Here is a 72,089-nt window from a genome sequence, read left to right as displayed (position 1 = left end):
GAGCAGCCAACTATATAAAACAATTAATAACAAAATCAAAGAAACACATCAACAATAATACAATAATACTAGGGGACTTTAACACTCCCCTCACTGAAATGGACAGATTATCCAAGCAAAAGATCAACAAAGAAATAAAGGCCTTAAATGACACACTGGACCAGAAGGACATCACAGATATATTCAGAACATTTCATTCCAAAGCAACAGAATACACATTCTTCTCTAGTGCACATGGAACATTCTCCAGAATAGATCACATCCTTGGTCCTAAATCAGGACTCAACCGGTATCAAAAGATTGGGATCATTCCCTGCATATTTTCAGACCACAATGCTCTGAAGCTAGAACTCAACCACAAAAGGAAGTTTGGAAAGAACCCAAATACATGGAGACTAAACAGCATTCTTCTAAAGAATGAATGGGTCAACCAGGAAATTAAAGAAGAATTGAAAAAAATCATGGAAACAAATAATAATGAAAACACAATGGTTCAAAATCTGTGGGACACAACAAAGGCAGTCCTGAGAGGAAAATATATAGCAGTACAAGCCTTTCTCAAGAAACAAGAAAGGTCTCAGGTACACAAACTAACCCTACACCTAAAGGAGCTGGAGAAAGAACAAGAAAGAAACCCTAAACCCAGCAGGAGAAGAGAAATCATAAAGATCAGAGCAGAAATCAATAAAACAGAAACCAAAAAAACAATAGAACAAATCAATGAAACTAGGAGCTGGTTCTTTGAGAGAATTAAAAAAATTGATAAACCCCTGGCCAGACTTATCAAGAAGAAAATAGAAAGGACCCAAATAAATAAAATCATGAGAAAGAGAAGAGATCAAAACTAACACCAAAGAAATACAAACTATTATAAGAACATACTATGAGCAACTCTATGCCACCAAATTTGACAATCTGGAAGAAATGGATGCTTCCTAGAAACATATAAACTACCACAACTGAACAAGGAAGAAATAGAAAGCCTGAACAGACCCATAATCAGCAAGGAGATTGAAACAGTCATTAAAAATCTCCAAACAAACAAAAGCCCAGGGCCAGATGGCTTCCCGGGGGAATTCTACCAAACATTTAAAGAAGAACTAATTCCTATTCTCCTGAAACTGTTCCAAAAAATAGAAATGGAAGGAAAACTTCCAAACTCATTTTATGAGGCCGGCATCACTTTGATCCCAAAACCAGACAAGGATCCAATCAAAAAAGAGAGCTATAGACCAATATCCTTGATGAACACAGATGTGAAAATTCTCACCAAAATACTAGCCAATAGGATCCAACAGTACATTAAAAGGATTACTCACCACGACCAAGTGGGATTTATTCCAGGGCTTCAAGGTTGGTTCAATATCCTCAAATCAATCAATGTGATACAACACATTCATAAAAGAAAGAACAAGAACCATATGATACTCTCAATAGATGCTGAAAAAGCATTTGACAAAGTACAGCATCCCTTCCAGACCAAAACTCTTCAAAGTGTAGGGATAGAGGGCACATACCTCAATATCATCAAAGCCATCTATGAAAAACCCACCGCAAATATCATTCTCAATGGAGAAAAACTGAAAGCTTTTCCGCTAAGGTCAGGAACACAGCAGGGATGTCCATTATCACCACTGCTATTCAACATAGTACTAGAAGTCCTAGCCTCAGCAATTAGACAACAAAAGGAAAATCAAGTCATCCAAATCGGCAAAGAAGAAGTCAAACTATCACTCTTCACAGATGATATGATACTATACGTGGAAAACCCAAAAGACTCCACTCCACAACTGCTAGAACTTATACAGGAATTCAGTAAAGTGTAAAGATATCAAATCAATGCACAGAAATCAGTTGCATTTCTCTACACCAACAACAAGACAGAAGAAAGAGAAATTAAGGAGTCCATCCCATTTACAATTGCACCCAAAACCATAAGATACCTAGGAATAAACCTAACCAAAGAGGCACAGAATCTATACTCAGAAAACTATAAAGTACTTATGAAAGAAATTGAGGAAGACACAAAGAAATGGAAAAATGTTCCATGCTCCTGGATTGGAAGAATAAATATTGTGAAAATGTCTATGCTACCTAAAGCAATCTACACATTTAATGCAATTCCTATCAAAGTACCATCCATCTTTTTCAAAGAAATGAAACAAATAATCCTAAAATTTATATGAAACCAGAAAAGACCTCGAATAGCCAAAGGAATATTGAAAAAGAAAGCCAAAGTTGGTGGCATCACAATTCCGGACTTCAAGCTCTATTACAAAGCTGTCATCATCAAGACAGCATGGTACTGGCACAAAAACAGACACATAGGTCAATGGAACAGAATAGAAAGCCCATAAATAGACCCTCAACTCTATGGTCAACTAATCTTCAACAAAGCAGGAAATAATGTCCAATGGAAAAAAGACAGCCTCTTCAATAAATGGTGCTGGGAAAATTGGACAGCCACATGCAGAAAAATGAAATTGGACCATTTCCTCACACCACACACGAAAATAGACTCAGAATGGATAAAGGACCTCAATGTGAGAAAGGAATCCATCAAAATCCTTGCGGAGAACACAGGCAGCAACCTTTTCGACCTCAGCCACAGCAACATCTTTCTAGGAGCATCGCCAAAGGCAAGGGAAGCAAGGGCAAAAATGAACCATTGGGATTTCATCAAGATCAAAAGCTTTTGCACAGCAAAGGAAACAGTTAACAAAACCAAAAGACAACTGACAGAATGGGAGAAGATATTTGCAAACGACATATCAGATAAAGGGCTAGTGTCCAAAATCTATAAAGAACTTAGCAAACTGAACACCCAAAGAACAAATAATCCAATCAAGAAATGGGCAGAGGACATGAACAGACATTTCTGTCAAAGAAGACATCCAGATGGCCAACGGACACATGAGAAAGTGCTCCACAGCACTTGGCATCAGGGAAATATAAATCAAAACCACAATGAGATATCACCTCACACCAGTCAGAATGGCTAAAATTAACAAGTCAGGAAATGACAGATGCTGGCAAGGAGATGCGGAGAAAGGGGAACCCTCCTACACTGTTGGTGGGAATGCAAGCTGGTGCAACCACTCTGGAAAACAACATAGAGGTTCCTGAAAATGTTGAAAATAGAACTACCCTATGACCAGCAGTAGCACTACTGGGTATTTACAAACGTAGTGATACAAACGTAGTGATCCGAAGGGGCTCGTGCACCCGAATGTTTATAGCAGCAATGTCCACAATAGCCAAACTATGGAAAGAACCTAGATGTCCATCAACAGATGAATGGATAAAGAAGAGTTAGTATATATACACAATGGAATACTATGCAGCCATCAAAAGAAATGAAATCTTGCCATTTGCGACAACGTGGATGGAACTAGAGCTTATCATGCTTAGGGAAATAAGTCAAGCGGAGAAACACAACTATATATGATCTCCCTGATATGAGGAAGTGGTGATGCAACATGGGGGCTTAAGTGGGTAGGAGAAGAATAAATGGAACAAGATGGGATTTGGAGGGAGACAAACCATAAGTGACTCTTAATCTCACAAAACAAACTGAGGGTTGCTGGGGGGAGGGGGTTGGGAGAAGGGGGTGGGATTATGGACATTGGGGAGGGTATGTGCTTTGGTGAGTGCTGTGAAGTGTGTAAGCCAGGCGATTCACAGACCTGTACCCCTGGGGATAAAAATATATTATATGTTTATAAAAAATAAAAAAAGTTAAATTAAAAAAAAATTTTTTTTGAAAAATTAAAAGAAAAAAAGAAAGAAATATTCGCAAAACTTGGGGCACCCAGGTGGCTCAGTGGGTTAAAAGCCTCTGCCTTCGGCTCAGGTCATGATCCCAGGGTCCTGGGATTGAGCCCCACATTGGGCTCTCTGCTCAGCAGGGAGCCTGCTTCCTCTTCTCTCTCTGCCTGCCTCTCTGCCTACTTGTGATCTCTCTCTGTCAAATAAATAAATAAAATCTTAAAAAAAAAAAAAAAAAGAAAGGAAGGAAGAAGGCAAGTATTCGCAAAACCAATTCAAACAGGCTGAAGAGGAAGAGATGATGTTTTCATCCTTCCCAGAATCACAGGATTTGAAGACAGGACCATCCCCATCAACCCTCCTATGTCCTGGAGGCGGACACTGAGGCCAGCATGAAGGAGGCCCCTGCGAGTTGGGAAAGCCAGAACTCGGTCCAGACCTCTACCTCCCCACTGTTAGCTCCTCTCAGCCTGAGCCAGGACTTCCAAAAGGAGTGTTTGCCAAGTCTGCGTGCAAAGAATTAACGGGAGCCTCTGGTCTCTCCTGCGTTGGTGCTCTATCTCTGTTGTGCTCTGGGGCAAGCTGGGAGGGGGAACAGCTGGGCCACACTTCATCATTTCTGAGAGAAGATTTCCATCTAGAGGCTTCCTTGAAGCAGGACCCTCCTCTCATCCCTGGGGCTGTTTCTTCATCTGTTGGGTAAAATCTGTCTGTCATGCACTTCGTACCTCAGTGGGAACAGGCCAACGTTCTGAGGCACAGGCACACTACGTCTGCCCTTCATTAGCTCCTCTCCACGATTTAGCGAATTTTCTACAGACAGGCATATATGAGGAATAAGCAGGTTTCCTGTCTATCTGCCAGGTGACACAGGAATAAGGCAAGAACCAGAACCCAAATACCAACTATCAGTTGTCTCATCCTTGACCCCAGGCAACATCCTGAACTTCTCCCCTAATCTTGGTTATATGGATTCATAAAAATATTCATTCACAGCAGTTGAAGTTGCCTAAGACCCATTTTCCTAAGGACTGTCTCATTTGCTCTCCCAGGCCACAATGTGGAGCTGCTCGTTAATGACCATGTAAGAGTCAAAGAGCCGGGTCCTGGTCACAGAGTGATGGGGGAGTGAGCTGCTTCTGTCTTCTCCCTCACAGCCGGCTACTTGCGGGTGTTTCCTACCTTCCAGTAATTCAGACCACAGCTAGGAATATCACACACCCCTCATTAAATCCTCTGATTCCTCTTTGTTGCTGTATCTGCCATGATTCACTGTCACCTGGACACAAACTGTGCCCACCTGCTGGGCAGGAAACACCTCCACACCTCCCTCAAGGCAGGTACTCTGGCTCTGATGCCTGGCCAGCACCCCTGGATAATGCTGAACACAAAAGCAGACAGGAGTCTATCCCCAGCTTATGTCTTGATCACAACAAAGCTATGTCGCTTCTCACCTGAGACTTTCCACCCTTATGGAGATTCGAGGTACCTGAGGTGAGGGGATACCAACAATCTACGACTAGGACAGTCAGGCTTAGAGGCCTCAGGGCATGTAAGTCCCTAAGGGCATGTAAGATGACTCCAGCAAAGAACCCTTCCCAGACTGTACTGGCATTCCAGCCCATCCCTTATGAACGTGCTCCCATCTCAAAGGCAACACTTCTGTGGCAGAGACATGCTGAGGACAGTCACAGTCTCTAGCAACAGCCAGCTTTGACTTTAGGATCCCAAAGTCCACAGTACCTATGGAACTGTTACAATGGCTCTGGCAGGACAACCAGAAATTATGGGCTGCTCATGTAACATTTTTAAACAAAGCGTTCAGTTTATATCCAGAAAATCACAGAAATCTATAACCAAGCAAGAAAAATCAAAAGAAAATAATGCTTTTGCTATGAATTAAACAAGTGTTAAGCCCCTGCATTTTCACTGATCTTATGCTCAGAAAAAAAGATACAAAATTGAACAAAGGTATGGTACTTGCCCTTAAAAGGCTCACAGTCTACTATAAAAAAACGTAAATAGTCTGACTTACTTCACTTAGTATAATATCGTCTAAGTGCCTCCATGTTGTCACAGATGACAAGATCTCACCCTTTTTTATGGCCATGTAATATCCCAGTGTGCTTGTGTCTGTATGTGTGTGTGTGTCTGTTTGTGTGTGTGCGCACGTGTGTGGCATACTCTTTTATCCATTCATCTTTATGTTAAGACTTAGGTTGCTTCCATATGTGGCTATTGTAAATAATGCTGCAATAATTAGGAGTACATATATCTTTTCAAATTAGTGTTTCTGTTTTCTTCTGGTAAATAGCCAACGGTGTGATTCCTGGATTGCAAGGTGGTTCTATTTTTAATTTTTTGAGGACCCTCCATACTGTTTTCCACAGTGGATGCTCCAATTTTCATTCCCACCAACATGGCAAGAGGGTTCCTTTTTCCCCCATATCCTCACCAACACTTGTTATTTCTTGTCTTTTTGACTTTAGTCGTTCTTACAGGTGTAAAGTGATGTCTCATTGTGGTTTTGACGTGTGTTGTCCTGATGATTAGTGACGGTATTTCACCCCCATGTGGAATCTAAAAACAGAACAAGTGAATAAACACACAAAAAGCAGAATCAGACCTATAAACAAAGAGAACAAACTGATGGTTGCCAGAAGGAAGGGGGTTGGGAGCATGGGCAAAATGGGTGAAGGGGAGTGGGAGGTACGGCCCTCCAGTTATGGAACGAGTAAGTCATGGGAATAAAAGTGCAGCATAGGGAATGTGGCCCATGATACTGGAATAGCACAGGATGGATGGAGACAGACGGCAGCTACCCGTGCGACAAGCATAGCGTAACCTACAGACATGCTGAATCACAGTTTTGTATACCTGAAACTAATATAAAATTGTGTAGCAATTATACACAAATAAAAAATTTTTAATTAAAGAAAGAAACACATGCACACATCATCTAAACATGGAGCAAAGGGTGATTAGATGGATGGACACAGGCCTATGAACACAGCAATGGGGGCACCACGTTTTGGAGAAGCTTCACAGAAGAAGTGCTAGTTAAGCCAATAAGAAATAAGAGGAAAGCCTTGTTCTTCAACCTATACACTCCTGATAATGTTTCAGTAACTCCCTGTACTGATGGATGCCAATGACTAACTTTTAGAAATACCAGAAAGCCAGTACAAGCCACATCCGTATGTCCCAGCCTGCTTCATATAGAATGGTACGGTTGTTCTTCCCATAGGACAGAACAGGCTTTTAATCTCCAAAATTCAGTGAATAAGTATGTCTCATCAATTACACAAAATGCCTATTTATTGAGATAATATTTTATGTACTTTATTGAATATCTAACATATTCTTTTTTTTAAGATTGTATTTATTTATTTGATGGAGAGAGCACAAGCAGGCAGAGCAGTAAGTAGATAGAGGGAGGAGAAGCAGGCTCCCCCTGAGCAGAGAGTCCAACATGGGGTCCGATCCCAGGACCTTGGGAACATGACCTGAGCCAAAGGCAGCTGCTTAACTGACTAAGCCACCCAGGTGTCCAGATCTAGCGTTCTCTTGTTTAAATTAATCGCCATTAGGTTTACCATTGTGAATACAGCTGGTATTTACTATTGTGAATATAGCCAGTATTGTTTATTAACTTATCCAGTTGGTACCTTCTGGCGAATAAAAGTAGCACTGATTTGGGGTGTCTGGGTGGCTCAGACAGTTAAGTGTCTGCCTTCAGCTCAGGTCATGACCTCAGGGTCCTGGGTTTGAGCTCCACACCTCAGACTTCCCCCTCAACAGGAGTCTGCCTCTCCCTCTCCTTCTGTCCCTGCCCCCATCCAGTTCAGGCTCTCTCTCTTTCTCTCTCTCTCAAATAAATAAATAAAATATCATTTAAAAATTAGTAGTACTGATTTTTGTATCCAGAGGCCAAGCAAACTCTCTTATTAGGTCTAATAGTTTCTTGATTCCACCTTTCTTTGTTTTTCTAGGTCTAATATCATACCAACTACAAATAATGAGTTTTACTTTTCCTTATATCTCTTATTTTTCTTATCTAACAACATTGGCCACCGCCTCTACCTCTGTATTAAATATGGTAATGATAGCATTCTTTTATTGTTTTCTTTTTGTGTGGGTGTTAGTTTCTAGTGTTGGTGTTTTTCTTTTTCTTCTACAGTTTATTAAGCTCTGATCTGATGGTGAAGTACCAGAAGCTTCTATTGTTCATCAGACATCTTAGCACATAAGACATATTTTTATTGTCTTTTAACCTAAGAAAAATGATTTAAGAACATACCAAACTATAGAATTACAGAAGAAATTTTAGATCTTACTCCTTACTCATTGCCCACAAGAAAGCTTACCTAAGGTTCTCAATAAGCAAGGAGGTCCTTCAAGAGATTCAAGAGACAATAAAGTTTGCAGAGAGTCAATGGATTCAAAGCCCCAGACGGTAGCCCACTGACTTCCCCACTCTCATTAACCACTGGTTCCTCATTGACTGAGCCTACAATCTATATATAAATAGAATTATGGTAGCAAACTGGGGATCATGGATCATATTGGTCATGATTATTCTTTTGATATAAAGGTTAATCAGATATGAATTTAAGAAGGATACTGTATCTTTATTATGATACCAGTATAATAAAATATTAGTTTTTCCTGGATCCCAGGCCTAATCAAGGGGATATGAGGATATCTAACAGATTTTCTGAAATTTCAACATAGTCACATATGCCTACCAGGAGTCTAAGTCAAAGAAAACTCTATTAAAATAAATTATTAATCTTGACATTTAACCAGATACAAAAATCATGAATGGGTTTTTCTTCCACATTGAGTATATTAGCCAACATCCCATTGTTAATTTTGGCATAGGTAGGTTAAAGCAACAGACCACAGTCTGTTTAGCATAATGTTCATCTAATCCTTAAATTAGCAAGAGATAAGACATTACTGATGACATATAGAAAGGCACACAGTACAGATTTAAGCAGAGGTCATTTCAGACACTAACTCAAAGGCAGAGTTAGATGGCTGGAATTCATTAGGAATGGAGCGTGTTTGGCTGATTATATAAAATTCCTAAGGTTTTGCCTATTTCTGCATCAGATTTCAGCTTCATTGGATATAACTGTTTGTGTTCTATTTTATTTTTTTTTATTAATGACGCTAAGAGGATTTTAGTGTTTCAAACTTTGTATGCAAATCTAGCAAGCAAAATCTCCCATAAACGTATTCTAAGCTCTTGGCATACTTTCCCCAGGAGCAAATATTAACTCCAGATAGTGTTTATTAGCTTTAATAAAATAATCACTGTAATAGTGGCATGTAATTGCTAAAGGTAAATGCTTATCTAGACTGAGAATTAATCAAGTTTGAGCTCCTTAATAGAACCTAGTCAGAAATAATTTATTTCTTACACAGTTTACATTTTTTAACTAACCACATGATTTTCCTCTGATTTTGCTCTACACTCCAACAGTGATTTCACAGAGGTGCGTTTCAACTTGCCTGTGCTGTCAATAAAGGAACACAAATTAGTACATTCTGTGTCACATAAACAGATAAAGCTAAGGGAAACAACGTAATCTGGCTTCTTACCCTACATCTCCAAGACTGATCTAAACTTCTAGAGATTCTTCCAAATTAAAAAGTTGTTATGCTTCTGTATTTAAGTATCATTTCTACTTTCCTAAATATTAAGTATATTCTGATATGAAATAAGAAATCTCTACAAGGCAATCATCCTACAAATATCCAAATAAAGGTTTTTGTGCAGAGGTTAAGTTTTCAATTCTGTTACCTAAATATCAAGGAGTATGACTACTGGATCATATGATCAGAGTATGTCTAGTTTTGCAAGAAACCACCAAACCATCTTTCAAAGTAGTTGTACAACTTTCATTCCCAACAGTGATGAGTGAGAGCTCCTACTGCTCCACATCCCCACCAGAATTTGGTATTGTCAGTGATCTAGATTTTGACCATTCTAGTAGTTGTGTAGTACTATCTTATTGTTGTTTTAATCTGTATTTCATTGGTGAGGTGTCTGTTCAGGTCTTTGGACCATTTTTAAAACAAGACGTTTGTTTTCTTATTGTTGAATTTTAAGTGTTCTTTGTGTATTTTGAACAATAGTCCTTTATCAGATTTGTCTTTGGCAAATATTTTTTCCTCACAAACCACTCTGTAGATTATTTTCTAAGTCTCTTGATTCTATCTTTTGCAGAGTAGAAATTTTAAATTTTAATCAAATTCAGCTTATCAATCATTTCCCTCATGGAATGTGCCTTTAGTGTTGTACCTAAAAAAGCAACACCATACACAAGACTATCTAGATTCTCACCTAAGTTATCTCCTAGGAGTTTTATAATTTTGCATTTAATACTCGGTCTATGATCTATTTTGAGTTAATTTTTGTGAAGGGTATAAGATTTTGTTGAGATTCTTTTTTTTTTTTTTCATACAGACGTCCAGTTGTTCCAAAGCACCATTTGTTGAAGAGATTATCTTTGGTCCATTGTATTCTCTTTGCTCCACTGTCAAAGAACACTTGGCTATATTTATTTATGTGTCTATTTCTGGGTTCTCTATTCTATTCTATTTGTCTATTCTTTTGCCAATACCATCCTATCTTGATTATTGTAGCTTTCTAGTAAGCCTTGATGTTGAGTGGCATCAGTCCTCTAACTTTACGCTTCAATTCTGTTTTGACTATTCCGGGTTTTTTGCTTCTCCATATAAACTTTAGATTCAGTTTGTAATATCCATAAAATAGCATGCTGAGATTTCTATTAGGATTACATGAATCTATAGATCAAATTGGGAAGAACTGACATCTTGACAATACTGAGTATTCCTATTCATGAACATGGATTACCTCTCCATTTATTTCATTGTTCTTTGATTTCATTCATCAAACTTTTGGTTTTCCTCATATATACCTTTAACATATTTCATTAGGTTTGTACCTAAGTATTTTATATTTGAGGGCGTGTAAATGATACTAAGTTTTTAATTTCAAATTTCATGTCCATTGTTGGTATATAGGAAATGGACTGACTTTTATTTTTCAACTTTCTATCCTTCAATTTTGGTATCATTGCTTAGTAGTTCCAGGAGCTTTCTGGTAGATCCTTTCAGACTTTTTTTTTTTTTTTTAAGATTTTATTTTATTTATTTGACAGAGAGAGATCACAAGCAGGCAGAGAAGCAGGCAGAGAGAGAAAGGAAACAGGCTCCCTGCTGAGCAGAGAGCCCAGTTCGGGGCTTGATGCCAGGACCCTGAGATCATGACCTGAGCTGAAGGCAGAGGCTTAACCCACTGAGCCCTCCAGGTGCCCCCCTTTCAAACTTTCTATTAGACAACCATGTCATCTGTGAACAGTCGTATGTCTTCCTTTTCAATCTGAATACGTTTTATTTACTTTTCCTACAGGACTTACAGTACAATGCTAAAAAGGGGGACATTCCAACATCAACATTTTATGTTTCTATTTAAATAAACTTTCATTTCATGTATGTGTTCACATTCATTTTTAGGTAAATGAAGAAATCTCTGGGGGCTTGCTCCAAAGAATGGTTGAGGGTAAGCTGCCATTAGAATATCAATTAATAGTATGCAAACAAGACTTCTAAAAGAGCTTTAAAAGTTTGTTTTGCCCAGGCAATTTACATACTTCTCTGCAATATTAACTTTATCATAAGGAAAACTTCTGCGCAAATACAAGCTCAACCTAAGTTTTCTACACAGTAGTTTTTGAAGTATCTATATAAGAGGCAAATTTACCAAAAAGCTAAAGTTGTAAGACCTTTGTCTTCCACAGGTTTCTTGAGAGGGGACTTTATAATGTATCATATGGTTGAAAATTTGATGGTTTTGAAAAACTTGCCAAAGGCATTTAAACTGCAATCAGCTAAGCCCACTTGCTCTTTGTTTTCCCAGCTCCTTCCACCTATTTCTCTTGGATTCTGTTGGCAGGTCTTGTGCATTTTTGTGTTCTGGATTAGAAGCTGAGTGGAGATACACTTAGTTTGGATTTCCTGGGATATATTTATATGACTCTATCCCTTTCATGTGTAGTTAAGTTACTGTTGTCTGTCCCAGCATAGGAACAGTTTGCAGGAGTATTCCTATGGCATAGGGACATGAAAGTCCAAAGCCAGAGATCATATGGGAATATAAATGTGTCTTACAGCACCTGGCACTGGAAATATATGAGTCATGAAGCCTGAAGAAGGTTTGTAGAGAACCAGAAACCAATGGATGAAAAATTCTTTTAACCATTATTCGTGTAAAATTGCAAACAGAGGACACAGTTCCCATCCATGTCCAGAGGAAATGGAAACTGTCTCCCATGAGAAGCCAATTGATAATACAGTCCATGCAATTATAAATGCACCAGGAATTTGTTTATGAAAATCCAACAAAGTGTATGGTTTCTGAATACCCATGCATGTGGGGTACAAGTCTATAGCTTTAGTACAATCAGCAAGGAAATCTGTATGTCAAATTGTGTATTCTATGAATCCCAACCTGATAATTAAAATAAATTTTAAATGACCTCTCAGTCAGGAGAAGACTGAATTACTATTATCCTCTCACTACAAACTCTACAAAACGATTATAAATCATTGTCCAGTGAAAAAGGATGCAGAGGCTATGGAGCCAAAAATGTAGGGATGAAAGTATTACAGAGAAGGGTCAAGCAGTTAATTAGTGAAAGTATCGTGCTATATTTCTAGATTTTGTGGTACTCTGATACCTTTCAGATCCTCAAAATTTGTTCTCTCCTTCTAAATCAATGTTCACTTTCATTTTTATTTGTCTGTAATTCTTCCACTTTTCCTTAAAGAGAACCTGAAAACCTGTACTACAAGCTTCAAGGTGCAAAACCTGGACCTTCCCCTGGACTCCATTTTTCTACTAATAAGATTTTACTATACTATAAATAGAAAAGAAGCTAATGCAGCTAAATGTAAAATTGTTTAAGGAATCACTAACTTCTCTCCAGATTTTGCAACAACTCATTTTCTAGATGGTACGGCTACCACCTCTAACGTCTGGATTGAGTAAGAGTAGAGGAAGGACTAAAACCCCAGGTTTTATTCCACAGCTGCCACTCAGGAATGGAAGCATGCAGGGCCCTGAGCCAACTGCCACCCACCATCAGCCTCACCCAAGCTTGGAGGGCCTGAGGGAGGGGAGAGCAGTGACCTCGGGGTCTTCCTGATAATGTTGATGTATATGCTCTGAATGTTCTTAACGTCTGAGCAGGAACAAAGATGCCCCTTCCACAGTGCCAGCTAGTCCCTGGGGGAGGCCACAGTTTACTCCTATCCTGAGTGTTTTATTTTCTTCTCCTGGGATCAGAGATCCTAAAGCACTCCCTTCAGCTGGGCTAAGAGGAAGAAAAGGAAGGGCTGTCCACATGAGAGTAGTCAGTCTACCACCCTGGCTCTGCTCTCTTACAGACACTGTTCATCAGGGATCACCTAAGAAACAAAACCAATATGCAGTATGTGTGTGCATGCACACGTGGTGTATACATATACACATGCATACAAACATACGTAGAGAGAGAGACAGAGAGAAGAGAAATTTATCCCAAGGAATTGGCTTCCCCGATCATGAAAGCTGATAAGTCCCTAGACCTGCAGTCGGCAAGCTGGAGACCCAGGAGAGTGATGGTGTAGCTCCATTCCCAGTCCAAAGGCCTGAGAACCAGGGAAGCCCATGGTGTAACTCTAGTCTGAAGGCTCCCAGATTGAAGAGTCAAGAAGAGCCAATGCTTCAGTTCAGGTGCAAAGGTCAGAGAAGAGCAAGGTCCCAGTTACCAAAGTCAGGCAGGAGTTCCCAGTTAGCCTTTTGCTTCTACTCCCTGTCTTCAGTAATGAGATGATTAGCCTACCCTGGAAGAGCACTCTGCTTTACTTAGGCTACAGATACAATTGTTAATCTCATCCAGAAAACACCCTCACAGGCACACCCGGAATAGTGTTTGTCACGTTGGGGTCCAATTAACCAGCACAGACAAGAAACAGCAGGGAATCTAATACCCTTTGTTTGGCTCTCAGAACATGTGCTCCCTCCTCCATCACCACCTCTACCTTTGGATCCATTTCTAGACAAATGGTGCTGCTCAATACATTCACACAATCAGAAACCATCTACTGGACACCAAGGTTCAGAAATCATATTTGATCCTCATGTCATTTTAAGGAGTTTGCACTTTTCCTTTTGAACAAAAGGGAACCTTAGGCTGCCATAAAATGGCAGAATGGGTGGCTTATACAACAGACATTTATTTCCCACAGTTCTAGAGACTGGAAGTCTAATATCAGGATGCCAGCCATGGTCAGGTTCTGGTGAGATTCTGGGAAGATTCTTATTCCTAGCTTGGAGACAGTCACCTTCTTATTTTGTCCTCCCAAATGGATGGAAAGATCTCTCATCTCATAAGGGCACTAATCCCATCATGAGGCTCCACTCTTTTTTTTTTTTTTTTAAGATTTTATTTATTTGAGAGAGAGAGAAAAAAAAATAACAAGCAGGGGTAGGGGGTAAGAGCAGAGGGAAAGTAAGAAGAAGACTCCCCACTTGATCAGGGAACTGGATGCAGAGCTTGATCCCGTGACCCTGAGATCATGACCCAAGCCAAAGGCAGACCCCCAACCAACTGAGCCACCACGTGCCCCATGGGGCTCCACTCTTACACTCCAGCTAAAACTTATCACCTCTGAAAGGCCCTACCTCCATATTCCATTGTAGTGGGGGTTAAGGCCTCAACATGGGACACAGTTCAGTCCACAACATAATCTACAAAGATTTTAAGTTGAGAAAGGGACATGACCAGGCTGGGTTTCTTAAATCACTCTGATGTCAGTGGGGAGGGACATCGAAGAGGGGTAGACTGGTGGCAGGAGGCAAGAGGTAGAGATTTGAGGAGTTAGAGGGTGCATCACAGAGATATTTAGGAAAAAATCACCCAAAGCATTTGGAGGCCAATTAAAAGTTTGGCAAAATTGGTGGGGAGGGGTAGGACGCCTGGGTGGCATAGTGGTTGAGCGTCCAACTCTTGGTTTCTGCTCAGGTCATGAGCTCAGAGTCATGGGATCAAGCCCTGCATTGGGCTCTTCACGCAGCTCAGAGTGCTTGAATTCCCTCTCCTTCTCCCTCTGCCCCTCCCCTGCCCCGCTCCCACCACTCTAAAAATAAATAAATAAATCTTTTAAAAAAAAAAAAGCTTGGCAAGATGGATGCAGAAATGCACATGTGTGTTGGATGAGGGTAGGTTCAGTTAATTGTGTGGAGATAAAGAAAGGTAATAAAGGTCATTATTTCATGGAATTTAATAGGATACAAATTAGGAATTAGTTTCACTGACTTTTTTCTTTTCCAGTTTCATAGAAGTGGCCAGTTGGGCTGGAGCCTGAGATTTTTAATTTATGACAAGCTCCTAGATGATGTCAAGATGCTGTACATAGACTAACTGCTTTGCACATCAAAGACACAGCAGGTTGGGGTCAAGGGAGGACAACCAACTGTAATGTCTTTAGGGACACTGTGTTCTCCATGTGGTTTCAACCATACGTAATTGTCCTGTGTGTCATGGAACAAAATGCTAACTCTCTCTGGGCTCAGTTTGTCCATCTTCATATTTAAGGAATGAGGGGTGTGGGTTGCTTGCAGGTCTGTGATTGCAAGACCTCTAATCTAATAGCACCCATCCCCAGAAGAAAAAGAAGAAAAGTCAATAGCTGTCAGCAACTAGCATCAGTCCCCGGAACATGATTCAAGTTACCCGGTAGTAACACAACTTCTTCTTAAAGGGATATTGGTATTAAAAGTAGTTTGGGGCCAATGGTAGCTTCGGTTCTGCCAACAAGGTCAATTTCAAAATCAAACTCTGCGTTTAAATCCTCATTCTATGTACTTAGTGCAGACAGAAGAGAAGTAGGGCCGGGCAAGCAGGTCACTGAGGGCTGTGTGTAATCAACGCCTCTTTCAGATTTTCAGCTGTGGGCTAGCTTAGGACCTTGTTTCCAACGGGGAAGTTAAGCTTTGTATTGCACATGTTAGGTGAGTTTCTAAATCTGGAAAAACCTCTAGGAATTATAAAACCCTTTGGTTCATAAAAGCTATTTTGACTCTTCACTTCTTTAAAATAATTTGCCTACAGGGTCCAAATTACAAGGCCCCATCACCCACTAAATTAGTTGTCATGCTAATCAATTCCCTTTATGTTAACCAAGGATCCATAGAGGAGGTAGTATAAATGTAGGCCAAGTTCACTGTGTGTAATTTATTTGGTGTCAAGAAAATAAATCATCACATAGCAGAATTTATACAAAGTGCATGATTCATACCCACAAACTTACGCTCTTAATTGGAAATGTGCTGTTGGCAATGCACAATATGGGTGACTGGATTTCTAGTGCTACTCCTCTAACCCCGGGAAGGCAGACGGGGAGAACTCCATGTGGGACACAGGACACACTGAGCTGACTCCTGGGCCATAAGGCACCAGGTCATCGGTGGTACTCAAATCCCCAAGGCTGGGAGACGTAACACATGCAGTGCAAGGTGACTTTCCAGTTTATAGGGATCTCACCCCCTGCAGACAGTCCCTTTCTGTCCCATTCTTTATGGATGTAACCTCTCTTTTGTGGAGATACAAACTGCTCTCATGAGCGATTTAGCTACAGTGGGCAGGCAGAGAGTCTCAGAGTACATTAGACCAGATGAGTCTCATTAGAAGGCTCTGGAAGCCACTGAGAATGGAAACTTGAACTTGGAATTGCAGGTAGAGCTGGCAAGTCCATGGAAAACACCTCCCAAGGGGCAGGGGGAAAGACGAGGGAAAGACTTTCTACAAAAACCATGTTCCCTCCCAGATAGGCTCTGGCCAAGGCAGCCACCTCGATAAAAACCAATCACCGTGCTCAGTGCCACGTGAGCAGCTCCCACATGCTGCTGTCAAGGAGGTCTTCCGGACGTCACCCCATGTAACGTAATGCCCACAACACTCTTCCGAGGTGGCTTGGATTATGCTCATGATATAAACAAAGTACCCATGATTCAAAAGCATGAAATGGATCATTCGAGGGCTAGAAAGTGGTGGAAAGGGAGCTCAAACCAGGTCTGTCAGACTCCAAACCCCACACTACTCCCCCTGGGCTGTACGGTCCTCTTCCTCATGCCTCATTTGGGCTCTTCCCCAGATGGCTGGGCACAGGAGCTGAGCAGCACGGGTGACCTCCCACAGTGACCCCCTGGCTTGAGGCACTTCCACGTCCTGGTTCAGTTCTGAGGCCTGCTGACCAGTTTCTGAACTGGACAGGGGATAAGATCTGTTAGATCAAGGAGGATTTCTCTCACTTCTGGTTCAACATGTCTTCTTTTTTTTAAGATTTTATTATTTATTTTAGAGAGAGAGTGCATATGAGCAGAGGCAAGAGAGAGGGAGAGAGACCACAGACTCCCTGTGAGCAGATAGCAGAACCCGATGAAAGGCTCTATCCCATGACCCTGAGATCATGACCTAAACTGAAATCAAGAGTCGGACACCCAGCTGATGAAGCCACCCAGGCACCCCTGGTTCACCACGTCTTAACTTAAGAGCGACAGAAAGGACTTCATAAAGGACTTTTCAAAAGAAAGCAATGAGTTTAGCCGTCCAGCCTGGCAGGTGTCTTGGGGTGTTTTACAGCAATCCTATAACCTGTCATCCCTGGTACTCTTCCAAACGCATACATCTCAAAATAATACCTATTTGAAAAAAATCAGTAGTTGCTAACCATACTCAGCACCCCAAAATGCCAGATGGCAAAAAGAACAGAAAAGAGCTAAGAAAAATTCATGTGTCTTTCAAACACAGCCTGAAAAGCAGTATCTCTCTGACGTTACAGGCAGCAGCTCCAACGATCATCAGAGGATAAATCAGTTTGCAGCAGCTGTGGGCTGCTAGTTGGGTCCAGGGCATGGGGCCAGACACATGTGAACAAAGAGACAAAATGTGTGTTGTAAACGCCCAAGATTTCATAGTGTCCTCTCTGCCGGCCTGTGGGAAGTCTGCAGTCTTCTTCCTGACTCCAGTTCTTCTGTTTGTTTTTAAATTATTGAAAGAAGGGTCTGTACAGAGTGAAATCACATGCAGCTCATTTTGCCCCCACAGGGAAAAGAGCAGTTTTCCATAATTTCCTTTCCAGCCTGGAACAGAATGCAGCAAGGAATGGAGCTGAGACATGGAACCAGCAAACTCCTCCAGGAGCCCTTTGCTCCAGATATATTTTATAAGATTGGGCAAGACAGGGGATGTTTTCATGCTTCATTTATGATTCACCTGCTTTCCAGAGATGGGTATTATCTCCCATTTACAGATGATTAAACGAAGGCTAAGTAGAAGAGCCGAAGTTAGAGATTAACCATGTAGCTCATGGGATAGCAGGGCCGCCTGAGTTACCTGGCACCGGCTGTGCCAGGTCTCTGGGCCTTTGTCCTCCAGGGTTCGGCAGGTGGGATGTCTTCCCCTCCCCTGTCAATCTCTCAAGACACCTCCATCTCCTCCTGTCCCCACCGCAAACTGGGAAGAAATGCACACACCCTCCATGCCACTGGCACACATCTAACAAGGGACCTGGAGCCTTCCCCAGCCCCAGCTGGCAGGCAAGGCCATCTCTGCTCCTGCCTATGAGCTGCTGGGGAACAAGGGCTCTGAGTTCCTGCCGGGTCTCAAACCAAGCAGAACTCTCAGGAAGCATTCACTGAACAGTCCTTCCGCTACACCATTCCTCCACATGACCTGGGACAAAAGCAAACCAGGAGCCACACGCAAGGGTCCTTTCTAGCAGGCCAAACCAGCCTTCCATTCTGCTGAGAGCTGCTCCCCTCTGTCGGCTTTTCTGACACCTCTCCGCAGAGGCGGGTTTGGCTCCCTGTTCCTGAGCTCCTGCTCCTCAAATTCTATGTGAATTTCCCTGAGTGTATTAAGTGAATTAAGGATACGATAGAACTGAGCCCTTCCCCAATTCAGGGAAATTCAGAAATCTATTGATTGTAAGAAGGATAATATCTGGCTCTGTTTGGACCGGTTGAAAACATTTTGCACAGATCAGCTGTGAAGAGTTCAATCCAGTGGCATCATCTATCAGAGATGGGAACTATAAAGCAGCTCCACAAATCAGCCAGCATTTAAGAGCTGGAACGAGCTTTGATTAAACAAAGGAAATGCCACAGTGTTGCCCGGCCCAGACCAAAACGCCAGTATCTGGATGAAAACTGTATTCGGCAGAGTCCTGATGGCCGCCCTCAGACATGGCTTTCCAGGGAAGCTGCTCTGACCATGAACTTAAAGAGAGATCCACAAGGGTGACTAGTCATCGACTGTCAGGACCCCTGACACAATCCGCAGAGACAGGAAGTGCAGGTGCCGCACAGACAAGACTTCCTCTGTGTGTACGAGCCCCCCAGCCTCATGAGCCCCCTTCCCGCTGGCTGGGGGGCCTCTCCGAGGGAAGGCACAGCTGTCTAGGGCACCGGGAGAACAGCAGTAACAATTTCCTCCAGGATTAAAGATTTCCTTGGCTGAGGATAGGCCAGAGGTACACATGTGCCCACGCGGGTACAGATGTCGGAAAACCGGAGTCAACCAGGTAAAGCTGGTTTTTGAAGGACTATAATTCACTAGTCCAGCTGCAGAATGAATCTAACAATGTGATTACAGCACTCCTAAACAGCTGAGACCATTAAAGTTCAAATTGGCAGACTTCTCCTCCTTACCGAGGGAAGGAAGGGAGCCAGGTTTTCAACAATTACAGTTTATCACTTTAAAAGGCGTGCAGGTTGCAGTGAAAGTACCTATGTGTGTTCGGGGAGAAACCTCTCCCTTTGGTGTGTTCTCAAGCTCTCTACTCTCTTCAGAAGTTGATCATAGGAAAGCAGGAGCGGAGAGCAAATGGAAATCACTTTGCCCTTTGAAGAATCAAACTCTCCTTCTTTGATTAAGGGAAAATCCCAATTTATTCCAGAACCTAAACATAAGAACACTGAACCTCAGCCTAAGAGTAACTTCCTCCCAATAGATGTAGGACTTCCGAATATTGTACAACCTTTCAAATCTGCAACAAAGCCTTAGTTTCAGTTCTGAAAGCAGCGGAGACTAAAGACTGTTAATTGTCTGCAGCCAGTCGTAAGAGAGAGAAAACACATACATATACGTATGTACCCATATAACACACACTCACACAGTATTAAGCTCACGAATAACTTTAATTTTTATTTTTTGAGAGAAAGAAAGAGAGAGAGAGAGAGCACACAAGCAGAGCTTGATCTCCGGACCATGAGATCATGACCTGAGCCGGAATTAAGAGTCGGACACTTAACGCGCTGACCCACCCGTGTGCCCCATGAATCATCTTTTTCAGTAGCCACACTTCCCCTTCTTCTCCTTGTGAACTTCCTCGCACAGCGGCGCGGTGCTCCGGAGAGGGCCCTGATGCTGACCCCGTGTGCCAGAAGAGAGGAGCGAAGGGAATGAGCAGGTGACAAGCGGCCTTCAGTTCCTCCAGACCAGAATTCAACCACGGCATTTCATAATTACGAGGATATTCTCACATGTGAGCAGGAACTGGATTTGAAAAAAAAAAAAAAAAAAAGTGCTGAAAATGTATATTGGACATCCAAGGAGAATCTCTGTGGATCCCAAGTTCCACAGAAACGGTCCTACAAAACATCTCTTCCATTCAGGCTTTAGGATGTCGCTGGTTGACACCACTCAGCGGGAACTTAGCCATGTCAAAGGAGCCCCAGCCTCCACAGAGCCGCAGGCCTACCCGTCAGGGGCTCCGGGTCAAGGCGGGGAGTCGGGTTGGTGTCTGAAAGGGGCACTGAGGCGAGCAGCGTGGGTGGGAGTCCACTGCCCCCCTTGTCCCAGGAACAGCTATGCTGGGGCTTACTTTATGTAACAGGTTTGCCAGGGGCATACATTTGGGAAAAACGAGTTTCACAGTTTCATTAACTGGAGGGAAATCTGGCATTCACCGGGCTGGGTAATTTTGTAAGCATTCAAGCTTAAGTCACTCTTACTGGTTTTATCTTAGTGTCTCCTCCAGATAATTTTTTGGCCTTCTTGATAAAGCATCTTAATAAAAGAAAAAAGGGGGGGGGGCTTCTAACTCCATTAGTCACAAAGGATGAGATTTTTAAAAGCATCTTAATGTCCCTTGAGAGGCAAAATCCAAACTGGCGTTGAGTGCTGCCATCCAGAACAGCTACTGCGGGGACACTACGAGATCCTGGAACCCTCTGACCTATGTCAGCACTCGGGTGGAAGATACATTTATCACATTCTAGGGGTTCCTTTCCTAGCTGCATTTACTGGAAATTTCTAGAATGCCTCATTTTTTTAAATAAACAAATTTTAAGCATCTTCTCCCCTGACTTGCCTTATCTTACTAGTAATTCTGACAAACTTCATTTATACAGTTACTCCAGAGCGTATGGAATATATTTGCAGGTTTTCTCTCATTTAACCGTCCTTCTTATCAAAGGAAGTATCAGCCACATCTACCAGTCTTCTCCAAAATTATCTCCTTACGTATGAAAAAAATAAATGAAGAGAAGAGAGAAAACATGGGGACAAATACTAGACTTTTTCCCACTGCAAATTATCTTGCCTAGCCGGCTGTCTGGGAAGTGCTCCAGCTGACCTGGGGTTCTCTTTCATAACAGGGTGTTTCTAAGCCACAGTGCTGGGCAAGCGCATGCGCACGAGAGCTCAGCCACCCCTGTGACTCCCCCAGCACGTTTCTCTACTCGGACATGCATCTAATTTGATGCTAGTCTTGAATGACACCAACGTTTTACAGCAGACTTTTTCAAAGGCACAAGCAACAAAGATAGCAAATTCAGAATGCCTCCTCATATGCACAGCGGCCCCAACACTGTGATAAACTCTCCCGATTTCCCTTTAAGTGGATGCGTAGCTAAGTGGCCAGGCACTCCCAACCGGTTTTCAAAAGTGCTTCCTCCCCAGGACGCTTCCCACACTTGAGGTGACTCACTGGGTTCTTTCTCTGAGACTCCTTCCTGAAAGCCTGAGACTTCTAGCCAGGGAGGTGTGGGGCCTCGTGCTCAGCTGCTGCTGTTCTGCGCAAGGCTCATTGGCTGATCAGCGTAAAACCTGGCTCCCGGCAGCCCACCCTCGACCCAGAGCAAGCCTCCATGGCCCACTGTCCTAGGACTATGTTGAGAACCACTGCGACCCATTGTAGCAACGGTGGATTTTATTTTAACACCATTTACTGAACGCATCCGCTGTGCCAGGCAATGTAGGGCTTGTGTCTTTCAATGCCCACAGCAGTTACAAACCTGGGGACAGCTTTGAGACAGATATTAGCCTCCCTATTTTAAAGACAAGCTAAATGAAGACTGAAGTAACGAAATGTTTTGATCAAGGTCCTGTAGAAAGTAGAACCTGTGTTCCCACTCAGACTTCTATTACTCCAGACCACGGTTCTAGTCTGGTCTTCCTAGACCCTTGGACGCTCATGATAGGGCTCGGTTTGCACTGACATCTAAACCAGGAGAGCGTTCACGAAGGCCCCACTAATTCACGGTTGCTACTGAGCGTGCTTTTGGACTTGGAGCTCTAACAAAATTGTGTATATAGTTCACCCTCCCTTTAAGTAGGAGCGAAAAACCTCCTGTTTGTAGTTTTTTTTCTGGTTATATTTACTTGTTTTACTTTTTTATAGTTATCTGTCTTTTTTATGGGTAGAATTTGCAAATAAATCCTTCACTGAAAAAAACCCTCTTATCATTTTACATTCTCAGATCCTGAAGGCGCTGGTGTCCCAACCCTTCAGGGGGTCGGGAGCGGACTCCGCACGGTCTTACCAGCTGCATCAACCCTCCCCAGATGCTCAGGAGCAGACTTCGGCTCTCAACAATTTACTGTGCCTCCCGTGCAGTCTACCATCTTCATATTTTGAAAGGCTCAGTCCCCCCTACATAAGACCTCCCGGATACTCTATCTGTGTTTCAGATTTGCATTACCGCTCTCCTCATTAATTATAAAGTCCCCACGACACACAGCTCCTGGAAGTCACTGTTTTCTACCTCCGCTTCTTTACAAAGCACCCCCTGGATCCCAAATCCTGTAGTAGTGATTTCCAAATATTAGTGAACAGGTGGTAAATTTAGTAGTTTGCAACCAGATTTTCTCTTTTAATAAAGAGAATATAACAGAGAATAATATGGAAAATATATCAGTGTGCAATCCACGGTGTTAGTTCCCAAGCAGGGCTGTTTTCTTCCCCTGGCAGAGCACTGGCAATGTGTGCAGAGGTTCGTTGTTGGTTGTCGCACCTCGGGGGGGCAGGTGCTGCTGGCATCCAGTGGGTAGAGGCCAGGAGGCTGCCAAATGTCCCCCCGGCACAGGATGGCCCCACAGTTCAAGAATTATCAAGCCTGGTGCTGACAGTGCTGATGGAGCAACCCTGAGCTATTGTCATTTCAAACTTCTATCCTGTCACTGTGTGTGCGTGTATGTGTAAGCATGTGTGAGTGTATGTGTGTGGACTTTGTATGTGTGTGAATGGATGTGTGTGAGCACACATGTGTATGCACGTGTGAGTGTATTTTTGTAGGAGTGTGTGTGTGTGAGTGCACGTGTGTATGCATGTCTGAGTGTATGTGTGTATGCATGTAGGATTATGTGTGTGTGTGAGTGCATGTGTGTTGGTGCACATGTGTACACATGTAAGCGTATGTGTGTAGGAGTGTGTACATGTGTGAGTGCATGTGCGTTAGTGCCTTGTAGGTCTAGGCATGTGGGAGTGTGTACGTGTATATGCATGTGTGAGTGCACACATACTGCTTTTTAAAAAGATTTTATTTCTTTATTTGAGAGACAGAGTGAGAGAAAGAGAATGAGTGAGCAGAGGAAGAGGGAGAATCAGATTCCCTGCTGAGCAGGGAGCCCGACATGGGACTTGATTCCAGAACCCCTCAATTGTGACTTGAGCTGAAGCAGCCGCTTAACTACCTGAGCCACCCAGGTGCCCCTCACATATTGCCTTTGAACGGGAAATAAAAATGAATTCTTATTTTGTGATGAACCGTAAAGGTTTGCCAAACACTATCTCTGAAACACCCACAGATATTCATCTCTGTTGGCAGAACAAAGCTCGTGATGGCCATGGGTGGGGGGGGGAGGAGGAGAATGAACAGGGTTCTGCAAACTGTCCAGGCCTGCATCCCTGGGTGGGGTGGGGAAGGCCACCTACCCTGACTCCTGTGGTTCTTCATCTCCAGAACCGTTTCAAACAGGACCTCCTCATGGGGCTGCTGGTGAGGAAGGAATGAGGCGACACGTAGACATTTGTCCCAGGCCTCAATCAGCACCTCCCAGACAGTAAGTGCTCCAGAAACACTAGCTACTACTGCGAACATCTTTTTGACCCTGGACCTTCAGATCAGAGCTGCTCGTAGGCAAAAGTCAGCAGCCCCAGGGGAAGGGCTAGAACCTGCAGTCAGAATCACCTGGTCTCAAACGCTGCCAGTGACCCCTTCTTTCTTCATCAGTTTGGTCAGCTAACTCCATCTGCGGCTTATTAGTTTCTTCGATAATGAGTTCGCAATAAAAATGCTTACCCTCCCATGGTTTTAGGGATTTTGTGAAGTAAGTCACATGACAAGTAATATACACATAAATCCCATTACTATTAATCCCCAGACCCTTTTTGAGTAGGAAGAACCTAACAAAGGAGCTGTCCCCATCAGGTGTTTAAGAAGTTGATGCATCATCTAGAACTTCTCAGGTGCTAATATATCCTTTCTATGCTAACGTGGAAGCTCCCATCACGACGAGGGATGACGAGGCACAGAACGGAAGGACATGAAGACCAAGGACCCCGTGTCTTGCACGTGGCCGCGCCTTCACGTGTGCAAGGAGAGCAAAGCCCAGCTCCAAATGCGCTTCTCCCTTCACAGATGAGACAGAAAAGAACAGAGCCGGGAGGAAGGACAGAAGGCACCTGGAGCCAGAGCCAGGGACCCTGGCCAGGCCTGGGGCCACCCGCGCCTCTCACCCAACAGGCCTTGAGGGCCTCAGTCATAAATTAAAAGAGCAGACTAAATCGTGTCCAAGTTCCCTCTGAGTTTTTAAAATCCTTATAACCAATGAAAACCTGAGACTGTTTCCGAGAGAGGAGGCTGACAAACGGCGGAATCAGACCCAGAATTCTGGCTGGCCGCTAAAGCCATCCTCCTGCTCACCGCCTATGCACGCCCCACTCAACGGAAGGGCACTTGCCAAACACTTAAGACCCAGGCAAATTTTCACCCTTAAAAAAGATGAATTTGTGTAAGCTCATACTCTGAAAAGAGGGCTCTCAGGCACCATCAACAAAAACCCACCAAGTGTTTCCTGATTTACAGATTGAAGCTTTTGGCCAAGGACCATACATAACCCAACACATTTTGTTTGAACCAAATTATAACAGTGGGTTCTTATCTGTGTCGTTTTACAAAAGCACATTCCTAATTTTTGAGAGAGCAGCTGACTTCATAATAACAATATTGATAAGATTTGAAACAATTGAATTTTGAAATTTTGTCCCTTGTTGTATTGCCTGTGGTTTCCATGATGCCTTGCCTTCTCCAACAGCACACTATGAAATTGCACAAGGCCTGACACTTTCCTATAAGGAAACTCCCCGAGACCCTCTGGAGAAACTCCCCCAGCAGAAAGCAGCTGGCTTGGGAGATTTCAACCTATCTGACAAAACAGCAAGAAGCACATAGACTCAATCCAACTTCAGTAGCACTGATCATCACTCGGGTACTTTAAGTCTTCGAGATGCCCCCCAACAATACAACATAGAGACAGGCTCCGTGCTTGGCCTGCAGACCCCTCCCAGTCCCAGTTCCAAGACCACATGGTCCAGGACCCCCTACCCTAACATGCCAAGCTCTCCCACATCCCTCTGCTTGCAGAGATAGCATTCCTTCTGCCTGGAATATCTTTCCCCTTCTCTGCCTGTGAACGCCTTAGTCCCCACCACTTTCTAAAGGCTCTTCTCCAGACGAACAGCTCCTCACTCACCCCACCGCCCCCAATCAACATCGTGGCTCTCGGCAACCTTTAGGATCTTTCTTGTAAGAGCCACCCTGCCCCGCGACTTTGAATGCACATTTCCGTCTTCTTCACGGAGCTGGGACCTCCAAGAGGGGAGGGACTGTCTGTTCCGTTCCGCACTCTGGCCCCAGGACGAAGCTTCACTGTACTCGAGGCACTAGCTCCTTGCTGTCTTCTGTTAATCAGGAGATCCAAATAGGGCAGTGTTCTCTTGCAGGAGTCTTACAGTCAGTGACTAATAAACACCAACTTTATCAATTAACTATGAGTTTCTAGAGGACAAAAAAATGTTTCGATTATGTGTGTATCTGCCAGCCCTTAGCACAAAGCCTGTCCGATAACAGGCACCTGTTAATACCTGTTAATGTCTGAAGTGACAAAAGGAAGGAAGGCTGAGCGCTGTTATAATCCTGGTTCATCGCTGCTTGGACTTTGTCTACCTTGGCCAAATCTGGCCTTTTACGGACTCCTCGTTAAATAATTAATCAAGGCTTGCTGGTAGCCTGGGAGCTCAACAAACCAGTCAGTCTGGCTTGAGTTACGCTGTAGTTTGTAAAGAATTTTCTTCTGTGCAAACATCACATGTCCCAGGAGTAAACCTCAGGAACTGATGGCCTGGCCTTCTCAAACACCTTGAAGGCATTTGCCTGGGATAATATGATTTTTCCATATAAATTTTGACACCGTAGTGCAATTAAAAATTATCTGCCCCACAAGAAAGGAAAAGCAGTTGAGATAAGTCGGGTTGTCTCAGTCCTTCCTGTGTCAAACCTATGAGACTGGCATCTTTAAAAACTGACTATCAGCTGTAACTTCTGCCTGTACTTTTCTCTTTTTGACTTTAACCAGCAGGGAGGCCTTCGTACTAACATTCATACATCAGCTATTCTCAAACTACAGTCTTGGGACACATATTGTCTGCTTACGTCCGCTCTGTCCGTATTGCCCAGACTGGCCAGATGCAGAGCTGCGGAACGCACTGGGAAAACACTCCTCCAGGAGAGAGGTCAGCAGGCTCTCGCCAAGCGGACTCTTTCAGGCTTCTCCAGCCACACAGGGCACTGTCTCACTGCCTTCTCCTGCCTGGTTTTACCCTTTTAAGGACATTGTTTACAACACTTTGAGAACGTTAAAGGCGTCTTAGCTCATGGTTTGTACAAAACCAGGACAAGGGCTGGAGGGGGCCACAAGCAGCATTTTGCCTTTTTTTTTTTTTTTTTTTTTTAGCGTTTTGCCTATCTTGCTCCAGAATATTTTCCCCTGACAACCAGCTGTCAGGTGAGCATGAGTCCCCTTGCTTCTAAGAGCACTGAGTTTGAACTATCCTTGACAATCTTTACCTGTTTCCTTGTGGAAGACATTGGGAACTGTTAGGTCTCATAAAAACATTTCCTGGGCAGTCCCAGTGCAAAAACAAAATAAGGAGCACTACTGTAAGACGGAACATTGTGTTTTGATCCTCTCTGCATGGGCAGTACAGACCTATGTGCCCCACGTGGGTCATCACAATCCTGCAGGGCACCCAGACCCACTCTCTGTCCACACACTGCGCACTTTGGGGCCCTGCACAATCCTGTCTCATGACCAGAAGCCTGAGGAGCCGAAGACCATGGCCAATTCCACCCAGTTTCCCAGAAGCCTTAGCGAACAGAGCAGTGAGCCCCACACCAGGGCCACCTGCTCAAAGAACCGTCCGCAGCCACTGACCAGCTGCTCTCACCAGGCCTGGCTTCAGGTTTTTTTCCCCACAGAACCGTGTCCAATCAAAGTCTCTGGAATCAAAAACACCTGGGTTCAAATCCTGTTTCCATTGCAACACTGTTTGTGCAATCTTGAACATGTTACTAAATCTCTTTAAACCTCAGTTTCTTGACCCAAACTGTGGTGCTACCGCCTCCCTTGCTGTATTGTTGGGAGGGGCTGGTGAGACCAGGTGGGAAAGGTGTGTACCACCCGGACCAAGAGCACCAGAGCAACTGTTTGTCCCCCTCAACAGCACAGGGAGCACAGGGAGACGAGGCCTGTGGCCTGCCCCACCCTCCGAGGCAGCTGCGTTTATAAATGACGGGTCAAACAATGCGCGTGCAAGACTGGGGAGCACAGGGCATGGGAATGATTAATACTTGCCCAGGAGCAGGGGAAGACTTCACAGGGACCTTTGAGCTAGAATCCTGAGGGAGAAAATAAGCTCTGACCCGATGGAGAGTAGAGAAGTCAGTCCTGGGCAGGAGAGGGCAGCGGGAGCGAAGACAGGGCTGGCGCGGAGAAGCCAGCACCTGCCGGCGGGGCACAGGACCGGAGAGAGGAAGTGCATTCCCCATCGGGCTCCGCGGGCTATAAGCTAAAGAAAATAACCCAAGATGCCTCCCCAGGTTTCTTCCTAAGAGACATGGCAGCTGCCCAAGGAAGGCTATGGCCAAGACCCACTCGTCCTTCTCTAGCTCCTCCCCTTCCACTAGCCACAGGCCTCTTCCCTGTCCCCACGTGGAGCCAGACAGTGAAGTCCGTTCTGCCCAGAGGGCCCGCCACTTGCGTCCAAGATCTGTCTCCCCTTTAGAACAAAATCCCAGGACAGGTCACGTCTGTCTCACCTGTGTCCCACACGTCTAGGACACTCACCTTGTACCCCTGCCTTGCACGTTGAGCTTCAGATGTGTTTATTGAAAATAAATCAAACTGGAGCACCTGAGTGGCTCAGTCGAGCGTCCAACTCTTGATTCCAGCTCAGGTCGTGAGCTCAGGGTGGTGAGATTGAGCCTCACATTGAGCCCCGTGCTGGGTGTGGAGCCTGCTGAAGATTCTCTCTCTCCTTCTCCCTCTGCCCCTCCCCACCCCACCCCCTTCCTCTCTATAAGTAAATAAATCAATTAATCTAATTACAGGTAAGACTCTTACAGCAGAATACTCTGGATTTTCCCATCGAAGGCATTTTAGAGCCTTCGTCTACTGAACTCTGCATTCCTGAAATGTATTAAGAACATTTTTTTTATTCTTTTTTTTTTTTTAAGATTTTATGTATTTGTAAGAGAGAGGGCGCATGAGCAGTGAGAGCAGCAGGGCAGAGGAAGAAACAGACTCTGTGATGAGCAAGGGGCCCCATGCGGCACCCAATCCCATGACCTCAGCCGAAGACAGAAGCTTAACCAATTGAGCCACTCAGGTGCCCCTTAAGAACACTTTCTGTCTAATGCTTCTCTAGGTTCTTTCATAATTATTTCTATATATAGATATATATATATATAGAGAGAGAAATATAAATATCTCTCTCTATACATATATAAGCTCAAGGTAACCTTCATTCCGCATTTTACAGGTGAAAAAAAAAAATCGAGTTCAGATTCATTGTTATGCCCAATGATAGCTAGCTAGTTCAGGGAAGAATGAGTGATATCTTAGCAACTTTTGATTGGACCAACATTTACTTTATTCTAATTAGCACATATAATTGAGAATTTGAATTCCAAAGCAAGTATAAATTCAGACTTTTCCCCCTATTTTCCCATCCACAGGTTGGTCTATTTCTGTGCCCCACCTCAGACACGCAAACACACACACACACACACACAGAGGATTCAAAATAGTAAAGATATGTCCAACGAAGACTGGTTGGTTCCTTTTGTTACGAGGAAGCAGAAGGAAAGGGAAGATAATATGCCAGGGTTTGTCCTCTGTCACAGACACGAGGAATAGACCCATCCGTGCTAATAACGCCTAATGCAGTTCATTTCCTGCTTCTAGAGGCCCCAGGGAGAAAATGGACTCCCCCTAGGCCTGAGGCTCCCATTTCTGTCCTCAACCTTTAACGCTTCTGTCATTCCTAACACTCCCCCTGGAACTGTTGTGATCTTAGACATTTTCCAATTACAGAACCCTGTACAGAACTGTGACCCCTCAAGTCCATTGGGACCAGCCACCCTTTGGTGTTCCGAACTGCCCAGTGGGGCAGAGGGCAGGCGCCAATTTCTAATTCTCAGTTTTGCCTGAAATTCTGTGTGCAAACTCTTTAAGACCCCTGCCCTAACCTGAGCGGAGACAGTAAGGCCCTTGGCTCACTCCCAAAGCCAAGGGTGTCTGTGGTACGAGGGGACGCGGGGCATGGATTATTAATAGCACTTCTCTGCGGGGCCATACATCGTAATAAATGCCGCTGTCATCTGTTTACCCGCACCAGACAGTAACCAACGCTCAGATAAATGAAGTTGGCGCCTGCAAGATTTATGATACACTTCTGTGCTTAGCACTGTTTAATCAGGAAGTTAACGTGTTACGGTGTAGAATCCTTTACAAGCATGTACAAACAGAGAGCCACCATTAGCGCTCTGCCAGGCCCAGGGGGTCAAACAGCCCCAGCGACTCCCGAAATACAGCAAGGGGTGTGCACAGGGAGCCTCTTGCTGGCTGGCGGTCTGCGTTAGCAAACAGCATTGGGGTTCCTTTTTTTCTCCCTTTCTATGTTTTTGGTTTTTTTTTTTTTTTTTTTCTGAGTGTTTTTTTCCTTTGTGTTTATTTTTTTTCCTTTTTAAGGTTCTCATTTTTGAAGGGGCAAGCTGATAAGCAAGGCCCGTGACCCTGTCTCTAGACCACCCTCTGACCCTCCCCACCCCACCGCTGAGAGCGAGGAATCAGAGAAGGTAAATTGGGGTCAGGAGGGGTGGTGGAGGCCGGTGTCGGAGCCTGAAGTGTTTGGACAAGGCCAGCAAGCATGTGGGGGAATCAGCATGAGACATCACACCTGGAGGAGGAGACCCGGACTCCAGCCCCAGTGCCATAAGCCCGGCTCCACGAAGTCTAGCCAACATCTGGAGCGGATATCAGGAGACACAGGCGGCCCTCGCTGGCGCGCCGCTCTACCTTTGTACTTTTTGTTGCAAATTGAAAAGCAAAACAGACATCAAGGATATATTTATATAACTGTCTTCAAGTTGCATTTCTACTCCCATCTGCTGCACATGATAAGTTTCAAGTGTTTTCTAATAAAAAAAAAAAAAAAAAACCTGGGAGGGCGGGTAGAGCAGAAATGAGGACTGGGTGTGCACGTGTGTGCCCGAAGGCTGCTCCTTATTTGGTGTTGAGACGATCGTTTTCAGGCGTCATTTAAAAGGAGAAGTTAAAACATGCAGTGTCGAAGGTATCACTGCTTTAAGGTGTTCTGATATCTTCCATGCCACACGTATTCACGAATTTGCTTTAAGTCACTTTAAAGGGGAGAAAAAAAAGACTCTATTTCCTAAATTCTTACACCCATGGCTTGGGTGGAGAATGTTGGGGGGAAAGAAGCACATATTTTTGTTGTTAAGTCTTTGGAGGAAAGAGAAATGTGGAGGCGTGAGATGGTGGGGCAAGATATTTAGGGAAAAAACACAGCATCAGATAGAAATACATCAGCAGATCCAAGATAATTTGGGTTTGTCTATGTTTAGGTAAATATGTGAATCCAGATGTGACTGTGGATTATTCATGAACGAACCTGAAGCCCTTCATCAGCCAGGTTCATCGCAGAGCCGGACCGTTCCGTCACCAGCCAGGACGGAAGCCAGCCTTTCTTTTTTTATTTTTCCACCAGTGGGGAATGGGAGGGAAGATCTAAGACAGGGGGATTCTCTAACTCTTCTTATACCACCGGACCATGCTTAACCATGAAAAGCAGGGTAGTAAATCACAAGACAGGGACCCTGGTAATTTAGGACTTACTGAAACAAACACAGCCAAAGTCCGGTGTTCTCCACATCTCAATCAGCCAAACACTCTTCTCAGTCTGTCGCTCTGAAGAAGCAAACACTTCAGAGGAAAGGCAGACTGTCCGGCTATCAGCTGTGCCCCAATCTCTCTTTCTTCTGGGGGTTTATTCTATGTCCAGGTGAAGACGAGCACCTGCTCATCAGGAAGTGCCCCACGACAGCCCTGGGCAGAAATGTGCACTTTCAGCAGCTCTTCATAAATGACAGACATTGTCACTCTTGTCTGTCACCCGGTAACACGTGCATGTCGCACGCGGCCTCTGACCCCGGCCTAGGTCAGCCCCTCACGCTCTCCCACTGGGGCTGCAGCCTCGGCGCCCCTGCCATCCGTGTTCTTCCTACGTGCACTACCCAGTGACGAGCCTTGTCACAGCATGCTAAAGCTCTCTGTTATCTTGGCTTCACCTGGAGCTGCCTGTCAACAGGCAGAAGGACGCGGACAGTGTTTGCTGAATGCCTACTATGCACCTCATTCTAGGTCATGAGTTTAATCTTTGGGCTACATTTCTCTCCTCCTGGGAATATGCAAGGAATTCCTGGGTGCTGACCCTTATTATAGGTTTTTTCTTTTTCTTTTTTTTTAACATAAATTCCATTAATTACCATATGTAGCATTAGTTTCCGAGGTGGAGGCCCGGGATTCATCAGTCTTCTATAACACACAGTGCTCATCACAACACATGCCCCCTTAATGTCCACCACCCAGTGACCCTGTCTCCTCACCCACCTCCCCTCCAGCAACCCTCAGTTGGTTTCCTATGGTTAGGAGTCTCTTGGGGCGCCTGCGTGGCTCATTTGGTTGGGCTGCTGCCTTCAGCTCAGGTCAGTATCTTGGGGTCCTGGGACCAAGCTCCACATCAGGCTCTCTGCTTCTCCCTTTCCCTCTGTGATCTCTTATTGCTTTCTCTCTCCCAAATAAATAAATAAAATCTTCAAGAAAAAAAAAAAAAAGTCTCTTATGTTTTGTCTTCCTCTCTGGTTTCGTCTTCTTTTATTTTTCCTTCCCTTCCCTTAAGATCTTCTGTTTTGTTTGTTAAATTCCACTTACTGCGCTTGCTCCTCTGCATTTCTTCGAGTTCATTTCCATATGTAACCTTAGGCATAAAACCTTCCCACAAGGCTAAAGATGACAGGCACAATGAAGACAACAATTTGCAGGGTCACTGTCTGTCCTCACGGTGGGCGACGCTAAGACGCACACCTGCCGCACTTATTCCGGCTAAGGAACGGTTACTCTCAGGCCACATGTGGTATTTTGCTGAGATGATGCACGCCCTCACTAAAATTACACGGCTACTTTTCTTTGAGATGCCATGGAATTCTATTTCCACTCTTCTCACTATGAAGTGAAAAGAAATGCCCAAAGTCATAAAACCGGACTTGATATTTCCTTTTCCCACGAAGGTACAAACCAACAGCATAAGGAAGTGGACAGGTTTGCAGGGTCAGTCGAAGCCCCAGGTCTCTGAAGCCCCGCCCCTGCGCACCCCCCTCCAGAGGCACCGAGGCCAGCCGGGCTGGGCAGACACCTGTGGCAGGGACAGCACAGGACCTCTCTGTTCCGGCCCAGGCGATGAAACAGAAAACCCAGCGGGAGACTCTGTGTTCACTTCCTTAAGCTCTGCTTCTTCAAACAGAAGGGAAAGTGCACGGTGTTCCCTTTGCCGGCAGCGAAAGCAGACCCCACACGAAGACCTCCGGACCGTGCATGCTGTGCCTCGGTTCTCTCCTCTGAAACATGGGGGTAAGAGCAGCACGGCCTTTCTGGATTTCTGGTGAGGATTCAAGGGGACAGAACCCATGGGCACTGGGACAGCACCTGACACTTCGGGGTTATCCAGGACATGGGGGCTGTGAGCAGGACGGGTGACGGTTACCTTCAGCATCTCTGGGGCCTCTGATGGGAAGTCGAGCAAGGAGGTAGCTCTGACCCGAGGGCTGACTCGCACAGACCAGGAGATGCTGCTCAAATGCTCGCCCACTGCTCACCCACTGCTCACCCCAGAAGCAAACACGAGGCAAAATCCAAACCCCACCCATAACTACCGTGATTTTCCACTGAGTCTATACATCATTTTAAGAACCACTTTTGTTTTAGGAGAACAAAAATTGTTAATGTTGGAGAAACAGATAAAAACAACTCCTATGATTCCGAAATCTGAAAAGAACTAAGTCTCTATATTTATAAGAAGCACGTATATGGGGCGCCTGGGGGGCTCAGTGGGTTGAGCCTCTGCCTTCAGCTCAGGTCATGGTCCCAGGGTCCTGGGATCGAGCCCCGCATCGGGCTCTCTGCTCAGCAGTGAGACTGCTTCCCCCTCTCCCTCTGCCTGCTGCTCTGCCTACTTGTGATCTCTGTCTGTCAAATAAAATCTTTTTTTTTTAAAAAAAGCAAGTATATGTATTTATAGTAAAATAAAAATATATTAAATATATGCATATTTATGCGCACACACACACACACACACACACACACACACGGCATTTTTACCTTTTTGGCCCCAGCTCTATCATATTTTCGGTGCCCTGTTAGTTGTAGAAAGCGTTACAATTACATCAAATTTTATATCTTAAATCATTTTCCCCAAGGTTCAACAGACATATTGCTATTTGGCCATGAACTCTCTGGTTGTCTCTCACTGGCAAAATTTCCAGCTTTGCTCAATTTCCAAAAGAATGTTGTGAAGCGTTTGGACTCTTACTTAAACCATGTTTGTCCAAAGAGGTCAGCATGAAGCCTAAAAAGATTTCTGACCCAGCAAACAGCAACCGTGTCTCCGTCGTTCTGAGATAGTCATGGAAAATTACAACACAGATGTTAATACTGGGCTTTTCTGCCGGCGCCCAATGCCCATGAAGCAACAGAACAAAACCAGAACAAGAAAGTAAGAAATCAAAAGGCTTACACGGCCAAAGAGGCAAGAAGACAGTTTTGTTGTGGTGCCGATAAGCGGCAGCGGGAGGAAAAGTCCGGGCATGCAGGGCACCCCCGAGCCCGCCCTCTGCCAGCCCCCAGCTGTGGGACAGTGAGAAAGTCACTTGACTACTCTCTGCCTCTGCCTCTTTACCTGTAAAATGGGAATAAAAATACTAACTGTTGGGGCACCTGGGTGGCTCAGTCAGTGAGGTATCAGTCTTTGGTTCAGGTCATGATCCTGGGGTCCTGGGATAGAGCCCCTAGTCCGGAGTTCTGGTCAGCAGGGAGCCTGCTTCTCCCTCTGCGTGTTGCTCCCCTGCTGGTGCTCTGTCTCTCTCTTTCTCTCTCTCTCTGTGTCAAATAAATAAGTCAAATCTTAAAAAAGAAAAAAAAAGTAACTGTTTTAGAGTCTTGCTCTAAGGATTAAATGATTTAATGTATATTAAATGCTTAGTGCAGGGCCTGGCATAACATGTGTCTAATACATTTTTGCAAATAAAATAAAAACTGAAAAGAATTGTTTCCAGCACTCACCAGGTTAAGATGCAGAACTAATGGCGGTGTGACGACGGCTGCCAGGGCTGGGGAAAGGCATGAGCAGTGACTGCTCAGTGGGGACAGGGTGTCTGTTCAGGGTGTGAAGAATGTCTTGGAACTAAACAGAGGTGGTGGTCTCACAGCATGGTGAATGTACTAAATCATCTATAGCTAATTTTATGTTACCTTAGAGACATATTTTTATGTTATGTTATATAAACATAAAACATAATTTTATGTTACCTTAGAGAGGAAGTCCTACACTCAAGCATGACCCTAAACAGGCCAAAAGGTCAAAGCCAGTGGCCTGGCCTCTGTGGGCCATTCCTCAGGGCCTCTACCAGCCTGGAGCTGGCAAGGAGCCTTGCCAGGCCAATTCAATGCTTTTGTGTGTGCTGCAACCCACTTGGGTCCCCCCAGAGTCATAAAATATTGAGTTTAGAGAACACACACTCAAGATCTGGCCTCTCTGCCTGTCTAGGACTCAGGACAAATGGTTACTTCCTTAATGTCCTTCAGAGGTCTAAGAACGGAATTCCTAAAGGTCCTTTCCTTAGGGAATGGGTTCTTCATATTCAAATTAAGTAACTTAGAGCTCCTGGTGCTGTTAATAGAAGGCAGAAGAACCACTGTTGCCTACTAAGGCCCAGAGAAGCAGTGGAGGCCTCCCCTGTCTCCAGCCAACCAGGTCAGCATTTTTCAAAGGGAGAAGGGTGTAGCAGCCGATCCCGGCATACGTGCGGATGACAGGGCCGCTCCCAGGGCTTGGGAACGGGGCACAGATCCAACAAGCAACCAGGGCAGGCTTGCAAGTGCACTTTACGGCCCAGAGCCCCTAGCAACACCTTCGAACAGCATGTGCCTTTCAGCTGACTTTCCAGAGCCCCACCCTCAAGGCTCCAGGCCTGCTCAGCTCTGGTCCCTCGCCACAACGCTGGCTAGGGCAAGGCTTCTCTGGCTGGGCTACGGGGCCAAGCAGCAACGGGAGCCAGCAGATGTCTCCACGTGCCAGAGACGGTCGTGAAAGCACCCTTCTCTCATTTCTAAGCTCCAGTCAGAGGTGCTCACTTTATACGGGGCCCTTCCCCCAAATCGTCTTCATCGTTAACACTCTTGCTCCGTAAACATTGGCTGAGGACCATCTTCACATCAGGCACTCGTGTGCTAGGACTTAGACGTAAAAACGATTTGAAAGTGATCATTACCCAGTTTGGAGGGGAGGAGCTGTGTAAAAAGGTGTGTTTCTAATACAGGGTGACAAGTATGTTGATGGAGCTTCCGCAGGCCACAGAGGATGGTGCTCCCAATTCTGTCGGGGCAACGGCATCGGGAAAAGTGGGGTCGCACCATCCTGAGATGTGGTAGAAAGAAAATAAACAAGAAAGGTTTCCACCAGAGGTGACCCACCATATCGTATGACTTGGAAAGGATACGTTTTAGAATATTTACATTATTTTCTCATTACCGAATCTTGCAAATCTTTTAAATGGACTTAAATCACTCATGGAAAAGAGAATAAAGAGGAAGTAAGAGGGCAGAGGAGGAAACTCTGCCAACTTCTCCCATCTCAAGCACAGGGCACAGCACGCAGAGAGGTGTGGGAGTGACCCTGCTCTGAGTACAAGGGACCTGCATAGGGATAGGAAATTCACTGTAAGAATCCAAAAAGTTTCAGGCCCATTAACGGCTAAGACACTGAGACTGTGTGTGTGCTTGTGTGTGCATGTGCCTGTGCCTGTGCGTGTGTGTGTGTGTGTGTGTGTGTAAATGGAATTGACTTGGACTCACATGGTGGAGTCCTTCCAAAATAGCTCTTCTCAGCCTATTTTACATATGGTTCTAGAAACTATGTTCTGAAAGCAGCAAAGTCACCAGGGTAAAAAAGGAGTCTAAAATGAAGCCACTGTAAGATGACCGAGGGAACTGATGTGTCTTGGATGCAGAAGAGAACACCTCCAGAAGCACGTGGCTCACCCCCGACCTCCACCCAAAGTGCCAAATAAACATTTCACCCCACTGGTGAGAGCAGATCATGACAGGGAAAGCCTCTTGGGAGGTTCAGCTATGTGTCCATCGGAGGTGAAGGGAGAGGAAGGGCCCATCCTCCGCCCACCAGAGAAAGGAGCTGGACCCTATGCAAAGTTGAACCCGTGTCTGAGACCACCTTTACTTCTGGGGGCCGCGGTTCCCACTCATCTAACAGGACATTCAACAACCTCCAATTTCACCGGGAGTGAAAGAGGAGCACCAAAAACACTGTTTTCAGATGACGGTGCCTGCTTCTTTCTGAAGGGGTCTCTCGTCAATGGGAACAGATCCCTCGCTGCTGGAAGGCAGCCCACGATGACAGGGGCGTCTGCAGATGCTTTATTCAAATTCCATGAAGGTTTAGAAACCTTTAAAACACGTTGGTCGGGTGGAAAGTCTGTCTCCCCCCCCACACACACTTCAAACAAATTTTCAAATGATCTGAAGTCTGAACAGAAATCTTACTCCAGCTGCCCATATATCTCTCTGATAAAATTTCCTGCCCCTCTCAAAATGCCCTACAGAGCAGACCATGGAAAAAGTTCTTGCTTCAGAAGAACAATTGTCTGCTGTAGAAATAAAGTAATGCCATTCCTATGAAATCTATAAACTCGAAACAGGGACAGAACTAGTGGTTGCCAATAACTTTAACTTCATTTATCTATATTTGGCAAAAATTGTGCTGCAGCTGGAGATGAAATGCTGAGCAAATCACTACAGAGACGTGAGCTCCAAACAGCAATTACTAAGCTGTGCTGCCTCGTGTAAGATTTCACTTTTGTTTATTATATTTAAAGCAATGCTCTAAGTCCGTACAGTACAGACGGCATTGTCTCCAGCAATAGTTGCTCGTGGGGGCATCTCCCCCTCGCTGTCTGTCCACAAAGGTGCTCTCAGGGAGGCAGAAGGTCTCTCTTGTGGCCACGTGAGCAGAACCGAGATGGCAGCCCTACCACCAAATGCACCTCTCTTTTGTTCATAATTAGAAGAAACTATTCTTGTGTTCGACTCAAACTTGGCTTATCACATACTGTGCACAACTCTGATGATGCCTCTTTTTTTATCAGTGCAGATATTGATAATTATAATTGGCAGGCTGGGGAAGAAGGATATAAATATCCATCAGCTGCCACAGAGCAGAGAAGTGGGGGGTTGGGGGGGGGAGGTGGCAACCTACACGTCGGAAAGGGGCTGACGGGGGAAGATGGATCCTCACAGCCATTGTCTACCAGCCAACATCTGGTTCTTATAGTGGGTGATGATTTTCATAGAATCACAGAAATTAGAGATAGAAAAGACCTATTAGGTCATCTAGCACAGCTCTCTGCCAGTATAGAATTGTTCTCTGTAAGAAAGACTACCTCTTTGTTCTCACAAAAAGCTCTGATACTCTCGAATGGCTTCCCAACAGAGGATGGCTTTAAGTGGACTCCAGAGGTAAAGGAGTTGAAAAATTATTAAAAACCTAACTCTGTGCAACAATAGCCTTTTATGTGTTTATAAGACACAGCAAGATGGAATGCTAGCGATTTATAGAACCTCGGACAAATTCCACCGGATTGTTCCAGTTCGATTAAGAGGAAACTTCGATTTAAAAAAAAAAAAAGGAAGAAAGAAGAGGAAGAAAGAGCAGGCCAGGCCGTTATTGAAGTTACTCTTAATCCAGTCTTAAAATTACTTCCAAAAGTTGGATTCTTTGAAATTAAACATACTTTTTTTAGTGAAAAGTATTTAATTTTGTCATGTAATGACATTCTTCCTAATCTTCTGACTTACCAAATAAATTAACATCTATTTTTGAAGCAAATAGCTCACCTGATGTGTCCAATACTACTTTTTCTCTCCAAAATATTACTTACAGAGATGTGCCTGATCTTGCCCCTTATCTGTCCTGGTTTATTAACAAAGGCACTGAACTTTGTATTGACTTGATTTCTAGTTCTGATTCATGCTCCTTACTTGGGTAGATCTCCACCTTGAGAAAACCTCCAATTCTTGGACTCTAACCTAAACTTTCTACTCAGTATGAGCTGGACCTAATTAAGTTTGCTATCACTGGCCCCTTCTCTTGCCTTAGGCAATAACTTCAGACATGTTCATGATATTGTGCTCACCAGATATGACACAATAAATACCAACTCAAAAAGTGGGATTTAGCCTACTAGAGGGATGTGGCTCAAAATGGCAAGGAAAAGAAAATGTGCCCTGGATCAAGTCAGAAACGCTAGCTAGTAGGAATGCAAATTTATTAATTTAACTCCTTTCGTCCATTGACTATCATCATCCCACATTAAGTGAATGAGTCACACCAGCATCTGAAGTATTTCATGAAACAAATGAAGCATTTCTTTGCAGTTTCCCAAAGGAACAGCTTTCTTCATACAGTTAAGTGATCTTTTGTTTGAGGGCATGGTGATAAGACAAGAATTTTTGGTATTGTTAGTTATTGTTATTACCATCATCAGAAAGAATTTAATTGGAATCTATTTGATATGTGACAGACAAAGGCAGTTAAATGGTCATAGTTATTCTACAGTAAATAGTTTTTGAGAACTTATTATACACAAAGCACCGTGCTGGAGGAGGGCATAGAAAGTTGAGTAGGACACAGCCTCGGTCTGTGAGAAGATAATATGATGAGAGACCGAGACAAGCGCCTGCTCACGATCCAGTGTGACAAGAGAGGCACATACAAAGCAAGAAGGAAGAACAGAGGAAGGAGCCGGCAGCTTAGCCTTGCCTTCCAGAAACCCACACACTAGCGAGGGCGACCGTGATGTGCACATATGGGCAAACAGCCTACAGACTGCAGATACAGAATATGTACAGTCTTCAACGAGTGCTTCCAGAGCCAAAACCCAGAGGGGCAGGTTGTAGATCAGAAACATATTCCTGTTTTGCCTTAACTCGGGAGGGATCTTAAGTCGGGACACAAACCAGAAATCCAGAGAACCGGGTCCCATCTGCTCGGCCACACGCCCCCGCGTCCCTTTGTGCAGGTCACTCGTGTCTTCACCCACTATAATTTTTTTAGTAAACACTTTTATTTTGTAGATCAGTGTTGCATCCCAGCAAGACCGAGAGGAAGGCGCAGAGCTTTCCCACGCGCCCGCTGCCCTACACACACACAGACTGCCTCCATCAACGTCCCCACCCGAGCAGCACCTTAGTCTCACTCGACGAACACAGCTTCTTCCAACACGGGCACAGAAGTGTCTCCTCCGTCCTGAGGGCCACGTTAGACGGCATTCCAGAGAGAGCAAGGGTTTCTGCTTCTAAGAGAGTCAGTCAAAAGGTAAAGTCACCTGTCAAGTTCCAAAAGGATTTTCCACCCAAAATCAATTTGGACCCAGTGTTTATTCTACCCTTTATTCTCTGTGGAAAATGCAATCTACCTTGAGGAATTCTGAAGCACACCCTAACAGCAGTTCCTTGTTCAGAACTTCCAGCTTCACTGGCTGGCAAATAATGCTTCCTGATTTTTCCTGATGTTTCCTTCTTGGTTTTTCAGGATGGAAACCTCAACTCATTCTCTTTTTAATGGTAAATTATTGCAAGGGTACCAAACAGATCTGATCCAAGTGGAGAATGAGCAAAACTGAACCCTGGCTGAGGTTACAGAGACAATGTCCTACCATCCTGAAGGCAAGAACCTGGAAACGTAGCCGTTCTGAAACTGCCTTCTGGAGTTATTTCACTCTTTTCTTGTCCTGTTTCTTGGGCTTATGTTATTTTCCCAATGGACTTTGAATTTCAAGACGGCAAGAACCATGTCTGACTCATGCTTCCGACACCTTCTAAACCCCAGCAACTTGTACAGTTCTGGAAAATGCCGCTAAGTACTGAGGGGTGACTGCCCTGATCCAGCTGCACGCCCACTGTCAATCCTGCAGGTTAGGCGCTTGTGAACAGTGTGGCCCATCACTAAGGGGCAGATGCCAGACAACTCGTCCATAATGCAACTGGACCAACAGTCTAGATTTATCTTAGCAGCACCACTCTCTAAGTAACAGAGAATACCAGCCACAAACAGATGACTGGACCATATCTGAAGACATATGCAAGCCCTCTGGAACCATTCTGATGCTTAGACTGTAAGGAGTTGGGCGGCCTCACCTGAAAAGCCATGGCCCCGGGGACAAGTAACATAAGATCTCAAGCTCTCAGTGGCTTCGTCTCTATAATGCATAAGATGAATAGTGATATCCGAGGGTCCTTTTAGATCTGAAATTCTTTGGTTACATTTCTGTCAAGAATCACTAAACCCTGATTGATTAGATTGAATGAGCTGAAAAGCAAAGGTTTACAGTCCAATTCATTTCTATAAAAACGAACTGCCTGCAGAACACCACGCTGGGTATTAGAGGAGCTGTGAGAGAGAGTGTGGCAAGCTTCTGTCTCGAAGAAATGGGATTCCTACTCTGAATGGTGGCATGAACTATCTAAAAACTCAGTACAGGGTGTGGGCTGGAGCAAAAGCAGTTCTCCAGCCACCGCGCTGCCGCTTTCTCAGGATGGACGTGACCGTGCGTCACTGCGCAAGGGCTTGGAACGGAGGGTCTTGCAGAACCAGAGGGAAGGTCTGGTCAGCTCAGTCCTTCCCTCCCCTGCGCTCGTGTTGCCCTGGCACGGATCTCCGCTCCAGCAAGGCTGATACTTCGAATTGCTGTTGAAGTAGGAATCTCTCTCCCCGGGCTCTGGGTTTTCCAAGAGGTCAGGTGGGCCTCGCTTCCTCGTTAATGCCACTAGTCCCCGCCACCACCCCTCAGGGACAAAGAGACCCCCTGCAGCCCACCAAACAGCCCCGCACGTCCTGCACGCCCCACAAGGCCTGGCTCAGGTGCTGCGTCTTTCTAGGAGACTTTCGCGCCCCCACGCCCGCCCCCGCCTTCTCCTGGAACTGCCATTTACCCACAGAACCTCCCTTGCTTCTGGTCAGCTCAGTCCTTCCCTCCCCTGCGCTCGTGTTGCCCTGGCACGGATCTCCGCTCCAGCAAGGCTGATACTTCGAATTGCTGTTGAAGTAGGAATCTCTCTCCCCGGGCTCTGGGTTTTCCAAGGACGGGAAGCTGCCTTTCTAATTAACCTGTACCCGTGCCAATCTTACCATCGACGGGTACATAAAGCTGCTATGAAAACATTTTCTCTTGACCTGAACCAGATTCATTTATAGCTCTGCCTTTTGGAACCCTAGTACTGAGAGAGAATCAGCTTCCCAATTCAAAAGCCAGTCTCACGTTTGGGAGGCTGACCTTACATAACCCTAAACTGACCACTTCTTACAGCACTAGACGGACCTAAATAAAGGCACTAACCTTGAGCAGCAGGTTAAGGTGTCTGAGAGTCAGGACACAATTAGGACACCTCCTTTTCTCTTTTTCTCCTCCCTGTATTTCAGTTGCCAGAATGCATGCCTGTTCTCCACTGGACTGTCCTGTTCCTGCGGTAAGGCCTGTGCCTTCCTCAACCCCATGTCCCGCCCAATGCACGCCGCACCCCGCCCCCCACGCCACCACAGAGTGCGCATGCAGATCGCATTAGGACTAGATTTTATGTAATTGCTAGCATGTTGACCTCTTCCTCTGTTCCAGGCACCACTCCGTGACCTTCATGTGTAATACCACATTTACTCCTCCAAACCACCAGCTAATGAGGAAGTGTAGTAGTACAGTAGTCAGGCTTCTCCAGAGAGACAGAACCAACAGTATATGTGTATGTATAATAATATCCCGCACGATCTATCAGAGAGAGAGAGAGAGACGTATTTTAAGGAACTAGCTCATGTAATTATAGGGGCTGGCAAGTCCAAAATCGGTGGGTAGACGAGCAGGCTGGGGACTTGGGGAGCCGCTGACACTGTAGGTTCGGTCTGAAGGCCATCTGGGGCAGAACTCCTTTTGCCCTGGGGAGATCCGTCTTTCTATCGAGGCCCCCCCACATTAGAGAGCTGTTTGTTTCTCTCAAAGTCAACGGATTGAAATGTGAATCTCATCTGGAAAAGACTTCCAGTATCTGGGCACCAGGGCCGAGCCCAGCTACTGCATAAAATTAACCTGCACAAGAAGGTACCATCATTACCTGCGCTCTCTGGAAGAGAAAAGGAAAGTGCAGATTGTTTTAGGAACTAGTCCCAAGTCACACGGGGACATGCAGCACGAACGAAATTTGAACCAGTCATCCCAAGAGCTTAGTATCATAAGCCCTGAACTTAAGCCCTGAACCACAGCATGGTCTTCAGCATCTCGCCACGAGCTATATATATAAAGGAACACATGGACACGCACCTCCCCTTTCTGATACCATCAAAGGGATAATGTCCTGAGTCAATGTAGCACTGATCCAGAAACATATTCCAGAACAGGATCCAAGAGGATGACTGACTGCATGCTTAGTGTGGTCCCATGATTCCAACCCCAACAACCCGAACCAAGTCAGCAGGCCCTGGATGCCACACAGAGAGGCATGACCCCTGGAGGCTCATGGTTCATCGCCTGTTTTTGCTTTTGCCTTTGTTTCTGGTGAGTGTGCGTGTGTGTCTGTGTGTGTGTGTGTCCACACACACATACACCTGCCCATGCATGACTCTGAAGAAATCCATTGTGAGCTCCCCAGGGACACCAATGACAGATTTCTCTAGTTCATCATCTATTACTATTTTCCGCTGCATAGGACTGAATCCTAAAAGATTCCTGCACTTGTCCCAAACCTCCAAAATAGTGTCGATTCACAGTCATGGTTAAAAGCAAGGATTCTGGATTTTTAAAAACTGGACAAGAATCCCACCTCTGTCACTTATTAGCTAAATACCCTCGGACAGGTCACTTAATCTCCCCAAGTTCTGGCCCAATCTATACGATGGGTTCCATCAGGACGTCCACCTAGGAGGTCACTGAGGGGACTCAGGAGCAATGAGGAACGTGAGGAACACAGCCCGGGGCCTCGCACAGGGGCACGCTCAGTGGGAGGTGGCTATTATTTTGTAGGATGATTAATGCTTTATCATCAAATTTCCTTACTAAAAATCCTTTAATAGGGAAAAAAAAAAGTACCTGACAAAGCAATTTCCTCATTAAGACTTTCCGTATGCCTTGTGGGCTGCTGAAGAGTCAGAACGATCCCAAGGTCCCTGTAGCCGAGAACCTGTCTAGAGGTTCTCTTGCTCTTACCCCCGCCGACCTCAGCCCAAGCCACCGGCAGAGGCGAACCCCAAGTCATTGACCTGCAGTGGTGCTCCGTGCCGTGCAGAGAGCGGCCACGCCGGCCTCACGGCCTGCAGCCCCGCGGCAGGGAGCCTGCAGAGTGTGCTCACCGCTGCTGTCATCCCAGCAGAAACCACTGGACCCCGCTTGCCCCATGCACATTCTAGGAGAATCTTGTAAGTGCTCCTCCACAGGGCACTCACTTTACTCAGTCTCTGTAGGAGATTAAGTGACTCCGTCTTCATGGCTCTGACATCATCTCAAATGTATGAACACTGGCCTGGGGTTTAATAAATTTCAGCCATCATCCCTTCTCAACTTTTGCTTGGGTTGCAGTTCCTCTATTTAACAGAAAACAGTCATGGACCAGATGAAAGCAATTTTCCCACATGGCACCTGCATTTTATTTTCCAGTCTCTCAGAAAAAGACCGCACCTCTCACCTTGCAGCTATCAGGAGCGCGGGGAAAGCTGCCACTACATGAGCCTCGCAGGAAATGATGCACATTCCCCAAATTCTTTGCAGGACAAAGGGGCCTCCCCGCTTCTGCCCCACACTATGCAAACACAGGAAGTGCTGAGCCGCAGGAAGGGAGGGCAGAGACCGCGATGTGTGTCTCTGTGACTGGGGACTGGACACCTTCAACATTGGACAAGTTAACGTGGAGCACCTCCTGCACGTTGAGAAACGTGCTCAGGGCTGGACTGACAGCACGTGCGAGGGGACCCCGTGCCGTTCCTCATGGGCCTCACATTTTGGGGGATCCGCCACGAACCCCCATAACTGCGATTGGGAGTCGGGCTACAGAGAGGATGAGGGCAACGTGTGAGCGGATAGAACAGGGGCTGGACTCAGTCTAGAGGTCACAAATGCGTCCTGGGAAGCGAGACTTTGACTGAACTCTGCAGTTCACCTGAGAGGAAGCTTGGTAAAGAGTTCAGAGCACTGCAGGCAGGGCTGAAAAAACTGCAGGACCTACCGGCGGTGGCAGACGCGCCCGAAATCTGGGGACTGAGAAGTGCCAAGCAGCCGGAGCGGGCGGAGCCGGAACACACAGGGCCTGCAGACCACCTAACTGAGCTTCCGTCATGTCCTATAGAGCAAGGGAGGCTACCGAAGGCTGCAGAAGGAGGTGAGAAGATCGGATTTATCTTCTACAGGAGGATTCTGGCCATACAGAGAAGGAAGTAGGGGAGGCAGGAGCAGACAGGATCCCAGCAAGAGCTTGCATGGCAAAGCTACAGCAGCGCCATCCGTCAGAGCCGGAAGGTCGGGCGAGCCCAACCGTCCATCAACCGTGGGCCGGACAAGGCGACTGTGACGTACACATACAATGGACTAGTCCTCAGGCTTAAAAAGGAATAAAATACTGACACAGGCCACTACACGAAGAACCTGGAAATCATGTTCGGTGGAAGAAGCCAGACACGAGAGGCCCCACATGTATATGAAATATCCAGAATGGGCCAAGGCACAGGCACAGAAAGCAGATCCATAGTTGTCCAGGGACTGGGAGGAGGGAGGAACAGGGAGTGACTCCTGAACAGGGATGGGCTGTCCACTTGAGGTGAGGAGCGATTCTGGCAGGAAGTGATGGTGGGGGCTGTAGGGCACTGCAAATACCCTCAGTGCCACTGGTCTACCCCCTCCCGCGCCACTCCACCCATGCCCACGGCTACACGACTACACACATGTCGGCCCCAGGACTCTCCTCCCCGCTTCCAGACCTCATCAGCAGCAGCCATGGTGAGCACAGACGGGTCTGTTCCTTCCCCTCCACACTCCACATCTACCCCATATCTGGACGTTCCGGTTAGTTACGTTGTGACCATTGTTGTAATAATAACCCGTTAATGAATACAGCACCTCAGTGTTTACAGAATATGCTCATGTCTATTGTATTTCTTCTACTCAGCAATCTTTAAAGTAGATTATTATTAACTCCATCTTACAGATGAGCAAATTGGGTTCAGAGAGGTTAATTAACTTGCTTAAGATCCTACTGTGAACAAATATGAAACCAAAAATTGGAATGCAAGTCCTTGGCCGGCAAGTCCAATATTCTTTCCACAATATCACCACTTCCGTTCTAGAAAACCAGATCTCCACAAATCTGCCCCATCTTCACCCCAATAATGTGAAAATTCTAACTCCCTTCAAACAGAGGAACAAAGTGATTCATAGAATCAGAACAAAACGAACAAACCAGTACTTCTGACTGACAACAAATCAACATTTGACCACACTTTCCATGGGGTCCTTAATTGGAAAATATCACAAATATTTCCTAATTATTTCCTTTGTAAGGTCTCCAAGCTAGAAGCAAATCACCTCGAGGTCATTATGAGAGATGTGTATGCATGTGTGTGTGTGCGCGTTCTGGTCCCCTTAATCCCTAAAAGGTCTGTTTTATTTATAAGCATATCACAAGCTTATGGTAAATCCTTGTTGATATGAAAATAAAATTAATAGAAATTCACCAAATTTTTACAAATAATGCTTGCATAGGCTATTAATACTTTGGGGGAGAACCATATATTCCCATTCTAAAATGAAAGACTGCCAGTGAGACACTAACTTCGGGAAAGGTTCCTGTTACAGAAGGAAACACCGGCCTCCATCCGTGCTGCCAGCCCATCTCAGGGCACTGTAGGGAACATGGACGTGCGCTGCCCTGAAATCGGTCTGGACTCAATTTTACAATCTGTTTATTTGTTTGTTTTAAATATTTTAATTATTTATTTGACAGACAGAGAGAGGCAGCGAGAGAGGGAGCACAAGCAGGGGGAAGTGGGAGAGGGAGAAGCAGGCTTCCTGCTGAGCAGGAGCCCGATGCGGGGCTCGTTCCCAGGACCCAGGGATGATGACCCTGTATCAATCACTCCTACCCCTATTTCACAGATGATGAAGGGGTAAGTTAGTTCCACCATTCTACCAGGAACAAGGACGGCTCCATATCCCCTTCTGACCCCAACATTTTGTCTCTAGGGACCTGGCTCTCAGGGACCACTAATCGGTCAAGAAAGACCGGTGAGCAGAGCTGGACACGGCTGCTCTAACTGTGCCCCTGCAACCAATGGTTATCATGAAAAGAGCCGGTCAGAGGGCAAGATGGACAAAGCTTGAGGAGAAGAGAGACAGCAACATGAAGACATCATAAAATGGGATTTAAGGAAACAACAAACAAGCTCAGAACTAAGGAGCAGATACTAGTTGAGTGTATGTGCTAAGTGTCTGCTCCTTAAAGTGCGAGCCACGCACCTTCAGTGGTCCCTGGGAGCTCAGTAGAAATGCAGTGTCTTGGACTCACTTCAGACGCTAAAATGGGACCTGATCAGAATGAACTTGCCTGGACATTGATGTCTGAGAAGAGCGAGGAGTACTATGGTGAAGGGCTATGCTAGCCGATGTCTTTACTGTCATTACAGCTAATGACGCGGAGCCCGAGTGAACGGGGCAGGGGACAGGGACTGGTGGGCACGGAGTCTGCTGGAGGGAGCTGGGTATATTGTAAAGAGCCCAGTCAGGAAACCGGGTGCTATCTGGAAGGTTATAGAGAGACAGAGGCCAGGAAGGGTTGGGAGTGGGGATGTTTTAGGATTCTCTTCCCAAAAAAGGCAACCAGACAAATGAGCAAACATTAGATGAGCAAGTACCGCAAGTCTGTCTCACTGCAAACCAAACTCCCACGGCTCCGCCAGAGCCCAGGACATGCTGGGCACTCAGCACGGAACTGGAGGGTGGAGCCTTGCCCAGACCGGTGCCCCACACCCGACTCACTGAGGGACCCCTGAGCCAATGAAAGCTTTGCCCTTTCACTCCTCCCCACCAGTGGGTCAGGACCTACAACTAAGCAAACAAGACCATTCATGTTAAAGCATGTTACAAATAGGGAAACACTGGGCAAAAGTAAGGAATCTTAGTGGAAAAGCACCAGACACACCATAAGATTCAACCAATCTGGGTGTGTGTGTGTGTGCGGGGTGGGAGAGTGCGAGGACTGTGAGGAAAAGAGTCCAAAAGTCTGTTTCTATAGAAAACATCCCTAGATTGTTGTAATAGAAACTTAAGATTTAGAAGGGTATTCCTCAAACTGGAATGCGCAGAAGGATCTCCCGACAGGTTGTTCAAACATGGGATTCCTGGGCTTTACCCTCAGAGCTCCTGATTCCATGGATCTGGGCAGCCCTAGTTCCCTAGGGCTGTTATAACAAAGCATCACAAACTAAACGGCTTCCACGACAGAACAATATCATCTCCCCATTCTGAGGCTAGGAGTCCAAGATCAAGGTCTGGGCCAGGCGGGGGGTGACTTCCGAGGGCAGGGAGGAAGCACCTGTTCCAGTCCGTGCTCCATGCTGGGGGTGCTCTGCTGGCCATGTCTGCTGCTCCTCAGCTTGCAGGAACACCAACCCAACCTTGATCTTGATGCTCACGTGCCGTTTACCCTGTGTGCGTGTCTGTGTGTTCATTTCCCCTTTTCAGAAGGCCACCAGCCAGACTGCAGTAGGGCGGGTCCACCCAGTACACCCCATCTGAACTAAGTATGCCTACCATGACCCAACTTCCAAATGAGGTCACAATCTGAGGTCGTGGGGTTTAGGACCCCAACCTATGACTTTTGAAGGAACATAATCCAACCCTTAACACCTACCTTACCCTGCACATAACTCAGAGCCTCCGAATCCTAGTGAATCCAGGTTGTTGTCACAATGAATGACCCACAGCACATAATTTTCTTTCTTCTTGTCCTATTCAGCTTCTCCTAAATCCATATCTCTTTGCCATTGTACCTTCCCTCCTGGATTCCTGCAAGTTCTCCGGGAATAAAGCTGTTGCCTCCACAGCAGGACGTCTCGGAGCAGCAGCTCCATCTTTGTGAAGCCGGTATTCACCAGCCCAGTGGTGCTTTGTCACTCCATGCCCTTCTCCTTCCCGGGACCCCAGCGACTACCAAAGAGCAACTGCCTCCCTGAGGCAGCCATAGAGCTGGAAATCTGCGGTTACCATGGTTAGTATTTCTGACTTGATTGGCACCACCAGGGACAGACCTGCAGTCTCTCAAGTGCAACGTGCTCTATTCATCAGCTCCTACTGTGCTGGGCCATTGCCTCAAACCACATTATTTTGCTGCCTATTAAAAAAAAGAAAGAAAGAAAGAAAGCAAGCAAGAAAAGAAAAGAAGAAAGGAAAGGAAAAGAAAAGAAAGGACCAAAGAAAAGGCAGCCATGAATACAACACTATGTTGCCATGTGAGATGTTGCAGTTTTGCTTCGAGGGGGAAATCGTTCTAGACGGAATGTAATGTTGTACCAGCTCTGGCCCCATCGAGAATGGTGAGATGTAAAGTGAGAAATCTTAATTTTGGTGGCACAGTCACACAGAATCAGAGCTAGAAATCAAAACTAGCCGAGTCCCAGTGTTTGTGTCATGAAGACAACTGCTCACTTGTTTACCGTACTGTCAGCCTGCCTAGAACCATCTTTGAATTCATGTCTCCCTCCCGTCTATTCATACCCCGCCCCCACTCCCAGCACTTCAGAGCTCCTTTGTGAGCTGGGGGGAGTCTTTCTCTGATGATTTAATAAGAAGTGTATGGATTTGTGAAGTCCTCGCCTTTTTATGTCAGGTTTCTATTTCTAATAATCACGACAATGTCTTGTTTTTAGGCTGGAACAACCATCTGACTTCACTGGACTTGTGCTCTCCCCTTCTGTCTCACGACCAGAGCCCCTGCAGATGTACCAACATCGGACTCTGTACCTGTGCGCCCGACAGTAAGAGTATTATAGTAACAAAAAAATGCAAAAAAAAAAAAAAAAAAAAAAAAAAAAAAACAAAAACAAAAAAGCAAACAGCAAGAAGTGCAAATAACAGTAACATCATTAATACTAACAAATGCAACAGTAAGAAAAGGTGGGTTTTTTGGTTTTGTTTTGATTTTTTAAATCCCAGGTCTTATTTATAAAAGTATTCTGGTTTTATAATTTCGGGCTTAGGAAATGGGAGATGCTAAGACTTCAAACCTTGAGTGTGAGCACGGTTTCCTGTTGCCGGCTGTCTGGGCCTGCGTCGCCGAATGCTGGGGATCCAGTGGCGCTGGACGGAAAGCCAGTCCTCCTCTGTATGGGAAGGACCCGGGGGTCTCCTGGATTCCCTCTTGCCATCCTACCCCAGTCTAACCCCGGCATGTCTCTCCCCGCAGAGTCCCTCACGCTCCCGCTACCTGTCACTGCACTTGCACGGAGTCCAGGCCTAGGGTTCAGAAATCACCTCCCCTCTGACTAACTGCTTCTGCTCCCCCTCTTGACTTACTATCTGCCTAACTTTCTAAAACTACTTTGCCTTCATTTTCAGAGAAGGCTGAAGATATTAAAAGTATCTCCCCTCCCGGGGCGGGGGGGAAGTTGAGAGACTCAAAGTCTAATGACCACAAGGACCACAAAGTTATGTTTTTCCAGCACCGTGTAACAAACAGGAGTCCGATGTCTCTGGACCGGCCCTGTCCTGTGACCGTGGCAGGCTTCCAGACGCCCTGTCACCTCTCTGCTACTGGCCGTGTCGCACTGAACTGTGGTCAGGATGCTCTCCACTGACCGCGTTTGTGCTGGTGACCCCCGCCCTCAGCTACCTGGCTCTGCAGCCACCGAAGCACCGATGCCCTCCCCCGTTCCCTCTCCCCCTGGCCGTGCTACACTCAATGGATCCTCTTCTAGTAAGGCTGATCTCCAAAGCTACTGTTGACATCGAGACACCTCATACCCAAAAGCATGGTTCTGGGGCTTCCCCTCCCGTGGGATGCTTCCACTCCTCCCCTCCCCCATCCAAACAGAGACACCGCAATGCCAGTCGAGTTCCAGTCCCTTCCTTGAGGACCCTCCTGCCTCCCAGCCTGAACCAATTCACCCCCAAGTCAGCACCGCAGAGCCCCTCCCCCTGCTGCCGGGATGGGCTTAGTCAATCAAATTCACTTGGAAGCTTCTCCTTGGCAGGCTGCATCCCTCTCCCGCTGCACACTACATAGCACTGAACACACAGTATGTGCCCAGTGAAGGCTGTGGGATTCATCTGTGTAACGAAGACAATGGATACAAAATATTCTGCTGTAAAAACTGTCCCCAGCATGAAAGAAAGTTGCTCTCTCCTTGACTTCCCAGGACACTGAGTCCTGTCTGCCCGGAACAGTGACAAAGTCCAGGGAAGTTTATGGATTCCTCCCCAGAGTGCTTTCTGAGCAAGTGTTAGGAAACCGGTTACTGATTCTCCAGACCCTTCCAGCCATCTGCAACTGTTGCAACACTGAAGAGTCAAGTTACAGGAGGACACAGGACTCTTCTGGGCGTGGCCCAGTGCCAAGCCTAGGCTGTGCCCCGTTGGGCTACATCTTACCCCCCAAACACCCCATGTCCTCACCCTGCCTTCGCCACGACCTCTGTGCTTTTTTCTGGAACACCCTTGATTCTTTTTACAAGGTGCAACTCAACAGACACCCCTCCTGCCCCCTAAAGCTCCCTCTCTCCCTAAACGGCACTGCTACCTGTTGGACCTGTTCTTTGCTGGTGCCCCTCTCTGTCCACTAAGGCAGAGAGTTATCATCCCTTCTAGGAATTCCTCATACACTACAACTGCTTGCTCTTTTGCCCTTGAGTTTCTCGAACTCCCCCTGAGTCTTCAGTAGGAATCTGGGAATTGACATACATGTGTGCTGGGTCCCTAAAGCCACCCCTGACACCACCACCCAGGCTTCTGACATAAAAAGTCACATACTCAAAATTGCTGAGCATGAGATCTAAAAAATAATGGATGGCTACAAAATACTGATTGCTTTTCTTCTTCGTCTTGTAAGAAACATGAACTCTAACACGATGACTTCTCAAGCATTTTAAATAATAATAATGTATTTCCAGCGAAAACTCCAGGAGTTTTTTCTGTGTATATGCTGATTAACTCAACGGCACAAGCCCCTAAATGAGACTAAGACAGAGACATGGCTTTAGTGACACTCCTGACTTCCTCCACTGTAGTCAAACACAGCCCCACCCAGGCGTCTGCCTCACAGGCCTAGAGCCCGGCAGGACCAGGGCAGGCCACACCACATCAGGCCAGCCGGGAGACGCTGTGCACACCATACACAGCAGATGCCGGGCTGGGGGTGCCGTGGGGGAGGGCGAATCATCTGACCAGCTCCTCCTCAACCTTCCGGGAGGGAGGGGCCCCGGGATGGTGGGCAAGTCCACCTGCTGTGCGCGCTGCACCCCTCACCTCCATTCTCGGTGACTCAGGGGCCCTTCCATCGCCTTATCTGGCTAGGGTGGCATTCTGTCTATGCGGTCTCTTGCAGCATGTTCCATGAAAGTCTGACCCTCTTCGAGATCTGCCCCTCCTCCTAACGTACCACCATATCGTGTTGCTGCGCACACACCCCACTCCCACACCCCATCCTCTCCAGCTGGACACACATGCCCTTCGACAGTCATCTTTTGCAGACTGAAAGCAGGTTGTCCAACATAGCCTTCAAGACGGTGGTTGTCTCAAGGAAAATACACGTGGAGCTATTATGATCTCAGTAACTTCAGCAAATAATTTTGACTCATCAGGCCAGATTTTATCAAAACCCAGATAGACTCAAAATTTTTTTTTAAAGTTACTTATACAGGTGCTACCTCCAAACACTATGTGTGGCAATTCAGGGCTGGTCTAACCCCAGCATGGCAAGAGCTCCGTGTGACTTCTGGACCAAGGCGCTGGTGCAGGTGATTCAGTCAGCACAACTCCTAACAGCCAGGTCTCCACTATCCCCTGGTACACTATCCATGGTGAACATTTAATTGCCAGATCCTCACTCTGGGTGCTTTCAAAATCTTCTCAGCAGAGACTGAGGAATTTAATTAATTTTAATTTTATTTGAAGTTAAAATTTAATGCAATGTTCAGTTTACAATTAAGATTATGTATAAATCATAATTTATAATGCATTCTAAAGTGAATTATTACCTGAGGGCTATTACTTAATAAACTGCTTCTGTGGTCAAACTGCCATGCTGGGGAAGGAAATGAGCCTTGACAGGAGGCCAGTGAGGAGAGCGAGGTGGGGGAAAGGTGTGTTCCTAGCCCTTCCCTCACTTGACCTTGCAATGATCCCGAGGTGTAGGCATCACTAGGGAGCAGTTCGGGACCTTGTGATAAGCTGTGTTGCGCTCACCCCCAAATCTCTTCCAGACATTTTGTAGGTCCGTATTTCCCGTGCATTCAGTGAGACACACGGAAAATAGCGAACACGATGAGAAAATTCAAGCTGCTGGTCTTTTCTATTTAAGGGAATCTCAAAGCACATGCCATAAATTATCTTTGCTCGGTTTTCTTTACTCACACTAAAGAGTTCTAAGTCAACCCTCGGGCTTGGCCGGCCCTACAGCCGGGCTGGTCGGACAGGCAGGTCACCCTGCAGTCACGCTGCCCAACACAGAACTCGCACTCACCCTCGGCGACATTCTCTGTCTGAGTCACAAACAACACAAGCATACAAAGTGCCTTTTTTTTTTTTTTTTTTTTAATAAACAAAAGCATACTTCGAGTTTTCAGGACCAAATCCTGTAGACCATTCCAACCTCACCGGGTACAATCTCTATTTACCTATATTCTTCATTTCTATTCCTCTCCCCACAGACACTTATTAAGGATTTTATTATTTTCCCAGGGGAAAAAAAATGTAAACAATTTTCAGATAAACATTCTTACAGCTTCTTATTTCTCAATTTCTTATCTGTACCCCTGAGTATGGGAGTTTCATATCTCACGAAGTCACAAAACAGCTACCCCACAGGGTGTATCACAGGGCAAAGGGTGTGGTTACCCTACAATTCTTCCCCACTCACACCGGCCCTTCCAGAGTCCCAAGCAGTGCATGAGCTCAGCTCCAACATGAGAAGCCTCGTTGTTGTTCTGACCTTCAGCTTTCCTTCTCGTTGGCCAATATTCCCAATGCACAAATAGTTGCATTTTAAGAATAGAGTGAAATTCTTGTCCTCGGTTTGACACACTAAACTACTGGCAGAGATGTATTCTCGGGACGGCTTTTTAAAGTCTGTCTGCAAACAGCACCAGGATTAAATGTGTCTCCAGAGCCTGAATGGGGACAGTGCTTCTTGACAGGAGCAGTCCTGCAGGCCAGAAAGATCACAGCCTGGGCCTCACACACGTCAGGAGGTCTAGACGGCAGCCCTCCTAATTCTGGAAGCCAGGAGATCAATAAAGCCAACAAATGGTGCGACAGTAGAGCCATCTATTGTGGACACAACTAAGTAAGCGAGATATATTTATGAATTCAAAACGGCTTAGTCATTCTGTAAAATCAGAGTTCACAGTCCAAACCAGAAACATTCATATAATTTCTCCTTTTAAGTTATAGGGTTTTATATAATGCATATGAATGAAATATGTTTTACAAAGTAAGAAGAGATTCTTTGCCTTTAGTTAGCAAATGACAACACTGCTGTTGAATGGTCTACACAGATAGACGGTGGTCTAACCGAACCCCTTCCGGCCCTTTTGGATTTGTGTTCCAACTCTGTAATCCTATTGCTGTATTCAGTACAATATAGGCGTGCTTCTATCTTGGCCTGACATTCACTTCCAGCCGCATTATGGGCGTGATTTAAAAACAGTTAAGCAGGAGAACGGCTTTCCTTCCCACACTTGTGCTTATGGTAACAGCACATATGTTAACTCTTTCTAGTTTTGGATGAGAGTGGGTGAACATGATATTTATTTTGGGCCAGATTCTGTGGATTTTTTTTTTTAGCAATTGATCTAACAAATATCTCCTTATAATGGCACGACGCTCCTGCAGGTAGAAACAGTACAGCCTATGATTTTATACCAAAAGGTAATCTTTAAATGGAAAAACTCAAGTGTGAAGGCAGGATGGAATATTATACAGTCAATAAAAGAGGTTTATGGAAGGAGGTATATACATTTATATTTAAATGATAGGAAAAAATTCTTGCAACGGTAGAGAAAATACATAATATTCCATAAATATACAGAGTTGAGATTATATTTTATATATAATTTTATATGTTAGCATTATATATAAATCATGTATAAATAATTTATGAAACTATATGTATATGTATATCTACCTACATATATAACCAGTGATTATGTCTGATGGGGAAATCAGAGTGACTTATACTTTTAAATATGTTTAAAAGTAAATTTATACATATAAATATATTCTCCCAGTTTCTGAATTTTCATGAAGACAATCTTATTTTTCTTTTAATTAATTTTTTTAAAAACTTTAATTCCAATATAGTTAACAACAGTGTTCTATTAGCTTCCAGTGTGCACCGTAGTGATTCAACAATTCTGTACATGACTTAGTGTTCATCACAACTGTACTCTTCAAACCCCTTCAGTCTATTTTACATCCCTCGTCCCCTCCCCTCTGGCAACCATCAATTTGTTCTCTATAGTTCAGAGTCTATTTGTTAGTTTTTTTTTCCTTTGGTCATTTGTGTTGTTTCTTAAATCCCACATATGAGCAAGATCATATGGTTTCTGTCTTTCTCTTGACTGGCTTATTTCACTTAGCAGTATACTTTCTAGCTCCAACCATGTTGTTGTAAATGTCAAGATTTCATTCCTTTTTATGGCAGAATAACATTCCATTGTATATATAAGCCAAATACTCCTTATCCATTCATCTATCCATGGACACTTGGGTTGCTTCCATAATTTGGATATTATAAATAATGCTCTCATAAACACAAGGGTGCATAATGTAGCTTTTCAAATTAGTATTTTCATATTCTTTGGGAAAATACCCTGTAGTGAACTACTAGATGATACGATTTTTTGAGGCCCCTCCATCCTGTTCCCCAGAGCGGCTGCAGCAGCTTGCATTCCCACGCAGTGTGCGAGGGCTCCCCTTTCTCCGCATCCTCACCAACACTTGCTGTTTCTTGTGTTTTTTTTTTTTTTATTTTAACCATTCTGACAGGTGTAAGGTGGTATCTCATTGTGGTTTTGATTTGCATTTGCCTGTTGATGAGTGACATTGAGCATCTTTTTATGTGTCTATTGGCCACCTGTATGTCTTCTTTGGAAAAATGTCTGTTCATGTTTTTTGACCACTTTTAACTGTTTTTTTGTGTTGGACTGTAAAAATTCTTTATATATTTTGGATAGTAACCCTTTAGCAGCTATGTCATTTACAAACATCTTCTCCCATTCACTAGGTTGTCCTTTTGGTTTTGTTGACTATTTCCTTTGCCGTGCAGAAGTTTTTATTTTGCTTTTGTTTCCCTTGCCTCAGGAGACATACCTAGAGAAATGTTGCTATGGCCAGACATCTTAGTTTTCTAAATAAAAAAGAACCTTCCTAAAAATCACATTTCAAGTAAAATGTATTTCTGCAGTTGTATTTGCAATACAGAAACAAAGCAAAACTTCCTAGTTCTCTAACTCTGAAGACATTTTGGCCTTTCAGTTATTCCTAATAACAATCCACATGTAATAGAAGGAAGAGAAATTTCCCATGAGGCTTAGGAAACACTTTTTTCTGGAACTTACAACTTTTAAAATTATGATACAAAATGTAGTGGAGGGGGGATAATGGAAGCTTCCACTGCTGTGAAAATGTTCCTTTTCCACATTCCACTATAGGGTATTATGAAAAGTCGGTATAAATGAATTGATGCTATACTGTCTTGTTGCCACAACAATTCACTGAAAAACGAAAGATTTGGTCAATTCAACATACAACACTTAGTGGAGTCACTCAGGGCCCTGCACCTGGCAAAGTCAAAGTATGAAGATGCACAGGTAGGGGCCCACCAGATGGGCTCAGGGCCAATTTGCTAGCATAGCATCATCTCTGCTCATGATTCTGAAAAAATAATTATTATTTCCCACAGAGGCTAGATATTGTTCCCGAAGGACCAGAACAAATTACCTAGTTGCAAGAATGTGCATATCTTGACTTAACAAGCAAAATTCCCCCAGCCTGCTTTTGCTGGTTCACAGATAACAACAAATCAAACAAATCTCAAAACCTTGACCTGTGTGTGTTTCTTGTGAAACTACACTTGGTGCAAAGTGCATGATAGAAAACATCACAAATACATCCCAATAGAATCTGACCCAACACTCCCATTGTCCCTGTCTGTGACAGCTAAGGTGGCAGTCCTGCCTTCTTATCTCTGCATCTGTTTTAATTTACCATCAGCTGGAAGGAAGGAAATTAGTACAGGGGAAGAGAACAATGCACACACTGTAATTTTTACAATACAGCAACAGTAATATTGTGACAAACAGTTCAACACAGTGTAATTCAGGGCCTCCAAACACTCAAGTATCGTAGAGAATAAGATCTGTATTTCAAGAGCTAACAAATGATTTAGGGTATGCAGAGCCTTGAACACTCTACAGGTACTCAACAACTGTGTGCTGAATGAACAAACAAAAGAATGAATGAACGTGTGAATGAATGAAAGCAGAGAGTATCTGAGAAAACCTAGGGCATTTTTTCTGATATATCTTTCAACAAAGCTCTTTATAATTCCTGTTGTGAGCTATTTCATAGTTGTCTTTTTTTTTTTTAATCAAATATCTTTTACTTTAAATCATGAGCCATGAAGAAATCGTAAATGGATCACTGGAAACAAGATAGCAATAGGGTATAAAAGCCAAATTACATTTCCCCAAATGCATTCGATCAAAGAAAATGGAGTAAAGCATTTATAAGGCTGTTCGAAGATTTCAAATTTAAATGCAAGCAAGTTCTAGGGAAAGAAAAGGATACCGCTAAGCCACCCCCCTTTAACTGTTTTCCAGTGCAACACAGCCCAGGGAACACAGCATTGATAATGAGGGTTGTAACAGTTTATGAAAAATATAGAGTAAATGAAGAATTTGTTGCACTTGAAATTCTTCCCTTTTAAAGTAGGGGAAATTCAACAACAGGAGATAAAGCAAGCTAAGTGGTAAGTCAGCTATAAAGCAGGAGATCTTTATACAAACTCCAAGTACATTTTCAAGTATCATTTAAAGTATCTGAATATTAATTCCCATCAAATTATTTAAAGGTTGGACAAAAGAAGCTAGACGCAATGCAGCAGAAACAGAACAAAAACAACAAAACTAATGGAAAAGCTCTTTCATACAGACAGAAAAGTACTTTTTAAATATATCTGAAATTCAGGTGTCTGTTAATTTCATCCAAACAAGAGCGTCCGAGTGCACCTCCTTAAAAACATGCATACTGAGGGGCACTCCAAGTCAGGGTAACACGGGCCTTCCTTCAAGAGAAAACATGCTCAAATGCCAAGCCTTTCCCAACCACTGTCACACTGAAACAGCACGGCATTCATATTTCATAGTACAGTTTTCTGGAAAATACCTTCAACCACATTAAAACATGAACTCATAAATCAGAGCTAGAATAACTCCTACAGCAACAGCAGTTACATTTCAAAGATCCTAGATTCGTTACATCACCACAGGCATTAATAAATTCATCTGAGGTATTAAGGTCTTTGCAGATCCCAACTGCTTGTGGGAAAAAGGAGATTTATCCCTAACCTTGAAGTCATTATATAAAGTTTGCTCTCTTTTTAAAAGATGTTACATTCATTATAAAAATAATACATGCTCATGTGAAAAATTATTGAAAACAGGAAAAGAAAAAGGAGAAAATTCACCTTTGGAACTTTGGCCCTTTCCTTTTAAAACCACGTTGGGCTCATCCGGCATATAATTTGGGATTTAGTTCTTCTTTCAATTTAACATTTTACCTTTAATAAGCCTCAGGCCATTCAGTGTTCTCTGAGGATATGAATGAAAATTTATCTAACTATTCCCCTATTCTTGAACCCTTAGTACCAATCTTTTGAGCAGATAAATAACACTAATAAATGTCATGGACATTTTGTTATACTGTTAAATTAAAAGCACAACATACAACAGGATGCATTTTAATTTGAACTTAATTTAGTTGATTTTCGTTATTTAGAAAGATAATTATAAATCGCGATTCTATCCATTTTATTTCTTATTATCCAGAATCTCAGTAAACATGATTTTTAATGCCTTCCTGATGTCACTGACCAAGTTGCTAAAAGGTACAGAGCAAAGAACAGGCTCCAGGATACTTCACCAGAGGTTTTGCTCAGATTCATTTTAGTATGTTAATCAGTGTGTTTAAAATTCACCTCTTCTAACCCACACTCAAACTTTTTCCTTCTTATACATGAGAAATTAACAGATATTTTCACCAAAAGTTTACTGAAAGCTAGGTAGCGACATTATCATCACTGTGGCAGTCTGCTAACTGAGTAGCACTACCAAAAAGAAGGGCCTGTATTTAGTACATATAAAAAATATATGAATTCCTAGTGATCACTTTTTATTTATACATATTCACTTACAAGGTATACGATACCAGTCAAGATAGACTGCTTTATGCTTCAGTTAAAACAAAAATAGAAAAGGTCAAGACCAAAATAATACTGGGTCAGCAAAGGCCAGTCAGTTCCTTTTTGGGACAGCAGTCCTTGTTGGGTTGTCTCCTAACAGGGAGGAGAAGACTCCAGGTTGTCCCCCTCAAGTACTTCCCCAACCCAGAACAGGCATACATCACCTCACACCGCGTGCCACAGCTGAAGTTTCAGGAGGCAGAGCTCAAACCTCTGCCTCATTGTTGGGAGAACCAGATAATGGGGAAAACTTTTCACGCCTAGCACACTGATCTCCTAGAACCATGTCGGGAAACCTCGCCTCTCCTTGTCTATAGATGCTGGGATTTCCTTTTCCCTCCTCACTGAAGAGGTCCGCTCCTCCGGCACGTTTTCAGCTACATGGCTGCTCTCTTACTCCCAGCCATAGTCTAAGCCAGGCATTACGATGCGGTATTGACCCTGATTAACTAATCAAGTCAGGGAGACAAGGAGCCAGTTAATCAGTTAGGTTTTATCTTGGGTGCATAGCAATGGATGTCTTAGGAGGAGGCAGATTACAATGGAATTCAAATCCCAGCTCTACATCTCGACGGAGGAATTATGCTGGAAGGTGTGCCCCTCTGTCAGCTAGAATCAGAATCAAGGTCATCTCACACTACAAAATGGAGACAGTTATGATTCCCTCTCAAGCCCCCTTCCCTCTTCTCTGCTTCACTTACACGCTGTTCTCTCGGGACCACAGCGTTCCACAAGGAGTGAGCGTAACAACACGCCCCATCACAGCAGCAAACACTCACGTCCGAATATTCTTCCATGTCAGGCCTGTTCTAAGTAGATGATACACGCTACTCATTGGATCTTCATATCAGCGCCTTGAGGTAAGTACGACTGTTTGCCCCATTTCATATGAGGAAACTAGAGCATGAGGAAGCAGAGGAGCCTGCCCCAAACCACACCACAGGTAGTGGAGATGAAACCCACACCACAGCACTTGGGCTCCGGATCTCAGCAGCCCTGCCTTATGCTGTGATGCTTCAGGCTCGTTCCTGAGAACTCTCAAGACCACCACAAAAGGGTCATTGTTGCCACTTCTGGGTATAGGTCTTGCCCAAGGCAACAATCTGTAAGGACCAAAGTGGGGATCTGAACCTGGTATTGAGCACAACTCCACAGCCATGGGTGTCTCCAATCTGTGGAGCTGCTGCTGGCTTTACCATCCTAAGACCTACAGACCAAGTTTCTTTTTGCCAGTAGGAGCAATTTATTTCTTCCCACATAGCCCTGCTTTTCATTGCATTTCACTCTCTCCACGTTCTTATAGAGTCTATGAGCCCCAGGCAATTGCCTCCTGGGACCATGCAAATATTGCCTACTGCCTTGACCTTGTTTTGAAGACCTTTGTCTGCCTTGTGTTTTTAGCTCTCCTCAGGGAAGCTATCCAATTCAGACTCTCTCCCCTAAAGATACTTGAATCCCTGCAAGCTGACATTTAGATTTCCTGTTACTCACTGGATTCTATGTTCTCTGGGTGCTAATTTGCCCTTGAGATATCCTAGCAGGCTTACTCTTAGCTCAATGGACCAAAGCCTCCCTTTTCTCAGGTGGACCTACCCTTGGTAGCATGTTTCGCTGGAAGTTGAGGGGAATCACCAAGTTCCTCTTCTCTCTGGGTGTCTGGACAGTGGGCCTGAACAGAGCGAACAGCACAGGAAATAATCTCCACAGGAGGGAGAATCTCAGGGCAGCCCCATATCGGTGTGGGAGATGACATGACTGCAATGCCCGGGCTAACAGGGGGCTTTGACGAGCCTCTCATTAACTGGTTCACTTCCAACCCAGGTTTTACCTAATACGTCTTCTTCCTTGTAAAAATGTGGAGCTGTAGCCATCAGCGGTAAATCAGCTTTTGATGAACTATGCAAGATAGCGAGACACTAAGCAGTATAACTGAATTCACAACTATTTGCTACAGGACCGTAATTTAATGAGAGCATTATAATTTACTAAATACCATTACAGTGGTATCAGAGCCTGTTAACCAAAAAATGGAAAAGCTGTATGTGGCCATTTTTCTTTACTGTAGTTTCTTATAGGTGCTTACCTCCAGAACGAAATAGATGTTACTTTTTTAGCTTCCATACTCAAATACCCTAAAAATAAGTCAAATTTTAGTACTTCCAAATATCTAAAATCTAGTGCCCTCAAATTTAAGTCTAATTCTTAAATGTCTCCTTTAAAATATCACATTCCCAACATAAATGGAAGCTCCCAAAGGAGCTCCTATTTTTATAAGTCAATAAACGATAAGAATTATGTGTTGAAGTTCAACTATATACCCATAGTACAGGACTGGATATATTAGTCATATATATGGAAGGGAATGGGGAATTTGGGACAGAGGGGTTGGGTGTATTTGTTCTAAATGGAATGATGGAACTGCAGTGAAGGTAATATTATCTCGGCTTTAGAGGCGAGACAACTAGAGTTCAGAGTGGTTTGCGGTCATCCAGTTAGCTCAGTGGGAAAGCCAAGATTCGAGTAGCTCTCTGTAACACTGGACCTGCCTGTTCTGTTTTAGTTGACTCAGGCTATCATAACAGAATACCAAAGATGGGAGGCTTGAATAACAGATATTCTTTCTCTCTATCTTGGAAAATTTGGAAGTCTAGGATCAAGGCGCTGGCAGATTTGATACACAGTGAGAACCCACTTCCTGGCTTGCAGATGGCTGCCTTCTTGCAAAGTCCTCATACAGTGGACAGAGGAAGCTCTGGTGTCTTCCTTCTTCTTATAAGGATCCTAATTCTCTCATGGGTGTTCTAAGTTCATGACTTCTTCGGTACCTCATTACTCCATCACACTGGGGGCAGGGTTCCAACCTATGAACTGTGGGGGAACACATTCAGTCCATAAGAACCTACTTCTGTGGGGTTTCCCAATGTAGAGAAAACAGCTGGTACTTTTGAAGTCATTGCATGAACGCATTCTAACGGATCACTCCCTGCCAAAACCTCTAATCAAATGACTGAAATGGGGGAAGTCCACACACACACACACACAAAGGTAAACCAGCCAAACATAGCTGGGCATCTTGTCCCCCTAATAATTTAGGTTGGGGTGAATTTCTACGTCTTCCATTCCAAGGGAGGAGTTCCAAGGTTTTGATACGGGAACCACTTGCCATGAGAACTACTGTTAGACAATGTATCTGTGTCTGCTTGTATCTGCATAGCCATCTACTATTTTAAAACAGAACTACTGAGATTTTGCATTTTATCATTTATTTTAGAATTGTGAGCATTCTAAATACCCATTTGTTGTCTGTATTTCCATGCAAATCTGCTTCCAGGGCATGCTTTGAGGGATGCTCTCCTCTTTTCTACGACTGTCAATCTTCCCTGCAACTCTCTCCTGTGTCCCACAGACCTTGAAGGACTTGCAAGGCCTTGAAGAAGTAGAGGCCACATGCTTGGGGACAAGGGTAGCATATTCTGAATAGTGCCAATCTTGACACAGATGCAGCCTGAGCAACATACACAGTGTGTCCAAGTCACCATGGGGAACATACAGGATTCCCACACTCTCTCAAGTTCTTATTAAAATGGAGTTAAAAAAAATGGGGTGACATTATCAGTGAAATTATACTGTGCCCCTACTCCATAAAGCAGAAATTATATGTCACCCCAAAAAGTCCTCTCTGTTATTTCTGGAAAACCCCAGGGGGCCTCCACGAGCCTTTTAGCAAGTCCTGCTGCCATCTGTGTTAGCCGTCAACGTCCTCTGTCCAGCATGAAGCGATTCTCATGATAAAGCTGACCAAGTCTGCCTAAAAAACACGTCAGGCCTTCATGGCCTCCAGGGTTACGAAGTCTATCACAAACCAAGTCCCAGCCGTCAGGGGCCACCGGAAGTACCAGGACCCAGTTTCGGGGTGGGGGCCCAGCATTTCCCCAACTGAAGGAACAGGTATCACCTTCTCATCGGCCAAGGAAGGACCCACATTTCCCTGCCAGCATTCTCCACCCCACATGCCGTTCTCCCAGCCCCTCCAGCATTCAGATATTCCCTTCTTGCCACACTGCTCGCATCTCTTATCTCTGAAGCATGTCACAAAATGCACACACGCACCATTACTCACCCGCCCTCACCCCTTGTGCTTCTTGCCTCATGACTCACGGAGCAGCCAGTGTGCCCTGTCCTCCAGGAGCCGCCCCTGCGGGTCTGCTGGCTCTGCTCTACCATGTCTGCCATCCTCAGCCTGGAGCAATGCCTTCTGGGTCTGGGTCTGGGTCTGGGTCTGTCCCCCTGACTTTGCAACCAGCTCTGAGCCAGCTGGCATCCCAGGAGTCCTGCACCAGGAATGGGAGAATGTCCCACCCTGTCCCAAGCCACACCTTGTCAATGGGCCTTCAGAGCAGGGCTGCCTGGGCCCCACGGCGGCCCTGCCTACAGTCTTCTTGCTACTGCACAGCCCTTTAAAGGCCAGCAGGCCGTGACACCACGTAACTTTCACACAGGCAACATGCTTCCCTCTCTTCCCCCTTGCACAGTTTCTGCTTAACGAAGATCATTCTACAAGTTCTATGCAGCATGAACCGGGGTAGAGAAAAGAGGACCAGCACAGCCAGGGAAGGGAAACTGCAAAGACACAAACAGGGGTGATGCTGCAGAAATGAAGATGAAGGGCAGAGGCAAAATACTTTCTTAGGAAGCATACCCTTGACCTAACTCTTGGCCCTGCTCCTGACTCTCTGTGCCAATAGCCAAGTTGCTTAATTTTTATGTCCTTACATTCCTTGTCTGGGGCATGATAGGACTGGACTCAGATGACTCTCAGGGCCCACTGAACCCTGGCAGTCTAGGACCCTGAACCCCAAGACAAAGCACTCAGAATAACAGAAACAAATGAAAGTCATGATGAGGGTGGGGTGAGCTGTAGATCATCCCATGTACCAATGGTCAGATGTCATGAAGGACGTTAATACTGCTGCTGAGCAATGTGACTGGCCACGTGTGAAGAAACAAAACTAGGGGTAGCGTTGTGTTCAGATAAGAATTTAGTATTAAACTTGGATCAAGATAAAGACCCAAGTATAAATAAGAATTTGGTATGTGAAAAAAGTGGCATTTCACGTCCACAGAGAATTCTTTAACCAGTAAATGACATCAGAACAGTTATTTAGAAAGTAAGAGAGGAAAGCAGACTTTAGCTTGTTTGCAAAAGGCTCACAGATTTAAAAACATAAAAATAAGGCAACAAAAGAAATGCACTAGAAGAGAATGTGATATTTTATAACCTTTAGGTAGAGAAGGATTTTCTAAATAAGCCTGAATAATAAATACACATAAAGGAAAAAATACACATTCAACTTCAAATGCAGGTTTTATGTATATAAATATTTTTGTACAGCAGGATAAAACCACAAACATTTGAAGACGAATGGCAAACTAGAAAAACTGTTTTCAAGGCATATGTTAACAATCGAAGAGCCACCATCTGCACTACACAAAGACCTAGGCTTCTAAGTCAGACAACCCCAGGACCCATTCATAGCATATGCTCTGTGAGGATGGGAAAGATGCCCCCTGGAGTTTTGTAGTAAAAAAAGCCCAAACAATGAAAAATCATTTTTCTCCAGGCAACAGTGTCTTTGGAATATGCTTGGCAAGAAAGATGAGGCTACTCTTCTAGACGAGGCCTGAAAGGGCCACAGTGGTGATGAAGCCACTGAGCTGTACATAAGAAATGCATAGGAACTTGGGGGCCGTGGCTGAAGCTAAGAGAGACGAAGAGCTTAAGGAATGAGGGCTGAGCAACATGGCAGGATGCTTGAACCCAAGCAGAAGACTCAACCAGGGAAAAGCCCCATGCTGAAACTAGCTAGGAGGCTGCTGAGAAGAGGGAAAATGAAGGCATGATTTTAAATTGCTTGCTGGGCTCCAGTGTGATCTGCTACTGCTCTTGTACAAGCCCCCACCTTATTCTTCTCAAGTTGGGTAGAGTTGGCTGCAGCCCGTCACTGAGTCAGTGGTGCTCCAAGAGCCCAAATGTTCTCCACCTACTTGAGAAGTGCAGAAAAAGACCAGTGAGCACAGAAGGTGAAGGAAACGTAGGCAGTGAGAATCAAGGGAAGGCAGGAGCACAGAACGAGAAGTGACCAGGGGAAACATAAACCTTCCACCCTAGCCTCATAATGCCCATAGACACTGTGAGCAAAAAGGAGGGAAAGGCCAAAACTATGAAAATCTTAAAAGACAAGATGACTCACAGCAAATTGGAAAACTTATAGTATAGAAGGGCAGATACCTAGTTTTCATATGAACCACATCAAAAACACAAAAAATCAAATTAAAGCAAAGATCATCTTAGCTAATATCATTGTCAAAATCCAGGTGTGTTTTGGGAAGAGTGTATATCCCCACCAGGCACAGTGGGAAGATTTTGTCATACGCGGGCACTTAGTAGGAACTTCAGGAAGATAAGACCTTAGTAGTGGGACCAAACTAATCCCAGACTAAAGTCTGCTTGCAGTCACCTTTTTTTTTTTAAGATTTTATTTATTTATCTATTCATTTGACAGACAGAAAGCAAAAGCAAGGGGAACAATAGGCAGAGGGAGAAGCAACTCCTTGCAACACTGAAACCCTGATTATTATACATGAAACAAACAGAAGAGGACTCTGAAGAGCAGAGAGGGGATGCAGACCAGCTAGGGACCTTGGGACCCGAAGACCAACACCAGAGGAAAATCCGTGGGCTCTCATCTTGCCTTATATATCCCAGACTCAGAGCTGAAGAAGTCTGCAGTACAGAAATACTAAATATACGGACTAGGAGTCTCCAAAATGTCTGCTGTCTCTAGCCGTTGGTCCAGGAAAGAGACAGGCTAGAAAGATAGAACATTTTGAGACATAAGCTGCTCTATTCCAGCCAAAACTGCAAAAAAAAATTGTTGTCCCACCTCAACCTGTGCCAACAGAAGCCAAGTTAGGGGCACTAGATGTCCATCTTTGTATGCTGCAATTGGGTACCCACAACCCTCAATGGAGTAATGTTGATGAGGAGACTAGGGAGCCAGGACACTCATCATACCAGGTGGTATGATGAGCCCTCCCCCACTCCCCTGCCACTGGCCCTAGCCTCCTCTGTGCCAGTCCATGTGATCATGCGGGGCAAGTCTAGACTTCCACCCTACCCAGCAGGAACTAGATGTCCCTCCCCATCATCACAGGGGCAGCACCAAAGGAGATGTAGAATACAGACAGGAATTTTACCAGTACTCAGTGGTAAAGAAGGTGTCCAATTATGTCCAGGGTGTCCAATGAGGCCACAAGAGGAGCAGAGTGAGGCATTCCTAACACCACCTTCCTGGATGCTAACAGTAAAGAGTTAGAAATCCCACCTACATTCAGCCAGAACAAGAAGCCCCTCCCCCACCCATATGTCACTAGAGGCTGAGTGAGGAACCTGGATTTCTATCCACCCGCCCTCCCAAGGAATGAGGTGGTGTCATCCCCTTCCCTTGGAGGAATAGTGCTAGAGGAAGCCAGATAAAACAGAAGGTTTAGAAAGATCCAAGATCTCAAAATATAGTATTTAAAATGTCTAGGTTTCTATCAAAAATGATTCATCACACAAAGAAACAGGAAGATCTCTGAGTAAGGGGGAAAAAGTCAATAGACTCTAACACCAAGATGACAGAGAAATTAGAATTATTTAACAAAGATTTTAAAACAACCATCGTGAGAGTGCTTCAAAAAGCAGTTATGAACATGCTTGAGATGAATTTAAAAATAGAAAGCCTCAGCAAAGAAACAGAAGATATAAAAAGGAACCAAGTGGAAATATTTTAACTAAAAAAATACAATAACCAAAATAAAAAATTCAATGGATGGGCTCAATTACAGAACAGAGGGGAAAGAGGAAATGAAGTTAGTGAACTTGAAGTGGGAACAAAAGAAACTACCAAATCTGAGTAAGATGTAAGACAGATTAAAAAAGTGAGTGGACAGAGTTGTAGAAGCCTAAAGGACTAGAAAATAACATTTAACATCCATGTCAACATCAACAAAACAGATCAAAGACCATAACAGACATTTCTCTAAAAAAGATACACATATGGCACCTAAGCCTATAAAAAGATGCCCACATCACATATCATCAAGGAAATGCAAATTATACAATGATGAAATACCAGAATATGCTTATGAGATTGGCCAAAATCTAGAACACTGACGACACCAAATGCTGGTGAGGATGTGGAGCAACAGGAACTCTCATTCACTGTTGGTGGGTCAGGACAGCCAATCTGCAAGACACTTGTGTGTTTCAACTGATGAATGGATACAGAAGTCAAAGGTTACTGAAAATAAGTGATAAGGAAAACCTTAAAATCAAGATTAAAAAGATGTAATAAATAAAAAAGAGCAAACATACCAATTAAAGCAGACATCTCACCAGAGACTATGCAAGCCAGAACACAATGAAAGAGTCACATTTATAAAATAATGAAAAACTGTCTACCTAAACTTATTTTTTAAGATTTTATTTATTATTTATTTGAGAGAGAGAGAGACTGAGCGTGAGCAGGCAAAAGGTCAGGGGATGAGAGAGAAGCAGCCTCCCCACTGAGCAGGGAGCCCAATCTGGGTTTTGATCTCAGGACCATGAGATCATGACCTGAGCTGAAGGCAGACGTCAAACTGACTGAACCACATGGAATTGCTTATATAGCACAAAATGTCTTTCAAAAGTGAAGATGAAAGGTATTTTTGAGACAAAATGAGATAATTTGCTACCATTAGCCATGTTCTACAAGAAATTAAGGTTTTTCTTCAAAGAGAAGGAAAATAATAACACATGAAAATTCATATATACAATATAGAATGAAGAGTGCTAAGAATGGTAAATGTGTAGACAGTTATAGAAATACATTTTAATTATTCTAAATATCCAAAAAGATGTAATTATTAAGGTAATAATAATAAAAACAAGAATAAAAATGTATCGCATGGTTTATGGTATATGTACAAGTAAGAGGTACGAAAATAATGCTACAAAGGAAAAGGTGTTATTGAAAGTACACTGTAGTAAGAATACTTACACAGTGTAAGAATCTTTACACTAAAACTGAAGTGGTAAAACATTATTTGAATGTGGACTATGATAAATCAAAATTATATAATATTAACTGCAGCAGTTGTTACAAAAAAAAAATGAGAGGAACATCTGATAATCTAATGGTAAAGATATCACAGAACCATTAGAAAATTCAATGAACCCACAAAAGGCAGCAAGCAAACAAGGAACAAGTAAATAACAGATGGTAAAATACATAACGAAGAGCAAGAAAATGGATTTAATTGCAAACATACCTATTAGTACAATAAACGTAGATGGACAAAATTCCCCAATTAAAGGCAGAGATTGTTAAATGGACTTAAAAGGGGAAAAATATTCAACTATATTCTTTCTATAATAATCTAAATTAAATATAAATACAAAGATAAATTAAGAATAAAATTATTTTTAAAAAGTACAAATGCAAACATTAATCAAAGGAAATATGGAATGGCTACATGAATAGCAAAGCAGTAGTTAAAAATAAGGATTATTACCAAAGATGTATAGCTACACACAATAACAATAGATTACAAAATCCTCAATATATAGGCACATAATAAAAATGCTTCAACATGAATGAAAGAAAAGCTTATAAAATTGGAAGGAGAAATAGGCAAATCTATAATCATAGTTGGAGATTTCAACATCTTTCAGTAATTGATAAGGCAATCAAAAAAATCATAAGGATATAGAAGACTTGACCAAAACCATCAACCAAATTGACTTAATGGATTTTCATGGGACACTACATTCAACAATATGTTCTTGAGACATGCCTGGAACATTCAGAAAATAGATCAGATGATGAGCCATAACATGGGTCTCAACAATTTTAAGAGAGCTAAAATCATTCAAAGTAATTTCTCTAACCACAGTGGAATTAGACTAGAAATCCATACCAGAAAGATAACTGAAGGATCCCCAAATACTTGGAAACTGCATTACATACTTACAAATAATTCATGAGTCAAAAAAGAAATCACAGAGAAATCAGGAAACACTTTGAACTGAATGAAAATTAAAAACCAACATGTTAGAATTTCAGGATTACAGCTTTCAGCTAAAGCAACGCTTAAAGAAAACTTTATAGCACTAAATGCTTATATTAGAAAAGAAAAAAAGTACTAAATCATACACATCATCTCATTTCCTACCTCAAGAAACTAGAAGACAAAGAATAAATTTTATTCAAATGATAAGAGGAAATGATTTTTTTGAAGATTTTATTTATTTATTTGAGAGAGAGAGTGAGAGAGAGCATGAGAGGGGAGAAGGTCAGAGGGAGAAGCAGACTCTCGTGGAGCTGGGGGCCTGATGCGGGACTTGATGCCAAGCCTCCAGGATCATGACCTGAGACAAAGGCAGTCATTCAACCAACTGAACCATCCAGGTGCCTGGAAATGATTTTTTTTTTTTTAAGATTTTGCTTATTTATTTGACAGACAGAGACCACAAGTATGTGGAGAGGCAAAGAGAGAGAGAGAGAGCTAAGTAGGGAGCCTGATATAGGGCTCGATCCCAGGACCTTGGGATCATGACCTGAGCTGAAGACAGAGGCTTTAACCCATTGAGCCACCCAGGCGCCCCTGGAAATGATTTTTTAAAGCAGAAATCAGTAGTGTAAAAAAAAGAAGAAATAAAAAATCAGTGAAACTAAAAACTGGTTTATGAAAACATCAGTAAAACTGACAAATCTTTAGCCAGAGTGACCAGAAAATAGAGAACATATGGAATATCCATACCAGGGATGAAAGGGCAGACCTCACTACAGACTTTCCTTCTACATATGGAATATAAGGAAGTTTCGTAAATAACTTCATGACAATAAACTCAACAATGCAGGTGAAACTGAAAAAATTTCTGAAAGGTACAAATTATCAACACTGAAATAAGAAGAAACAGAGTATCTGAAACTGATATTGATAAGCCCTCCATTTGAAGCCTATATTCAAATTACATATGAAATTAAATTTATAGCTGCAAAACTTTCCCACGAATGAAACCCCAGCTCAGAGAGCTTCACTGGTGAATTCTAACAAACTTGCAAGGAAAAAACTATGTCCAGTGTGCAAATTCTTACCTAAAAAAAAAAAAAAATGCACATCCTGACTCATTTTATGAGGCCAGCATCACTACAATACCAACACCAGACAAAGGCATTACAAAATAGAACCAAAACACAGAAAAGGCCTCCTTTCCATGCAACTTCTCCAAGTCTTCCTAGAATTAGCCACATCTTCTTAGCTGTGTTTATAACTTTCTGCCTTTATTATGAACTGCTAAGCAGCAGTGGTCTAAGTGCTAAGTGCTAAGACCAGCATCTGGGAATTACAGGATAGTTTCCCAAGTCTTACACGTGAGGATGCTTAGTAAACAGGTCTGTCACTCTTGATTACAAAGACAAAGTAAAATTTGGTGGAGAGAGGCACAATTTTCATGTTTTATTAAACAGACCTAAATTTCACCATTAAATACAGAGACTTACGTCAAGCTTTCTGAAATGTAAAGCTAAAGTGTTTTAATTTAAGGATGGAGAACATTCAACAGAGACCCTAGGTGGTGGTAAATTCAGTCCCATGTTTACACATGTGGAACTTCGGGTTGGAATTGGAGGAATTAGAGGCATAAGCTGTACAGAACAGAAAGGAGGTCCCTTGGTTTCAAAATAGATGGCAGGGTTTGCACTGGGGGCCAGCCTGTCTGCAGGGAGCAGGGGTACCCAGACTAGAGGTCAGAAACCCACTGAAGGCAGCTCACGTTCAAGGTCTACAGACCACAGGAGCTGGCAGTCAATCTACCTCAATCTACCTGCAGAATGGTCAGAGCATTCCTCAGAAGTCCTCACTCCCCAGTGAAGTGCCCAGGACACTTTCCTCAGAGTCCTTCACTACTTGTCTTGCCAACACAGACACACAGGCACACACACAAATACATACACACACACACACACACACACACACACTATCTTCTAACAATGACTCCAAAAAAACTAGCTTTTGAATTTAGAAGAAGGAATGCATTGCTTCACCAGTCCGGCATATTATCCTCATCACCAAAGTGCAATGACATTTTTGCTCTCTCACTTTGTGTTAAATAACCTCAGCCTTCGAGTCTACTTTCCTCCACTTCAGCATCAATTTTCACAGTTCAAGAATATGTGCTTTCAT

General features: G+C 44.2%; 1 long non-coding RNA gene across 1 annotated transcript; it reads right to left on the bottom strand.

The window, feature by feature from the left end:
- Window positions 1-20,041: 20,041 nt before the first annotated feature.
- LOC123393318 lies at window positions 20,042-42,671 on the bottom strand. Its single transcript, XR_006608076.1, has 3 exons — window positions 42,455-42,671; window positions 40,305-40,414; window positions 20,042-20,405 (listed from the first exon to the last, which is right to left on the bottom strand). It is a non-coding gene; the product is annotated as an uncharacterized LOC123393318 (long non-coding RNA).
- Between the last annotated feature and the right edge of the window lie 29,418 nt (window positions 42,672-72,089).

The sequence above is a fragment of the Mustela putorius genome, unplaced genomic scaffold (assembly GCF_011764305.1).
Source record: "Mustela putorius furo isolate JIRA1106 unplaced genomic scaffold, ASM1176430v1.1 tig00000813_pilon_pilon_pilon, whole genome shotgun sequence".
Taxonomy (NCBI): domain Eukaryota; kingdom Metazoa; phylum Chordata; class Mammalia; order Carnivora; family Mustelidae; genus Mustela; species Mustela putorius.
Note: the sequence above shows the minus strand (reverse complement) of the source record. Positions and strands in the feature narration are given on the sequence as shown.